General features: G+C 45.5%; 3 protein-coding genes across 3 annotated transcripts; 2 read left to right on the top strand and 1 right to left on the bottom strand.

Moving 5' to 3' along the window:
- The first annotated feature begins 20,366 nt into the window (after positions 1–20,366).
- Positions 20,367–22,209, top strand: LOC136523543 (protein NODULATION SIGNALING PATHWAY 1-like). Its single transcript, XM_066517195.1, has one exon. The coding sequence runs from the start codon at positions 20,429–20,431 to the stop codon at positions 22,070–22,072; it is 1,644 nt and encodes a 547-aa protein (XP_066373292.1). The 5' UTR covers positions 20,367–20,428; the 3' UTR covers positions 22,073–22,209.
- Positions 22,210–23,178: 969 nt separating this feature from the next.
- On the bottom strand, positions 23,179–27,670 carry LOC136523564 (uncharacterized). The gene is made up of 4 exons (XM_066517207.1): positions 26,999–27,670; positions 23,739–23,834; positions 23,582–23,649; positions 23,179–23,498 (listed from the first exon to the last, which is right to left on the bottom strand). Exons 1-4 carry the CDS (start codon positions 27,668–27,670, stop codon positions 23,369–23,371), a joined length of 966 nt encoding a protein of 321 aa, XP_066373304.1. The 3' UTR covers positions 23,179–23,368.
- An 8,075-nt stretch (positions 27,671–35,745) lies between these two features.
- On the top strand, positions 35,746–48,140 carry LOC136536514 (cyclin-D3-2-like). Its single transcript, XM_066528782.1, has 5 exons — positions 35,746–36,455; positions 46,912–47,088; positions 47,454–47,482; positions 47,715–47,801; positions 47,949–48,140. The coding sequence occupies exons 1-5, from the start codon at positions 35,951–35,953 to the stop codon at positions 48,138–48,140; spliced, it is 990 nt and encodes a 329-aa protein (XP_066384879.1). The 5' UTR covers positions 35,746–35,950.
- Positions 48,141–71,854: the final 23,714 nt, after the last annotated feature.

Below are 71,854 nucleotides of genomic sequence, written 5' to 3'. Positions count from 1 at the left end.
AGATCTTTTAAAGAAACTATTCATGCCAGTTTTCCCGTAGGATTTCTCTCACTTATGTGTAAAACTTGATGTTTTGTATTAATCATATTTTGTAACTCCTTTTTGACAATGGAAGACTCCAGAGATACTCTTCTCAAATATCATGTCCTATTTTTTTTCCTAATTAAGAGAAAGGTGCAAGAGTGGAAAAGGAAGCAATAATTTGGATCTTCCTATTACTTTCATCAAACCGAGCACCACTAACAAGATTAATTCACTATGCACTGACTATGCAAGCAATTTCTGCTTTTGTTAGAAGCGATTACCTTAAAATTTGATTATCTTATTTAAGCGGTTCAGCCTGCACCTGATGTTCTCCATTCGTAATTATTTGGCTTAGATGTTATTTGTCTTTTGAATCTTTAGAACGATTTGATCTAGCTAATAGTACATCTTTTGCGAACGGACCTCTAGTTGGTTGGTTAGGTGGCTCTACTAGCACTTCTCAGGTCCTATAGGTTCCACTCCCTGTGAGAGCAAATTCTAGGTTCGTGTTAAGAAAATCTCCTCGTCTGTCCCACGCTAAATCACAAGTCTAAGGCACGGCCCAGATCGTGGTCGTTCTTACATGGGCTACAGTGTATGGGTGGGATAGGGGTTCGAGATTTTCTCGACCTACGTGAGGTCTTCTTAGCAAAATGTTCTTACCCCACAGGTCATGTTTTTTTAATAGTACATCTTCTGGTTTTGTTATTAAAATGATGTTGGACTGTGACACCTTCAAAACTAAACACTTCACTGTTTGACATTGTAGCATGATTATGCCATTTGATTTTTCTGTAATGGCCTCCATATGTTTGTACTGTAATGTTTTAGTCTTCAATTGCCAAGCGTAGGCTGCATGGTTATATTATACATATATACGTCTCACATGATCCCACCCCCTCCCACGCACACGGGGGTCCATGTAGCATGGAGCACAGCGTCTTTTTGCACAAAGCCATGATCCCCATTGGATTTGCAGAGCCTTCAGAAAGCTACATTTTTGTTCGGCACAAGTCTATCATTGAACTGAGCACCTTACGTCTTGTGACAGTGAGTGAATAACTTTCACACTCACTCTCTCTAGGAGTGATTCAAAAACTATATACATATGCATCTTAACCATCATACAACCAGAATCTGGCTTTCTATGGGAGCGAACATTATCCATCAGTACGAATGGTAGTTTGAGCGCAGGCTGAAAATTTCATCTACTTCTGTGAACATGTAGTATGGCCTATCTGAAGTGACATTAGCAAAAAAGCGGTTATTTGGCTTACATACTACATCTATAGTGCTTATTCTTGGCATGATTTTCTGGCATTTCTGATGGACATCTCAAGTGAGACAATAATATATGGCGTATAGTGAGATTCCATGGATATGTAAGTCATTTTCTGCCAGATTCCGTGGAGATCTATGAATGAAGAAGCGACTATACCATTCACTGCATTGGAGCATCTTTTTGCTCACCTTTTTAGTTGACTGTATGCTGCTAATAGTCCATTAAGATGCTATTTCATAAGATGACATCATACTGCTTTTATCAAACTGACCAAATTTCTGAATCAGTCCATGGCTCATAGCTGCATGCATTCTTCTTGCACTAGATCAGCTCGTTTATGCATCCTCTGTGTAATCTCTGGGCGGTGCTGAATCCAATGTCCCAAAGACAACCTCTGCAATCTGGCTGAAATTCTGATGATTCAGAACTCTGGAACCATGCCTGACAAATATTGTGCAGAGCAAGGTGGAAAGGTCAGTTGGAGAGATGTGCTCATCAACAAGATGAACCATAATGTTCCTCTCCAAATAAAACTGTATGCAGTCTGCTGGCATTTGGCACACACCATGGATCCTTCTACACCTACTTCTTACAGGGCTCACTGCAGGTATATAGTTCTCGATACCGATGCGCTTGAAATTAAATTGCCAGATCCACTCTACCTCTTGCCTGAAGATCTCTGATTGTGTGCATTGCATGGGCATTGCAGGCCGATCGGTCGATCGGGCAGGCTTTTCAACTTTTGCACTCTTTTGTTTTTGTATGTATGACATGTATTGCTGTGATGATCCAACCAAGTGCCAGCCAGTTTATAGTATTATTAAAGTGCATGTCTAACGGCTGATCTTAGAAACTATACCTTGTTCATGATTAAAATTGGCACTGAGTGATGAGTCCATGGATCTAAGCCCATTCCATGTACAGTGATTATATTTTCCCAACACTGGATGTTACCTTTCTTTTGATCATTTTTTTGGTGTGTAACATGACGTTCAGGATTCCAGTGATGAGAATGATAGTGCAAATTCAGATAATGCAAATTCAGATGGTGATGCAAATTCAGATAATGCAAATTCAGATGGTGATCATGACGACTCTCCAAAGGTGCAACATTATTCATGAGTTCTACCTCTTTATGTGTTAGTCTTTGCCAATGGTATAATTTGTTCGCAAAGCTCAAGCAAGACAATTGGCAAAGATCAAGCAAGACGACTCAATGAGGTTGGCCCTTAATTTTAGTGTTTCCAGCATGCAGACCTGAAATTAAAAAGTGGCTGCTCCTTGAGAACATCAGTGGTGCCAAATAAAAGATGTGCATGTTATATATAGTGAGACTGGTGAACCTTCTGCAATTTCCTAAATGAATATTCTCACCATTAGTATATAGGTCCATTCCCTTGTGTTTCTTCGGGCTCCCATTATCATATAATATGAAGGTATTGTTGTGTTCATCACGACTTCCAATTCACTACTCCCATTAGCATATACTTCATCTGCCCCAAAATATAAGTCATTATGGGATGCGTGCAGGTTAAACTTTTTCAACTTTTACTAGGTTTGTAAAAAATACGTGCAACATTTATATCTCCAAATAAGTTTATTATAAAAATATATTCAATGTTCTATGTAATGATACTAATTATGTATTATAAATATTAATAATTTTTTATATATAATTAGTCGAAGTTAAAAAAAAGTTAACTTCTCAGGAAGCGAGAATGAATTCTATTTTGAGACAGAGGGGTATATGAAAGCAGTGTTAAAAATATTTTAACAATCAAGTTCGTCTCTGTCTGATTGGTAAGCTTAGACATCATAATGGCATCAAAAATTTCGACTCTCATGGACACCCTCATGGATCAGTGCAATGCATCCCAATCCTACAGCATACACAAATGGCAACTTTAAAGTTATGATATTTTCAAATGGTGGACAATAAATATCATCTTAGACGTTCTGGCATTAGAGTATATACGTGCAGACACATAGGCATGGTGATGCAAGTGAGCAGCTAACAGGAGTCGAGAGTCGGGGTGTTTGGATCCCAGGACTAAACTTTAGTCTCTGTCACATTGAATTTTTAGATATCAATTATGAGGACTAAACATGAGCTAATGAGCTAATTATAAAACTAATTACATAAGTTGTGGCTAATTCGCTTGCCAGCGCCGTATACAGGATGGTATGGAGATGTGGAACTTATTTGTGGATTTGTTGGCGCACGAAAGAAATGGATATCGGAAATCTCTTCCTGCCGGTATAAAAAATGATCTTAGCCGCATCACGAAAAGATCTACACAGTAGAGTTTGTGAGTCTGCGATGCCACGCTCTTTGTGACTGTGTAAATTTCACGAACTTAGCTTTTTGGATTAAATGCCACTTTAATGTCGGTCATATACTTTTACAGTATTGTTATCTTATCGTGCGATCCGTGTGTTTTTAGTACAAAGGTTTAGCTGTCCTGTAGCAACGCATGGGCACGAACCTATTTGCATATATACTCGAACCTGTGTGTACATGATTATATGGAGATGCAGCGAAACTTATTTATGGATTTATTGGCGCATGAAAGAAATAGATATCGTAGAATTCTTTTTGCCGATATAAAATATTATCTTAGCCGTATCACGAAAAAGTCTATACAGTAGAGTTTGTGAGCCTGCGACGTCGCGCTCTCCGTGACTGTGTTAATTTTACGAACTTTGCTTTTTGAATTAAATGTCACTTTAACGTCGGTATTTAATTTAACAGTATTGTTATCTTATCGTGTGATCCGTGTGTTTTTAGTACAAAAGATTTAGTTGTCCCGTAGTAACGCACGGGCACGCTACTTAGTTACGTTACATTACAGGTCTCGACTCGATGGAGCTGCTATTATAATACAGTATCTCATCGTCGGCTCATCATGGTTCCGGCCGTCGCAGATCCAGCGCTATGCAGCCTGTTCATTTCGGCTGAAACGATCGTGGATTATTACTACTGGCTGGTTTGGTATAAGAGAAAAATATTATTCTAGCTTATAATTGTTTACGGCGTAGCGAACATGCTCGAATTTTCCAGCAAAATTCCAGTGATCTATTCATTTTCTTCTTTCTTTTACTCCCCGAGATGACTGGCACTGCTGTTTAGGAACAGGGACTGGCATTCCGGATCCGTGGTAGCTTAGCTGTTTGATTGATCTTACCGTTCATTCAGCAACCATAGGTTCATCTTTACCTTTCACTCAGCAATCACATACTCAGCGCATCCGAAGGCCATTCGTTGAAAGGAAATTGTCCGGAAATCTGGCGAAAAGCAGCTCTGAATGAAGCAGTGAAATGCATGAAGATGGATCGAAGAGAGACAGCGGAATTCAATTGCACTTGCATTTGCACGCTGGGGCCTGCCAGGAGCTACCTACTAACAAACCAATCAATCAATCAATAGTTTTGAGGAGCATCAAACGGTTCTTCCTCGATCGATCCATGGGTCGGTGCCTGCCCACAATTCTAATCCTAATTCCGCAGCTGCTACTGCTAGGTGCTAATTGAATTCCACCGGTGGCGCATTTAGGTAGACCTTCCACAGGGAGCTGAGCTGCATTAATCATCGTCGAACATGGCTCGTGTCCCCCCCCCCCCCCCCCCCCTCCCCCCGCCCAACAACACCTCCCCTCTATCCATGACTCCATCCATGTGGATTTATATATAAGCCACTGCTGCCCGCGCTTCGCTGCGGATGATGTGTTTGGTATAGGAAAATTCTTAAGAAATATAGCTCATATGTCTAATATGTCTTCTCATCGTGTTGCTACGAAAGGTTGATCTCTTTGCTACATTAAATAGGAAAATATGGGAAGGAAATGTAATATGGGTTTTTTCATTATAATGTTGTAAACGAACATAGAGGTTGGTTGTCATTACATGGTGCCTATTCTAGGCCAGCAAATCAATGATATGTTAGTGGAAAGAAGTATTTGATGGAGTTGGGCTTAAGCAATTAACACACTTAGATCCAAAGCACAACATTGGCTAAGATTACATTATAGGTGGAAAGAGCAAAAACTACAACACAAGTACGTCTCCTAACGTGAGGGTTTACAAAAGAGTAAATTAGGATCCACTCCCCTTAGGCGAAACTACAACATATTTCATAAATCTGGAATTACACAAAAGATTACACGACGTCGAACACTAAATTACACCGGGATTTAAAGTTACATGGTTAAGAACAACCTAGTACAACCTAGGCTTACTCCAGAAGTCGGGATAGACGAGGGCAATGGAGAAACAATAAGATAATGATTATCCAAAACATGGCATATGACCAACAGATCTAGAAACAGGAGGCTGAGAAGTCAAACATCATGAACCCTAAGACCAAACTAACCAATGGTAGACTTGAACTTCTTCAAAAATCAGATCCCTTCTTCTCAGATTACACCATCGCCTCTGTCAGACGAACATAGTTCTACAATGACAACTGAATCTCGTAACTCTGCTTCGGATTCGAGAGGGATGGGGATGAAGAAGAAGAGCAAGGACCAAGGGCATCTTATAGTGGCGAGCGAAGATGGGGCATAGTGCACCGGTAGTGGAGACGACATGGATGGGATACACCGCCGGTTCATGCTATGGGGATAAAGTCGGTCATGGCGCGCTCCCTGCGCAAGTGAGTGGAGGGGGGAATAAAGGAGAGGAGAGAGTGTTCGCTCGACGAGGGAGGCATGCAGGCGGCCTTGTCCCTAAAAGAAGAAAGAAGGGAGGGGTCCGGTATGGGGATGAGGGCAAGGATCAAGAGCGGACCGGAGGCCAGGAAAAGGAGAAGCGCACAGTGTCCGAGGACGACAAGTGTGGCTCGATGCCGTGGACATGCGAGGATAGGGTGCTAATGGGCCTGACACCGACGGTGTCCGCAGGGCACGCGGTGACAGCAACCCGGCGTGCGTAGCGTGTTCGAGCTGGGCACAGTGCTTGGGACTTGACATCTATTCAGGCTTTTCTAAGCACTCCCTACTACCCAAGGCTAACTTTTCCTAGGTGTTCTTCTTTCCTTCCCTTCCTTGTCCACAATATGCGCCAACCTTTGTATGAAGTGAGATCGCAACATACATGCTTCCTCCGAAACACCTCCTCTTGTTTACTTTGAGAGAACACTATTTCATCAACCCGTTGTGGATTTCTCGTTCAAACACCTTATTTTTTGTATCAAAAGTGGTATGGCGATGTAACTTAGTAAAGGTACTTGGTCAACAAACTCGATACCAGCGCGTGCCGAGCAGCGTCACCATGTGTCAGTTGTTCCACAGGGGCCCTCGGTTTTGTCGTGGCACCATAAGCTATTAACTAGATAACTACTACCAACTTACACGCAATAAAGACGGTGGGGTCATAGACCACAGAATCAGAAGAGTATTGCAAGAGAAGATTCAAACAACATGGGTTCCTTTTGCAATAAGGGACAAGGACTTCAAATCCAATAACGGATTTGATTTAAAGAGATTCAAGTGTTCTGCTAGGACATCCACAATTAGTCGATACAGTGTACTATGTTATCCAATCATAGCTGGTCTGCTCGCATCTGAATGGTAACTTATCTTGTAACCCACTTACTATCGCCCTCGAAAACCCTAAGCACGTCTAACGCGACTTAAGGTAGATGGATGTAATAACACAGTGAAATAAATAAAATGCATATTTTGAACGTCCTTATGCTGGTACAACATACAAGAACTTACTCTCCCATTCTCGACACATCGTTCACCTTTCCTATGATCGGACTACCTCAACATCTACGGGCGAAATATAATGGAAAGATTACAATACCGGTGGACAGCAACGAAAGACACTACTAACTACGGGTACATCATCCCAAGGCAACTAATCTACTTTAGACCACACATCTTGATGAGGACATCACCATGCTGGACACACCGACGCCATGGTCTTCCCCAAGTTGCAATTCGTTCCCAACTCAGCTGCCACATCGCCCTCGGATTCAGCAGACACGTCGTCACTGTTTCGGTCATAACCTTCTCATACGACATCAAAACGGGCCGTTCTTGGATGCGTTGGAAAGGGGACGACGACGCCATCGTTTTGGATCTGGTCCCAGCTCCAGAAGGTCCGTGGATCATTCTGTGTGACCACGGCAAGGTGCTACGTCACCTATTTGGGCCAACTTGGCCATGTATCGTGTCGGGCCTTAAGCCCAAGTTGTGGGCGCCCAACCCTTGGCCGTCCCCAACCCTAGGTTGAGTCTTAGACTATAAACACAGCCGTCGCCGCTGCTACACAATTGGGTTTTGTTTAGAGTTTAGTTTTCCATCGAGAAACTGAATCGTTCATTGTAACTGTGGTGATAAATCCTTTTACAGTGATCCAGGGCCCCCATTCTTGATCTCCTCCACTGTGTCGATTAGTCCTTTGGAACCGAGTTCTAGAACCCTCTATTGATATTCGCGTCATTCATATTTGCAATATCAGATTGCGTGTTTTACCTTTTTGCTTGTACTCTTCGATTCGCTTGCAGGAAAAGCCTTCTTGGCGAGGTCAATCAAGTTGTGCTTGGTTGATAACCAACGGAGCAGTGGTGTAACGGTTGCAGGGTTCGAATCACGTCTGATTTGAAGCCGGATCGCCAACGTCGAGATCTCCACAAATCGAACTTACCGGCTACCTCTCGGAAGATCGGTCCTGTACTCATCACATCTTCATTCCTAGGCTTGGCGGATTCTTCTACCGCCCTGGCTATAGATCTACCTCCTCTCTTGGCAATGGCTAAATGAGAGGAATCAAGGGTTCTACCTCTGACACTTCCGAGGGTGGAGGTGCTGGCGGTACTACAACACCGGTTCTTCTTCTTTCTAGCGGGTGGACAGTGATCCACTCCATGATCAAGGGATCCTACCGTTCAGTAGCCAGCATCCTCCGCTTGGCCCTGGTGACAAGGTAGGCCTCTCTCAATTGATGGGCATGTTGATCTTCAGCCTCCTTCAGTGCTTCTAACATGGCAGTCTCTCGACTCTCAGCGGCTGCCACACTGGCATGCGCTTCGGCAAGCTGCACCTGGAGCATCCTGGAGAGGATCTTAGCTCACTGAAGGCACTTCCTCAGCTCCAAGGCTTGCCGGTCATACTGCTCATCTAGAGCAAGTAGGTACGTGATCAAGTGCACCATGGTAGGACTATCTTCTTACGCATCCCACCCTTGCAAAGCCTCCATGCGAGCCCTCCATGCTCGTCGATTCTTTTCCAAAGGTGGAAAAAACCTCATGGGGGTATGGGTAATGGGCTCTTCATAGATCTGGCAAAGGTACCGCAAGGCTTTGCGGGCCACAACCTGGTAGGTGTCGACGAAGCGAAACCTAGTTGTGGTCACATTCTAGGCTTCAGTGATGTCGGTGGTTGCAAGGAAGGACTGAGCGAAAAGTTGGCTTAAAAGGAAAAGCTAGGCGATCTAAAGTGCATCGGGTGGTGGTACCAACAGCTAAGCCAGACCCTGCTTATAAAGGTTCTAGCACGAGATCACTATAAATGAATCAAACGAATTTTTCGCGCATTCGAGGCGAGTGATGTCCGAGGCCTTTAATGACTAATACGGCTGCAAGACAAGGTTCCGACAAGAGCCTAGAAAAGAGTACAGGGATACGCGGGTCACGGCAGGCATGAATCATAGGTGACACAAAGCACAAAGCCATAGTTTAGCATTAACTCTAGAACAGGAACAAGTCAGGCGTGCACCATATGACACGCGTGACACCTATGGATGGTGTATCTATAAGGCATATGGGCACTACAATACACAAACAGGATATGCATGAATGCACGTCCTATATGTCCTTCTACTGTTGCCAACATATAGGGCAACCATTCTTACATTTTTGGCACACTAATCTCTCCCTGTAGCTAGTCGATACTATCGGACTATGCTCGGGGTCAGTGTACCTGCAGAGAACTTGATTAAGCCTACCTAAGTCAGTAGAGTGCCATCTATCCTGGATATATAACCATAGTAATATGGCTACTTATATAACTTCGCATGCAACGTCCTAACTTTTTGAAAAGAATTTGTTGTCAAGTTTTAGTTTAGAAATAGGTTTCGAAGCTTTATTTCCTCATTTATGTCGATGGTGCTGCTGGTAGTGTAGGGCACATGAGCGGTGTAAGGAAGGCAGCAGATCTTCGGCCATAGTCCTCAGCGATCGCCCTGATGTTTGCCATGGTGAGGTGGACACGGAGGTGCTAAGGGATTGTGGGACGCTGCACGGCTGAGAAGTTGAACCTGCACTAGCTAGGGAGCCATATTAATGGCGACCAACCCCAACCACCAACCACCTCAGGAGCAACGTGCACGCAACCCAAGCCATCTCTTAGATGCATGGATGCATGTGTAAGTACAAATGTTCTTGCATGGTCGGTGAATTGTTTTTATCTGATGGTAAGGAGGAGAGGCATTAAATGTATCCACCTACCCGACTTGTTTTTATGTGATGGTACCATGGAGGGGAGGCATTAAATGTGTCCACCTGCTTTTGACCCACCCTGCGTAGTTGAAGATGTCCGGTGCTTTCAAATTTACTAAGTGAATTTCTAGATAGTTTAGGGAGGCACCCGCCATCTTGTTCTATATACTTTGCACGTTCAGTGTATTGCACTCCTCGTATAAATTCTGTGGGGACCACCATTTATTGCTTCATTTTTACCGTGTTTTTTTGCAGGTCTTTACTGTGCTTTTAGTGGACTATACAACTTTGTTCGTGGACAATTTTAAGTGTTAACACTTAAGTACTCTCTCCGTCCTAAAATGAATATAATTCTCACTTTTCAATATGTTAGACAATTTTAAATTTAATCAATGAGATAGAGGGTGTGGTTTTAAAGATGTGGCCAGAGATAGCGTGATGTGAACCTCAGGAATTGCCTTCTACTTTGGCAGGACCATACAAAAGCTTAAAGACATGGTCTACGCTTCCAAGGCATTGAAAAAGTTAGTTCAAATCTGGTCACCTCTATTCTTTTTAGGTTCATACTTTGCTACTTGCGGTCGGGGAGGAGCTGTGCCACCGGTGCTCAGCTTCTCACCATTAATGGTCTCACTATTGCGCCATGGCTGCACAGGACAATGGGACAACGCTGCAGGTGGGCGGTGCGGCGTGTAGTGGGGGGGGGGGGGGGGGGGTGGATGCTCGGCATGCATGGCCGGTGGCTTGTAGCGTGATGGTCGGCACGCATGTGAGTACGAACCGTGTGCATGCTGCTGAGGCCTTTGCTTGTGCCTACGTGCTAACTTTGCATGGTGCATGCAAACGAAGCGTAGGAATTTTAGAAATAGTTCACACAGACATCTGTGGTCCTTTTCCTGTGAAGAGTGTGGATGGTTATGATTCATTTATAACATTCACATATGACTATTCTCATTTTCGCTATATTTATCCAATTAAAGAAAGATCAGAAGCATTGGATAAATTTAAGATATTGAAGGCTGAAGTAGAAAATCAGCACAACTTAAAGATTAAGGTAGTAAGGTCCAACCATGGGGGAGAGTACTATAGTTGACACACCCCATATGGCCAAGTTCCTGGACCCTTTGCAAGGTTCTTACAGGAAAATGGCATAGTAGCCCAGTATTCGACACCGGGCGAGCCTCAACAGAATGAAGTAGCTGAAAGATGATAAGTTTATGGATGGAGGCGTTAAAAACCACCATTCATATACTTAATTGAGTGCCAAGTAAGTTGGTGCCCAAAACACCGTATGAGTTATGGATAGGAAAGGAACCCTCACTAAACTATTTACGTGTGTGGGGTTGTCTAGCTGTGGCAAAGGTATTTAACCCAAACATAGGGAAGCTGGACTCCAAGACAGTCAGTTGCCATTTCATTGGCTATCTAGAAAAGTCAAAAGGCTATCGCTTCTATTGTTCTGATAGACAAACGAAGTTTGTAGAAACAAGGCATGCTGTCTTCTTGGAGGATGATATGATCAGGGGGAGCATGGTAGCGCGAGAAATTAGTTTTGAAGAGAAGCAGGTATACGTGCCCACTCCTATGGTTCATCCCACAAAATGCGTTGTCTAGCTTTCCTCATGGAAAGAGGAATAAAGATGAGGAAGATCACACATGTGCCGTTAGAGAAGTAAACTTCTTCCTGTATCATCTTCCTGCCTATAGTTTAATTTCCTTTCTGAGTGCACCCTGCAATTTCTTTGAAGCATATTGTACTTGCAGCAATGAAATATATATTAGATACCCTACAGTTTAATTTCCTTTCTGAGTGCACCCTGCAATTTCTTTGAAGCATATTGTACTTGCAGCAATGAAATATATATTAGATACTATTCAACGCCATTTGCTGCTTTTATACGATAGTATTCTATGCTTGGTTTGAGTTTACAAATTGCAATTTTCATATCACTAGATCTTTGAATACTTTCATCTCTTCTTGGGTACCCTGCTCAGCGCCCAAGCCGGTTGCTAAAGTACTTTAGCAACAGGGTTCTCCATTGGGGTACTGGCGCTTGATGTACCAGCAGCCGACAAATTGCTAAAGTACCAGCAGCCGGGTACGTAGGCAACAACATCAAGTGGCAGTACCCCAATGGAGAACCCTGTTGCTAAAGTAGTATCTGATGTGCAGGCGCATCATGTTGACAACCGCCCGGTCGCAGCTTTAGAAACTTCAGGTTTGACACGGCAAGCATCCTACAGTCCATGGAGGATTCCTTACGACGCACCTAGGATCCTGATGAAGCATGATGGACCCTACATCCTTGATGTGTTTCATCATCCTTGATGTGTATAAATTGAGGACCAGCGCTATCGGTGTTGTCAATCTATCTTCATTTCGTCTCTCTCACTCGTTCGTTGCACCTGTAATCTTCCATAGCAACAGATGTTTCGTCTTGCATGTGGAGTGTGGTATATATATGTGGTGTCCTGCCAGACGGTTGAATCTGATTTTTTCTACTACCCGGTTTCGTGGTGGTTGTCCATAAAGTTCGGTCTTTTTTTGAGAAACCGGGAAAACTATATTACAAAGACCCTCTCAAGAAAAATGAAACTACAATCCAGTCCTTGCAAGATCATGGTCCTCCTGGTTGACCTCGTCGCCCGTGGTCAGAGCAATGTGTAGCTTGAAGCCGACCCCCTTCCGGACGATAGCTCTTCATAATTTTTTGATGCCACCATGAGTCGCATATCGAGAGTATCGACATGCTGTAAGATCGTTGAACATCTCAATGGTAAAACAAGGCATCTGGCACCTCAAAGGCCACCAGCAGCCGTAACATAAGTGAAAAGAGCGATTCCCCTATCGACAAATTGTTGGTGCTCTATAGTACTTAACTTTTACAAGACCTTATATCTCATATGCAGTAAACCTAGCATGTCAGTTCATGCAACACCCACGAGATTTGCACTGGCAAGCATTAAAGCGTATTTTGCGGGATGAACCATAGGAGTGGGCACGTATACCCGCTTCTCTTCAAAACTAATTTCTCGCGCTACCATGCTCCCCCTGATCATATCATCCTCCAAGAAGACAGCATGCCTTGTTTCTACAAACTTTGTTTGTCTGTCAGAACAATAGAAGCGATAGCCTTTTGACTTTTCTGGATAGCCAATGAAATGGCAACTGACTGTCTTGGAGTCCAGCTTCCCTATGTTTGGGTTAAATACCTTTGCCTTAGCTGGATAACCCCACACACGTAAATAGTTTAGTGAGGGTTCCTTTCCTATCCATAACTCATACGGTGTTTTGGGCACCGACTTACTTGACACTCGATTAAGTATATGAATGGCGGTTTTTAACGCATCCATCCATAAACTTATCGTCTTTCAGCTACTCCATTCTGCTGAGGCTCGCCCGGTGTCGAATACTGGGCTACTATGCCATTTTCCTGTAAGAACCTTGCAAAGGGTCTAGGAACTTGGCCATATGGGGTGTGTCGACTGTAGTACTCTCCTCCACGGTCGGACCTTACTACCTTAATCTTTAAGTTGTGCTGATTTTCTACTTCAGCCTTCAATATCTTAAATTTATCTAATGCTTCAGATCTTTCTTTAATTGGATAAATATAGCCAAAACAAGAACAGTCATATGTGAATGTTATAAATGAATCATAACCATTCACACTCTTCACAGGAAAAGGACCACAGATGTCTATGTGAACTATTTCTAAAATCCCTGCGCTTCGTTTGCATGCACCATGCAAAGTTAGCACGTTGGCACAAGCAAAGGCCTCAGCAACATGCACGCGGTTCGTACTCGCATGCGTGCCGACCATCACGCTACGAGCCACCGGCCATGCATGCTGAGCATCCACCCCCCTGCTACATGCTGCACCGCCCACCTGCAGCGTCGGCCCATCGTCCTGTGCAGCCATGGTGCAATAGCAAGACCATTAATGGCGAGAAGCTGAGCACTGGTGGCACAGCTCCCCCCCCCCCGACCGCAAGTAGCGAAGTATGAACCTAAAAAGAATGGAGGTGAAAATTTTGAACTAACTTTTTCAACGCCTTGGAAGCGTAGACCATGTCTTTAAGTTTTGTATGGTCCTGACAAAGTAGAAGGCAATTCCTGAGGTTCACATCACGCTATCTCTGGCCGCGTCTTTAAAACCACACCCTCTATCTCATTGATTAAATTTAAAATTGTCTGAGATATTGAAAAGTGAGAATTATATTCATTTTAGGATGGAGAGAGTACTTAAGTGTTAACACTCAAAATTATCCGCGAATAAAGTTTTATAGTCCACTAAAAGCACGGTAAAGACCCGCCAAAAAAACACGGTAAAGATGAAGCAATAAATAGTGGTCCCCGTAGAATTTATACGAGGAATGCAATAGACTGAACGTGCAAAGTATATAGAACAAGATGGCAGGTGCCTCCCTAAACTAACCAAAAATTCACTCAGTAAATTTGAAAGCACTGGACATCTTTAACTACGCAGGGTGGGTCAAAAGCAGGTGGACACATTTAATGCCTCCCCTCTATGGTACCATCACATAAAAACAAGTCAGGCAGGTGGACACATTTAATGCTTCTCATCCTTACCATCAGATAAAAACAATTCACTGACCACGCAAGAACATTTGTACTTACACATGCATCCATGCATCTAAGATATGGCTTGGGTTGCGTTCACGTTGCTCCTGAGGTGGTCGGTGGTTGGGGTTGGTCGCCATTAATACGGCTCCCTAGCCAGTGCAGGTTCAACTTCCCAGTCGTGCAGCGTCCAATCATCCCTTAGCACCTCTGTGTCCACCTCACCATGGCAAACATTAGGGCGATCGCTGCGGACTACGACCGAAGATCTGCTGCCTTCCTTGCACCACTCGTGTGCCCTACACTACCAGCAGCACCATCGGCATAAATGAGGAAATAATGCTTTGGAACCTATTTCTAAACTAAAACTTGACAACAAATTCTTTTTAAAAAGTTAGGACGTTGCATGTGAAGTTATATAAGTAGCCCTATTACTATGGTTATGTATCCAGGATAGATGTCACTCTGCTGACTTAGGTAGGCTTAATCAAGTTCTCTGTAGGTACACTAACCCCGAGCATAGTCCAATAGTATCGACTAGCTACAAGGAGAGATCGATGTGCCAAAAATGTAAGAACGGTTGCCCTATATGTTGGCAACAGTAGAAGGACGTATAGGACGTGCATTCATGCATATCCTATTTGTGTATTGTAGTGCCCGTATTGCTTACAGATACACCATCCATAGGTGTCACGCGTGTCGTATGGTGCATGCCTGACTTGTTCTTGTTCTGGAGTTAATGCTAAACTGTGGCTTTGTGCTTCGCGTCGCCTGTGGTTCACGCCTGTCGTGACCCGCATATCCCCATACTCTTTTCTAGGCTCCTGTCGAAACCTTGTCTTGCAGCCGTATTAGTCATTAATGGCCTCGGACATCACTCGCCTTGAACGCGCAAAAAATTCGTTCGATTCATTTATAGTGATCTCATGTTGGAACCTTTATAAGTAGGATCTGGCTTAGCTGTTGGTACCACCACCCGGTGCACTTTAGATCACCTAGCTTTTCCTTTTGAGCCAACTTTTCGCTCAGTCCTTCCTTGCAACCACCGCCAGCGATGGTAGGAGCCTGGGTTAGTAGTTACTGCCTGAACACTGAGGGGTTTCCCAAGATCCTGTATGCTACCCTACAAAAGCTCAGAGTCAAAGATTGTCTCGAGTATAGGGCCGTGAGTATGAAAAGCATGGCACTGAGCGGTGTGAAGTTACCGTTTACATTGGGAAGAGTGAAGAGTTCCCCGACATCACTGAAGCCTAGAATATGACCGCAACTGGGTTTTGCTTCGTCGACACCTACTAGGTTGTGGCCCGCAAAGCCTTGCGGTACCTTTGCCAGATCTATGAAGAGCCCATTGCCCGTACCCCCATGAGGTTATTTCCACCTTTAGAAAAGAATCGATGGGCATGGAGGGCTCGCATGGAGGCTTTGCAAGGGTGGGATGCACAAGAAGATAGTCCTACCGCGGTGCACTTGACCACGTACCTACTTGCTCTAGATGAGCAGTATGACCGGCAAGCCTCTAAGCTGAGGAAGTGCCTTCGATGAGCCGAGGAAGCCGAGATCTTCTCTAGGATGCTCTAGGTTTAGCTTGCCGAAGCGCATGCCAGTGCGACAGCCACTAAGAGTCAGGAGACTGCCATGTCAAAAGCTCTAAAGGAGCCTGAAGATCGACGTGCCCATCAATTGGGAGAGGCCTACCTTATCACCAGGGCCAAGCGGAGGATGTTGGCTGCTGAATGGCAGGATCCCTTGATCATGGAGGGGATCCCTATCCACCCGCCAGAAAGAAGGAGAACCGGTGTTGCAGTACCGCTAGCACCTCCACCCTCAGAAATGTTAGAAGTAGAACCCCTGATTCCTCTCATTTAGCCATTGCCAAGAGAGGAGGTAGATCCATAGCCATGGCAGTAGAAGAATCCATCGAGCCCAGGAATGAAGATGCGTGGTCTAAAGTAGATTAGTTGCCTTGGGATGATGTACCCGTAGTTAGTAGTGTCTTTTGTTGCTGTCCACCGGTATTGTAATCTTTCCGTTGTATTTTGTTTGTAGCTGTTGAGGTAGTACGATCGTAGGAAAGATGAACGATGTATCGAGAATGGGAGAGTAAGTGCTTGTATGTTGTACCAGCATAAGGACGTTCGGAATATGCATTTTATTTATTTCACTGTGTTATTGCGTCCATCTACCTTAAGTCATGTTAGACGTGCTTAGGGTTTTTGAGGGCGATAGTAAGTGGGTTACAAGATAAGTTACTATTTAGATGCGAGCAGACCAGCCGTGATTGGATAACATAGGACGCTGTATCGACTAATTGTGGATGTCCCAACAGAACACTTGAATCTCTTTAAATCAAATCCGTTATTGGATTTGAAGTCCTTGTCCCTTGTTGCGAAAGGAACCCATGTTGTTTGAATCTTCTCTTGCAATACTCTAATTCTGTGGTCTATGACCCCACCGTCTGTAAGTTGGTAGTAGTTGCCTGGTTAATAGCTTATGGTGCCGCGACGAAACCAAGGGCCCCTATGGAATAGCTGCCACATGGTGACGCTGCTCGGCACGCGCTGGTATCAAGGTTGTTGACCAAATACATTTACTAAGTTACATCGCCATACCACTTTTGATACAAAAAATCGGGTGTTTGAACGGGAAATCCACAACGGGTTGATGAAATAGTGTTCTCTCAAAGTAAACAAGAGAAGGTGTTTCGGAGGAAGCATGTATGTTGCAATCTCACTTCATACAAAGGTTGGTGCATATTGTGGACAAGGAAGGGAAGGAAAGAAGAACACCTAGGAAAAATTAGCCTTGGGTAGTAGAGAGTGCCTAGAAAAGCCTGAGTGGATGTCAAGTCCCAAGCACTGTGCCTAGCTTGAACACGCTACGCATGCCGGGTCGCTGTCACCGCGTGCCCTATGGACACCATCGGTGTCAGGCCCATTAGCACCCTGTCCTCGCATGTCCACGACATCGCGCCACACTCGCCGTCCTCGTGCACTGTGCGCTTCTCCTTTTCCTGGCCTCCGGTCCGCTCTTGATCCTCGCCCTCGACCCCGTTCCAGACCCCCTCCCTTCTTTCTTCTTTTAGGGACAAGGCCACCTGCACGCCTCCCTCGTCGAGCGAACACTCTCTCCTCTCCTTTATTCCCCCCTCCGCTCACTTGCGCAGGGAGCGCGCCATGGTCGACTTTATCCCCACAGCGTGAACCGACAGTGTATCCCATCCGTGCCGTCTCCACTTTCGGTGCACTACGCCCCATCTCCGTTCGCCACTATACGATGCCCTTGGTCCTTGCTCTTCTTCTTCATCCCTATCCCTCTCGAATCCGAAGCAGAGCTACGCGATCCAGTCGTCATTGTGGAACTAGGTTCGTCTAACAGAGGCGATGGTGTAATCTGAGAAGAAGGGATCTGGTTTTTGAAGAAGTTCAAGTCTACCCTTGGTTAGTTTGGTCTTAGGGTTCATGATGTTTGACTTCTTAGTCTCCTGTTTCTGGATCTGTTGGTCATACGCCATGTTTTAGATAATCATTATCTTGTTTCTCCATTACCCTCGTCTATCCCGACTTCTGGAGTAAGCCTAGGTTGTACTAGGTTGCTCTTAACAATATAACTTTAAATCTCGGTGTAATTTAGTATTCGACGTCGTGTAATCTTTTGTGTAATTCCAGATTTACGAAATGTGTTGTAGTTTCGCTTAAGGGGTGTGGATCCTAATTCACTCTTTTGTAAACCCTCACGTTAGGAGACGTACTTGTGTTGTAGTTTTTGTTCTTTCCACCTATAATATAATCCTAGCCAATATTGTGCTTTGAATCTAAATGTGTTGGTTGCTTGAGTCCAACTCCATTAAATACTTATTTCCACTAACATGTCATTGATTTACTGGCTTAGAATAGGCACCATATAATGACAACCAACCTTTATGTTCGTTTATAATATTATAATGAAAAAAACCATATTACCTTTCCTTCCCATATTTTTCCATTTAATGTAGCAAAGAGATCAACCTTTCGTTGCAATACGATGAGAAGACATATTAGACATATGAGCCATATTTCTTAAGAATTTTTCTATATCAAACACATCACCCGCAGCGAATCGCGGGCAGTGGCTAGTTCCTATGCTGCTAGGTCATCATACGTGTCTCTAGTTATTAGTTTAATACCCTGATTAGTTAGTAATAGTGCTGGTTAGGCTGCCTTTACATGCCAGAGCTCACACATTACTATAGCGACAACGCACGTGAAAATACAGCCCAATTGATCTTGTATGACACGTCATGTTTGGAATGGAATTGCAATATTTGAGATCCAGAAACTTCACATGGATTTTCAATATTTTATTTTTCTGAACAGTTGTGGACTTGTGGTATCATAACAATTAACAATAATAAGAGCGTACTCAGTGCAAAGAGCGCCCTGCTCTGTACGGGGTCTGGGGAAGAATTTGAAATTTTTTCTTGTGTTTATACTGAGCCTGTTTTGCCCCTCTTGATTGAAGTGATACGTATAAATGATAAAATGAGGAACGCATGTGGTGCCATATGACCATCCAATTTGCTGATTTAAGCACCAAATAAATGAGGAATAGCACTGCGATGTTTCTTGTGTAAGTTTACTTCCAATTTGCTTCTTTTTGTTTACACCATAAGCAACTGGTGGATCGCTAGGCATCAGCTTTGGTACCAATTGGCCGAGTAAAACTGCACTGGGGTGGAGTTCGATAGGCCAACACCTTGGCAACTTGTAGCAATTGAATAAGAGAAACCACTGAAGGTTCCGGAAGATTGAAGTTCTTGAAATGTTAACACCTTGATGGGTATGTAACACTGTGCTATTTGTTAATGTGGCATCATTATATAAAAAATGGTATTGTAGCATGGATTGCACTCGACAAGGACAGCTGATCGATGTCAGTAAGCCAATCCGTCTATTACTACTTAAATACAACTAAAGAAACTGTCTTTTAGTAACAGGTGTGGCATCAAAACTTGTCTCGAGCAGTAGTATCTATTGTTTCAGAGTGTAGGATAGGATCATAGAAAGCTGGTGGCTTGCAGTGAGGCATTTCAATTACACACGGCAATATAAATGACACACTACCATTCGTAGTGTTTGCTCTTTGGTAAGCACGTTACTGTCACTATCTTCTCAGTTCTCATAACGAGAGTAAGAGTCTGAATAAACTGTGAAACTGTGGAAGAAAGCAACTTCTGTCTTGCCGTTGTAATTTGGCTGCCTACAATCATTAAATCTCAAACAACTATGACTAAGACTACTAGTTTCTGGTTTTTTTATAGGACTAGTTGATCTCACGATCCTTCCCTTGATGGGGAATAATTCCTTTTTGTAAAACTGCAAACTTTTGTTTGCTACTGATCAACGCTCAAACTGCATTATTCCCTTGATGTGCATGCCTTTGGTTGTATTCATGTACAATGTACATGAATACAAAGGATGATCAACTAAAGTAGTAAAATAATTTTCCATACCTGAGAAATTGTCGAGTCCTTATAGGCTGGATTGAATTTTAGTTTTTTTTGAGGGAACAGATTGGATTTTAGTTTCATTCCAAGAAAAAAAGATAGATTCAGATTTGAGCCTAAGCTACCTGCCTTTAAGAAATTAGAGAGAAAAAAGTTAAGGGGTGTGTGGGTGGTGTGCGTGTTGTATTTTACAACTACTCTTCTTAATGCAATGATACGCAGCTCTCCTATGTATTCGACAAAAAAAATTAGAGAGAAAAATGCTGCTTGCTGAAGACAGCAATGCCACTATGTGAGATTAGTGTCCCACAACACAACGCCTGCATCATGGACCACGGGTGTGAGAATTCCTAGTAGGGTGGCTCCAAGGAACTAGTGAGATGGACATAAACTAGAAGCATTCACTGTCAAGCTGTCGCTCTCACTCCGCTACCACCAGAATAAGAGGTGGTAGTGGTATAAAAATGCAGGGAACGCCGCAATTCTACACTACACTGCTAGGAAGAATATACTTCTTGTTAGCCCTTCAAAGTTTCAGTACAGAGATGCCAACATCACCAAGCCCTTGCATGACCCAGAACCACAGATAAGCTTGAGAGCTCAGGGATAATCGCCATGAACAACGAGAGAGAAGACCAAGAACCGGCAGCCGCCACGACCTCAGATTGGCTCGATGAGTCCATCGCCTTCCTAGCTGCCAACCTCGACCTCGGCTTTAACGACTATGGCTGGCTGTCGGCATCGGAAGCACAGGAGCAGCACGACGTCGGCAGCATGATCGTGGAGACGCTACCACCTACTGCTACAACCCTGCACCGTCCAAGCCTGAACCTTGATACTAGCGTTGCGTCGTCGGCACCGATGACCTCGCAGCAGGAGCTTGGGCAGCCCAAGAAACGCAAGTCTCCTGGACACAGCAGCAGCCAACGACCCCATGTTGGCGGCGGCGGAAGAGGCGGCTGTCAGCAAGAAAAGGGGGAAGCGAGCTGCGTCAGGTCGAAGCCGAGCAAGAAGGGGAGTGGCAAGGGCACCGCAGCAAATTCGGACAGGGAGGCGAGGTGGGCGGAGCAGCTGTTGAACCCGTGCGCGGCCGCCATCGAAGCGGGCAACCTCCCGCGCACGCAGCACCTGCTGTACGTGCTCGGTGAGCTGGCCTCCTTCTCCGGCGAACCCAACCACCGCCTGGCCGCGCACGGGCTGCGCGCCCTCACGCGACGCCTCCCGCACGCCGTGGGCCAAGCGGCTGCGGCGACCGTGAAGATGCCATCTTGCGAGTGCCCGACGCCGGTGTTCTCCGGCGTCGACCCGCGCCTGTTCCGAGCCTCGCTCATCAGGTTCAACGAGGTCAGCCCATGGTTTTCCGTGCCAAACGCGCTCGCCAACTCCGCGATCGCGCAGGCCGCGTCGACGAAGGGTGCGGTGACCGAGCCCCGCCAGGTTCACGTCGTGGACATCGGTGTCTCGCACGGCGTCCAATGGCCGACGCTGCTCGAGGCGCTCACCCGCGTGCCGCGGGGCTCCACGCCGCCCTTCGTCCGCCTCACGGTTGCCGGCCCCACGGCCACACCACCCGTGCCCTTCTCCGCATCACCTCCAGGCTACGACTGCTCACCGCAGCTGCTCCGGTACGCCAAGTCCATCGACCTAGACCTCGGCATCGTCCAAGCGCCATGTTTGGACACCTTGCACGGCACTCTCACCCCCGGCGAGACCCTCATCGTCTGCCTCCAGTTCCGGCTCGGCCTCGCCACCGCCGACGAGCAAGCAGCTATACTCCGAACGGTCAGGGACCTCAACCCGGAGCTAATGGTCCTCACTGAGCTGGACGGCGGCGGCGGCCGCAGCGATTACAGCGCAGCCAGCGAGTTCGCGGCGAGGCTGGAGCTGCTTTGGAGATTCCTTGACTCGACGGCGGCGGCGTTCAAGGGGATGGATGCGGATGAGAGGCGGGTGATGGAAGCGGAGGCCGGGACAGCATTGGCGCCCACGGCGCGGCGGGGAGCGGCCGTGGGCGGGGGGAGGGAGTCGTGGCGGGGGCGTTTGGCCACGGCGGGGTTCGAGGAAGCGGCGTTCGGGGGCGAGGCGGTGGAGACGGCGATGGCGCTGCTGAGGAAGTACGATGGCGGGTGGGAGCTGGTGCCGCCGTCGTCGTCCGCGGCGGCAGCGGTGGGGCTCCGGTGGAAGGGTCAGCCCGTGTCGTTCTGTTCCCTGTGGCGGCCGGCGCAGGCCAGCCCAGAGCTGATGGGGCGTGGCGCATAAGCGACAAGGGGTTCATGGTGCATGTGCTGATGCGCGCGCGAGCTTTTCCCATGGTCTGGACTGGACTCGCGCCGAGAGCGTGAGACCAGCACGCGCGCGCCGGTGTAATGCATGATTACAACACGGTCGTTGGCACTCAAAAGTCTGAGACGGATAGGTGGTTTGTATCATTGTATGGGCGAGCCATAGGCACGACGACTTTTGCTGACTTCACTCTGCTTATAACAGTATGCATCTACAAAAGTCAGGCCTCTTTGGAATGACGAAATTTTCTCGCTAATCCTGGCAATTGAACTTTTTTTTTTATGAACGATTTGAGCATTGAACTTAGTCGTATGAATGAAATTCATGTAAGGTTGGTCACTCGCGCCGTGTCAGAAGGCGATGGCCGCCCTTTGTTGACCCTAGCAACACCGACGACCTGCACATAACACCACCCTCAGTCATCGTCGCCACCATATTCGTCATCATCCGGCCCGCACCGCCGCACCACCCAATCCATGATCGACCTATGCTACCGGAACAACTTTGTTCTAGGCAGCCAAGAGCACTCACAATGCAAAAACTATTATAGTTTCTATATGCATTAATTATCTTGCCACCTAAGCATTTTGCTGACATGGCAAGCGATTTATTGAGAAGCTGAGAGAGGAGGAAATTGTTTCTTAATAAAAACCATGTCTAAACGAAAATCAAGACACGAAGAGATATGATATGTAGATGAGCGAGAGAGAAGATGTGCGATTGGGCAAAAAATTAAACGTAGTTTACGTAGAAACTATACATGGTTTCGGAGATGTCTTACTTCACGACTTCTTGACGATCAGACCCTTCTCTCCACCCCATTTGCTCCCCACTCTAGCGATCGACACGCGTCTGCCGCTGTCTAATTGCACGACCCGACGTGCCCCAATGCCATGGGCGCAACTGCTCTTGAGACCCACCTCAACCCTAACAGCCCTTTGCTCCTTTGCAACCGCGACGCTGCTAAAAGCCCGCTCCCACACATCCAATGTCGCGCAATATATATTGATTTGATCCCACGAATCATTCACCCTCCAGATATCACAACACAAACAGGAACATGCTAAATAGCATAAGAAACGACACATGCAAGCATTCAATGGGGAAGAAATCTGTTGACAGATAAATAGCAATCCAATAACATATTTTCCCATTTCATCAACCTTGGAGGTGATACCAAACCAACAAAGAACTGCATTAATCAGGCAGAATGCATCTTAAATTATGAACTCTCCCGGTGATCCTTGGGCCTGAATAACTACTCATATCGCGTTACAAAGAGGACTTTGGAGCTGGAAGCAAGAAGTTCAGGATTGCCTCGTTGAACCGCTTTGGATCCTCTTCCTGAGGCATGTGGCCGGTGTCCTTGAGGACCTCCAACCTAGCATTTGCTCCTAGTTTCCTGCATTTGCATTTTTCCTTTCGTAAGTTTTAAATGCCACACGTGAAATCAAACTGTACAAGGTGAGATCAGCATGTACTGACCTTGCCACTTCAAATGCTTTCTCGATAGGGAATATCTGATCATGCTCTCCCCACAACACAAGGACTTCCTGAAAGATTGGACATATGTTGGGTAAGATCAAATATGGAATGGTAATAACTAATAATGCGTTGCTGTTGCTAAGTATTTAGGAAGTACCTGGGGGAGAGGTGTAAGCTGGAATTTGTCTTTGTTACCCAGTGTTATCCCCTTGATTAGCTCCTTCTTCTCTTCTACTTTGTCACTGTACAGATACTGCAGCAGAGTCTTACTAGCTGTTACTCAAATCTAGAGGTCGTAGTCATGCAATCATGCTGAGATCACAGAGGTAGTTTCTATCAATAAGTAACGGATTAGTGTGTTGTGTTTCAGTCTCCAGAACCAAAGATAAGACTGCACTTCAGTACTTATTGAGTATATTGACATTATAATAGGAAATCTACTACTAACTTCAGCCACGGCCTGGATTTAGTAGGCCTTCCATTGTTGACGTTGACTACTCTCAAGTTCCAACTTCCAATTGAATCCAGAACCGGCTGTTGTACAATGCCAGCACCGTGGTCCTTTTCAAGACTGATACTGAACATGTGCAGTGGCTGTTCTTGTAATTGCAAAGAAATTACGATGGGGTAGCATACCAAAATATGGCAGCCGAGCTAATACAATGGTTGTGTCTGCCCACTTGCCCAGCACTATAGAGTTAGCCGTCAACGTCAACAAAGGAAGGCCTACCGAACGGACGTCTAGACGCTCTGAGGTCGGGGAAAAAGATGGCCACGATGCCTGTCGTCGTTTGTTGGAATGCAGGTAGGCAGGCAGGCATGCAACGACGCGCTTGTACTGGTCACTGACCTGTACTGTACTGTACTTTACTGCTACTCTGCTAGTAGTTCTAGAAGGATCTGGGTGTCTAGAGCGGGCATCCGAGGAAAGTCCAGTCCAAGTCCACACCTCCCAAACCTTTCCGCCGATAGGACTGAAGAAGAGTGGGGGGCGACTCCCTCCCCCGAGCGCCCAGCCCTCGGGCGACTCGGGGGCACCCCGCCGCCAGCGCCCAAGCTCCCCCCCCCCTCCGCGCCTCTCCTCCAGCCGCCGTCGCCGCCCTCCGGCGTGCGGCGGCGGCGGCCAGCAGCGGCCTCGAAAAAAGGGGTCCGTTAGCACCTCCTCTCCCTCTTCGTTGCTCCTCCTTCTCCACCCCCTCCACCTTCTTCTCCGGCGACGTTCGGTGGCGGCCTGTTGGATCTGGTCTCCCCGAGGCCCGATCTACCGTTTGCGAGCCAAGACCGGCCAACCGCCACCCCTCCTCCTGCAGTGTCGTCCGGCGGGCCAACGGCGGTGCGTCTCTGCTTCAGCGGATGGGTGGCCGGATCCGGGTCCCCAATGGCCGGATCTGGGCCCCCAGTGGCCGGATCTGAGTCCTTGGCGGCGGCTGGGGCCGGATCTGAGTCCTTGGCGGCGGCTTGCCGTGGTGGCAGCGGCGGGGCCGGCCGGGGTGACGGCTACCCACGGCCGGGGTGCCTGCAACCATGGGGCATGCGGCAGCTGGCTGGGCGCTACGGCTGCCCGCCCAAGCCACCCCGTGGCGGCCTCAACTGGTTGGTGACGGCGAGCGGCGGTTGCACGGCCGGCCGGAACTGGCCGGGCCATGGTCGGCTTTGCGCCCCTAGGGCGGCTGCGCCAGGGGAGGCTGGGGTGGTGGCTGCCTGCGGCTGCGGGTGGCGGGCGGCCTGGGCCGTGGACGACCGTCCCGCCTTGCAGGCCACTGCCTTTCGTGGAATACGGGGGCCGGTGGCCGGGGCCAAGGGACACCCCATCGATCGTGGTCGAACAAGCTCCTGGGTGAAAACCCTGTCCGGCTTCTCGCTTAGGGCCGGCGGTGGTGGCGCAACCTGCGTCATCCACCTTCCTGAAGGCGTCGTCGAAGGATCCGTTCGTCGCGCGGATCGTTGGGGCCGGTTCTAGGACGAAAGTCCTTGTGCCCTCTTCAACATTGTTGGCGTCTGTGGACGTCATTCCCTTCTTGGAGGCTTCGTTGTTGGCCACCATTCGTCGGTGCCGCTCCGAGCGTGTATTGTGCTTGCCGTGCTTCAGCTTCCTCTTCGCTTTGGTCTGTCAACCTAGGGTGTTGTTGTTGCCACAGTCGTCTTATGCTTCGCAGCGGCTACCTGGTCGGTTGCGGATGCTGTCGTCGTCTTCTTCGCAGCGGCTACCTGGTCGCTTGCGGAAACGGTCGTCTTCTTCTTCGCAGCGGCTACCTGGTCGCTTGCGGACACTGTCGTCTTCTTCTTCACAACGGCTACCTGGTTGCTTACGGATATGTTGGGCTTTCTACCGGTGGATGCTTTGCCACTACGGCTTCACCCCCTCTGTTGGCGACCATTGCGCGGATGTATTTTTCTTTTGCAGGCATAGTCGGTTGGTGTTTTGAAGTGGAGGTTCCCCCTCGTGTTTTCTTGCTGTTCGTTTGTGTCTTTCGGATTCCGCAAGTAATCCTAGGATTACTTGTGAGTCCTATGTAACTGTTGTCCGGCCTCTCTTTTGGCCTTTTCTCTTAATGAAAAACGGGTAAAAGACCCGATCGCGAAAAAAGAGCGGGCATCCAGGATTGATTGATTGGAAGAGCGGCACGGCCGCATGAACGGTTGGGAAACGAACGGAAGCTAGGCCGCGGCCGCGGCCGCTGGGAGTTGATGGCGATTCAGCGTGGCAGTTGGGAACCCCGGGAAGCGAGGATCCGAAGACGAGGAACCTGGCGTCAGAAACAAGAATTCCGATCCAGGGCCACATCATCGCCAGGCGACGTGGCATGGCAGTTGGCACCGTCTCGACGTGACGTGGAGGCCAGGCCATCTGGCCATGTATGAATGCGACACTCCGATGCAACCGAGCAGCGAGCCAGATGGCCTAAGGCCCTGTTTGGTTGGGCTTTTGGCTTTGGCTTTTGGCCCCAAAAGTCAAAAGCCCAACCAAAGGGGCTGCTTTTGGAGGGTGCTTTTTCAGAAGCAGCTGCTTTTCCGTAGTTCATTTTTGAAAGCTGGTTTGACCCTGCTTTTGGCTTTTGGCTTTCTGCTTTTCGAAATTGGTGGAATAAAAAGCTCTTCCATAGTTGTTTCAAGAGAGATAAAGATAAAAGGTATATTTTATACTTGTTTAACCAAACATCTTTCAGTTTTTCTACAGCTCACAGCCCACAGCAGCTTTTCCACAGCTCACAACCCACAACAGCTTTTTCCCACAGCCACAGCTCAACCAAACAGGGCCTAAAAGAAGGACTCGATCCCAACGCGACACGACGAGCACGCGAACGATCGAGCTTATTGTTTGACCGGAAGCACGATCGCATCTTCTATTTCTATCTAGTGCTTTGAGTTGTATAGTGTAGGAATTCAGGCATGAATCGAGGAGGAGTTTGCGGTTACCTGGACGAGGTCGCGGAGCACGAAGCCCGGCGTGAAGCGGCGCGAGCGGTGGTAGGCGAGCTGCAGCAGCCGCCGCATCTGCTCTGGGGAGCGCGGCAGCATGACGTCCTCGACGCGCTCGGCGCCGCCACGGTGGAGTAGGGCGCGGTCGTCGTCGGCAGCCTTGAGCAGGTTGGAGCTGGCGATGACCACCCGCTCCACCGCGGCGGGGCCCAGCAGCCGCGCCACGTGGTACGCCACGAACCCGCCGTAGCTGGTGCCGGCCACGGACACGCGCACCGGCGCGCCCAGTGCTGGTGCCACTACGGCCGCCACGAGCTTCGCCACCGCCTCCGCCTGCTGCGCCTCGGAGACCCGCCCGGCGCGGGGCGCCGACGTGGTGGACGAGCCGCCGAAGAAGAGGAGGTCTAGGACGATGAGGCGGAACCGGCGCAAGAGTGGGCCCACCTGGCGCCGCCACTGCCACGTCGCCGGGGGCCCGAAGCCGTGCAGGAGCACCAGGACGGGGCGTGCGTCGCCCTCGCCGTCATCGGCGGCGCCCGGCGAGAAGCGCCAGCAGTGGACCGTGGTGGCGCCGCCGTCCAGCGGGATGGAGGCCTCGACGAGGCCCGCTGCGGCGAAGCGGCGCCGGAAGTAGGCGTCCAGCAGCGGCGCGATGCCCAGCGTCGGCATGGCGTGGCGTGGGTGCAGGGCGGCGGGTAGCGGTGTCCCTGTACCTAGATCGAGAGGTGGGTTGGTGTGGTATCTTTACGGACGGGCGGGAGTCCGGATGGATGAGACAGATTATGGGGGTGTTTGGTTTCTGCAGGGGCGTCTTAAATTTCTGTCTCATCGAATGTTTGATATATATATGGAGTATTAAATATAGACTAATTACGAAACTAATTACATAACTTGTGATTAATTTACGAGACGAATCTTTTAAGTCTAATTAGTCCATGATTTGACAACATGGTGCTACAGTACATGTGCTAATGACATATTAATTAGGCTTAAAAATCGTCTCGTAAATTAGCCTTCATCTATGTAATTAGTTTTGTAATTAATCTATATTTAATAATCTTTATTAATATCTAAATATTTGATGTGACATAAATTTATTTTAGGAGCGACTAAATAGGAACCGTCCGTGCACTTTACAATTAATGGCACATGATCTTTTGGTTTCTGGTCTTCTGGAGATGTACTACTCGTATAAATTTCGCAGGTGCAGCACCTGTTGGTTTCAGATCGTGAAAAATATTATTCTGAAAGCTTACAGGCTCGTTTACAATAAAACGAACAGGCTGAAAGCTTGGACGATAAGTAGATATACGTAGCAAAAGGTTACTTTCAAAAGAAAAATATACGTAGCAAAAGGGAGTTTGCAAATGTCACGATCATGAATCACGATTGATCACGTGTGTGGTGTTTACAGTTTACCTGAAGATCGAATTTTATCTTTGGGTAGGGAAGAGCATTGAATAGATTGGCTCAGTTCGGTTTACCTTATTTTTGACTTGTTCGACTTATTTTTTTAGTCAGAATAATGTTTTTCTCTTATAACAATTCAACCAGAACAACGTTTTTCAGCTAGTTTCAGCCAAGATTCAGTAAACTGAACAGGGCCATTGTGTCTTCACAAGCAGTCCAAGCGGACGGAAAATATCAAACGAACATGAGTTCATGTGCACTACTACTCCTATACAAGTACTCTTTTCAAATTCTAAGTTGTTTTGTCGTGTATCCAAACATAACATATATCTAAGTACATAGCAATACATAGCAAGATTTATTGTACCTTGAAAAGCCAAAATGAATTATAATTTGAAAAGAAGAGGGAGTACATATAATAAAAAGTATATAAAATACGGACTTGGGAGGTTAGCAGCCATGTTCCCGTGAGTGAATGGAAACGTGAAACGAGAATTTAAGGTGTTATTTTATTGAACGTAAATGTTTTCGAATCGGGAGCATAGATATTCCCGAAATGAGGAACGTGACCATCTTCTAAGTTTTCGGCTATTAAGCTCGGAAGCTAAGACGACACTTAAAAAATTTCTCACCCAACTATATGTCGTTTATATTCCGTTCGGCTTACTCCATATTCGGTTTGTCCGGCTTATTTTTTTAACCGGAACAGTGTTTTTCTCTCATAACAATTTAGCCAGAACAGTATTTTTCAGCTAGTTTCAGCCAAGATTCAGCAAGTCGAACGAGGCATGGCAGTTCACAGTGGCAGGAAAGTACGGATTCAGCATGTTCATAGATGCGCGCAGGTGTTTAACATGGCAACAAACATTGGTATTTTTAATCGGCAAGTTCCAGTTTTCATGATTCTGGAGTCTGAATAGGAATTGAGAGTTTCAGTTATTTCGCACTGGTACATACACTAGCATATCTCATTCCCTGAACAGGTGCGCGCTCTTAAGTTTGTATAAACTCTCATACAACAACATATGATGAATAAACCAGGTAAATCATATATGCAACTGACACAAGTGCAAGCGGCAAGCCAATAAGGCAAGCCCATGACCAACCGTTGATTTTCAGCTTTCATCTTCGCTGTCTGGCAGCTGCAGCTAGCAGTCATGGCAGTGAGCCGAGGTCTCGCTGCTGCTTCTGCTTCTTGCTAGCACTGACAGTCCGCCACTGTGTTATTTCTAAATCCCGGAATCAGGATCAGAACCATCATCATCATTCTCGGTTTCCTCAACCTTGATCAGCCCCGCCAGCATAACGGGACGAACAAGTAGGTAGTTCTGGCTCAGCATTGTGTCCTCAGGAGTCATGAGGGAGGAGAGGGATCCATCCAGGAGGATCAGTAGGCAGTAGCCATGTGCAGAGGGGTGGCATTCCTGCTACGTGCCAGTTCAAAGATCCAGTCCAAAGTGGAGACAATCGTCAGGTTACGACAAACCTACAATCCACGAGCCAACTTTACTTCAAAGATGGTTCTTTTACAAAAGAAAAAAGGGGTGACCCTACAAAGTTGGTGAAAAGTGTTACAAGCACAGTACCTCAGCGACGTAGATAAGAGGATAAACATCTTACTTAGACGTAGAAACTGATTCCTCTAATTCGTTCTGGCGCAGTTACACCGCAGCCACGTGGACGCCGGTGTCATGGGAATTCGGCGCGGTGGAGTCCAGCGTAGTGGTGGCGATGCAGAGGCGACGGTGACGGTGACGCGAGGTGATGCCGTCCGGTGGTGACGGCGAAATCAGTGGGTCTTTCCATCGCTGACAGCACTCTCTTTAGATCGGGTTAGGTTTCGCTGTTGGTGGGTCACGGTGGCTCTGGTCAACCTCGTAGTTAGAGCTATGATCCCCATCTCTCTTTATAGTGCTGTGCGACAGGGGCCCACCAACCATATTAGGGTTGGGCGCCCCCGATCAGGGCACAGATCTAAGGGCCTAGGCCTATTGGTGGAGATCAACTAACATTCTCCCCCTTGATCTCACTACCATCTTTCAATTTCATATCATTTACTTTTGTTCATTCCATTACAGATTAGCGCATAGAGCATGTTTCATCGTCACGATCAATTACCGATAGATTTAACAGCTAAAACACACCACTATGTTCTAAAATAGATCCTTAACTTTAGGCCTTCTTTTATCCAGAAATTATAGGCTTTCCCTTAAAACCCATACCGGCTACAAGTTCTCTGAACACGTTGGGTGGTAAGCCTTTTATAAGCGGATCCGCGAGCATCTTTTCGATACTTATATGCTCAAGACTTATGACATGATCCCGGACTTTATCTTTCACAATATAATACTTTATGTCAATGTGTTTGGCAACACCACTTAATTTATTATTGTGAGCATACTGTACTATCGGATTATTATCACAGTATAACTTAACTGGTCTATAGATGTCGTCAACCACCTTCAAACCGGGTATGAACTTCTTTAGCCAGTTCACCTGCCCCGTTGCCTCATAACACGCTACAAACTCGGCATACATTGTGGATGATGTAGTGACAGTTTGCTTTGAGCTTTTTCATGAAATAGCTCCCCTTGCGAGAGTGAATACATATCCAGACGTGGATTTTCTATCATCTCCTGCATAATCAGAATCCGAATATCCCACTATATGAAGTAAATTTGATCTTCTATACGTCATCATGAGGCTTTTCATTCCTTGCAAATAACGTAAGACTTTCTTTACTAATTTCTAGTGTTCTGTTCCAGGATTGCTCTGGAATCTACCAAGTAACCCAGTAATAAATGCTAAGTCAGGACGCATACATACTTGAGCATATTGCAAGCTTCCGACAGCTAAAGCATATGGAACCATTTTCATTTGATCGATCTCATACTGATTCCTGGGGCATTGAAAATCCTCATATCTGTCACCCTTGACTATAGGAGCAGGTGAGGGACTACATTTGTGCATACTGCTGAATTTCTTTAAGATCTTTTCTATGTATGTATTTTGTGACAGTCCTAATACCCCTTTACTTCTATCTCGGTGAATCTCGATCCCTAGAATGAACGAAGCTTCACCAAGATCTTTCATATCAAATTTTGAGGACAAAAACTTTTTTTATCTCTAGTAGTAGACTGACATCACTACTAGCAAGTAATATATCATCCACATACAGGACAAGAAAGATAAACTTCTCATTCTTAAACTTTACAAAGACACAATTGTCCTCTACATTATCTTTAAACCCAAAATTCCTTATTGTCTGATCAAACTTCAAGTACCACTGTCTTGAAGCTTGTTTTAATCTATAAATGGATTTTTCTTTAGGCGTCATCCCATTCGTTCTTTTCCTTCTATGACAAAACCTTTCGGTTATGCCATGTAAACATTTTCCTCTAAATCCCCATTGAGAAATACCGTCTTTACATCCATCTGATGTAATTCTAAATCGTAATGTGCCACTTATGCCATTATGATTATGAAGAAATTCTTACATGAGACGGGAGAAAATGTCTCATTGTAATCAATGCCTTCTCTTTGCGTAAAGTCTTTTGCCACAAGCCGCGCTTTATATCTCTCTATATTTCCTTGAGAGTCAAGTTTTGTTTTGTAGACTCATCTACAGCCTACTGTTTTGGCTCCTTTAGGAATTATTTTCAAGTCCCAAACTTTATTGGCATTCATAGATTTCATTTCATTTCATGTGTGCTACTCCCATATTTTGTTGCATGCATGTTTACATTTTCGCTATGCATTGTATTATATGTGTGCTTGCATGTGTGATGTCTTGTGAGACATGTTGACTTATCGTATCATTTTATTTAAATATCATATCTCTTTGTTGCTCGTTTATTATGCTTCCACCATACTCTGATGTTAAACGAGCAATTACTTTCTTGTACTCGCGCTTAATTCTTATATATTGAGTACATAATGTGGACTTGGTATGCATAAACTTGCTCTAACCCCTTTGCTCTTATTGCCACAAGTTCACGCAAACCAAGCGGTTGAAAACCTAAAATCTCTCTTATACACATACTCGAGGTTGTGTTGTCATCAATCACCAAAAAGGGAGATTGAAAGCATCTAGGCCCCTAGTTGAGTTTCGGTGATTAATGACTATACAAGATTACCGTGACTAACGTGTGTTTTGCAGAGGCATTATAAGTTAGGTCATGGTAATGGTGATTGATTGGACACTTATGATATTTATGCCCCTGACGATGGAATTCGTTTCGGTTTTCAAAGGATGGACAACAAGGTTAAGGACGGACTAGTTCTAAGTGTCGTTTGACGTTGAGAGACACTTGGATTAGTTGTAGGACTTTGTTTTTCCTTTGGCCATACTATAAAAAGGGGTATGGATGGGTAGCTTGACCTAGGCGTGTCTAGTGAGAAGAATGTGGTGCACATCGTTAAATCTCATGCTAGGTAGCTCAGAGGAAGCCCAAGATCATCAGAAGTTGGAAAGCGATTCGAAACGGCGATCGAATTGAAAGTTTGCAGCACCGGTGGCAGTGGATAGGGCGGTGTGCATCGCCCTAGTCACCGCCATGGGGTGGCAGTGCCACCGCCCCTTTTATCTAGAGGCTGGGTACTCGGGCTTAGTCACCAGACAGGGCACCGCCCCTTGGGTGACGGTGCCACCGCCATTTATTTCCAGAGAGGGGTGCTTAGGGGGCTTGGTCACGGCCCCTAGGGTGGCGGTGCCAGCCCAGCAATGGTCACTTGAAAATAGTCGTTGGAGTGGCACCAGATAGGGGGTGGCGGTGTGCTACTTTGCTGTCTGGAGACCCTGACTTTGCTGAGTTGGAGGGTAACGACTAGTTTCTTGGCTTGGGCCTATTTATACCCCTCCATCTCGTGTATTGAGGATCTCTTGCCCATTTGTTCAGCTGAGAAAACCATTTGGTGTGCAGGGGAGAGTAAGAGCCTAGTGGGGTGATTGAAATTTGCTAATATAAAATTAAGGACCTCATTAGTGCACAGAGAGTAGCAAGTGTGCATCCACTCTTCTCATTAGGCTTGGTTGGGTCAAGTGAGAGTTCGTGCTTGTTACTGTTGATGATCGCCATCACCTAGACGGTTCAGTGGTAATTGAAAGCTTGGTGATCATCTGGAGGAGCTTGTGGATGACACAAGTCATGGTGTGAGCGGTTGTGGGCGATTCACATCGACGGAGTGTCAAAGAATCAGCCCGTAGAGAGCACTTGATCCTTGCGCGAATCAAGGGAAGCTACACCCTTGCGCGGGTGCTCCAACGAGGACTAGTGGGGAGTGGAGACTCTCCGATACCTTAGAAAAACATCGCCGCGTTCCTGTCATTCTCTTTACCTTGAACATTTATATTTGAACAATTCAATTCATGTCTTTACGTTCTTAGAATTGTCATGCTAGAGTATGATTAGAACTTAGCGTGCAAAATTTTTGTGCGGTAGAACAATAGAAACACTTCTAGGCACAAGAGGGTGAAATGAGCTAAGCGTATGGCTTAATTATTGTAAAAAATTTAGAATTAATCTAATTTACCCCCTTCTTAGGCATCTTGACCCTTTCACACCTCTCTCCTCCTATCTCTTTTCCTTAGCTTACACACCCCATTGTAAGAAACTTTAGAGCATTCAACCGAGGAACATGCGCTCAAACTTTCTCTGTGACTGGATTTAGAGCTCTGGCCTAAACCACTATAATTTCTTATGTCTTTGGATGCTACCATCGATTTCCTAAAGCAACGCGACACACATATAAATTCACTAGTCGGTCGACAAAACACCGACAGTATACGTTCCGTAGCAACACACGAACATGTTTGCTATTTTTTATAAAAAAGATATTTTAGGTCTTTTTTAATAGTTTTATCGAGTTTGAATGTGTTTGTGTTTTTTTTCGTTGCAACGCACAGGCATAATTTGCTAGTAATTATAAAGTATCAATTTTTTGGAAGCACGTAGTAATGAATTAAAAAATTATCTTGGTGCTTACTCCCTCTGTTCCACAAAGAATGTAAATCACACTGAGGTAAGATTAGTGTAGGTGCTAAATTACACATTTACCTCTACTCTATCATTCTAGAAATTAAAAAAAATAATGGTTACATTTCGGAACGTTCTTCTCGTGGACGAATAGAATATGATAGTTTTTAGACATACAGTGGTATTTTTAATGGGGGTTATATTGGAAAAGTTGATTTTAAGTCTATATTTACCTTTTTTTAGACAAGATTTGAAGTCCAAGATTACATTCTTTTTTTTCTGAGGGAGTATTAGTGTCATTTTATTAAAATACTTATTTTTATATTTTAATTAATGTTTATGGCTAAAAATAACCAAAGGAAAGCTACCTGCTGGTGTGCTGGTGGATGGCCTGATCGGCTGAGAGCGGGTGGCTGGGCTGGCTGGCCAGCCCTCTCACATAAATATTGTTCACGCAAATCAGTTAGCAGTACTTTTCTTTTACGTAAATGAACCAGCAAAGATACGAACCAGTCAACCAAACAGGACGCGGAACGGAGGACAGTTGGGACGAGATGAGAGAAAAAGGGAGGTACTGGTGGTCCAAATGTTTGGAGTCGTAGACCAAGCAGGCAAGACACGAAAAGACCCTACTCACTGGTCATTCGGACTTCGGAGACGGATGGAGAGGCACTAGCCTAGCGTACTGCGTGCAGAGTGCAGTGCAGCTGCTGCGAGTCGCTGCTCCTCCCTGGGGAACCCAAAAATATGTTGGAGGGAAGCCCAAAAAATCAAAGGCCTGAACTTGACACAAGCGCTCCTCGGCCCCTCCCCCTCACCACGCCGCGGCAATAAAGAAGCCGCTGTGCTGCATGCGTGTCACTCCCTCGCTCCTCCCTCCCCCGTTCTTTCTCTGGCTTCGCTTAAATAGTAGCTAAAAGTACTGTTTATTAATTTATTGTGAGAGAAACTGTTAACTTATGTCACAAGCGAACATGCCTATCTCTTCGGGGGTGTTTGGTTTCTCCATAACCTCTTAAAATATTTCTGTCACATCGAATATTTAGATACATGAATGAAGTATTAAATATAAACTAATTACACAACTTACGACTAATTTACGATACGAATCTTTTAAACCTAATCAGTCCATAATTTGACAACACGATGCTACAATAAACATGTGCTAATGACAAATTAATTAAGCTTAAAAAAATCATTTCGTAAATTAGCTTCTATCTATGTAATTGATTTTATAATTAATCTATATTTAATACTCTTTATTAATATCTAAATATTCGATGTGCCTTCGTCTTCCTCACCTCTCGAACCCCAATAAAACCAGCTTTCCCTCCCTCCACTTCGGATTCTCCTCTGTCTTCGCCGTGTCACTCCCCACGCCACGCCAAAGACCAAGAAAAAAGGACGAATTTTTCCTAGCTGCAAGCAACCTCACGCCATGGAGGAGGAGATGCCGCTGCCGCTGCTCTCCTCTTCCTCCGCCGCCGTCGCCGCCTGAGCTCTCCCTTCGCTCGCTGTCTCCATCGGGCCTACGGTACCTCTCCCAGTCCCAGTGCAGCAAGGCATGGCAGCTTTCGCCGCGCTGTTCGACCCCCTCTACTGCCCGGAGGAGCACCTCGATCTGTACCACGAAGAACCCGGCGACGGTGCGGACGAGCAGTGGCCGGGCCAGCACGGACAGCAGCAGCAGCCGGCGGCTCTTGACGACGAACTGCCGGCGCTGTTCGAGGCGCTCCGGGCCAAGGAGGGCGTGGTGCTGGCGGGCGAGGGGGAGGAGGACGGGTACGGCGGCGCGGCGGGCCGGGAGGCCACGATCGGCTGGGCGTCACGCGCCGCGGCGCGGCTGGGCTTCTCCGCGCTCACTGCCGCGCTCGCCGCCGCCTACCTCGACCGCTGCTTCCTCCCCGGGGGCGCGCTCTGGCTCGGCGACCAGCCCTGGATTGCGGGCCTCACCGCCGTCTCCTGCGTCGCGCTCGCCGCCAAGGTCGAGGAGACGCACGTGCCGCTGCTCCCGGACCTCCAGCTCTGCGCCGCCGCCATCTCCGACGCCGACGCCGCTGAAAGCTCTAGTTTGGTTTTGGTTAATTGATGAAACCCTAAGTGCTAACCTAGTTTATCAAGATGATTATGAGATAGGTAGCACTACTCCAAGTGATGAAGCAATGACAAAGATCATGACAATGGTGATAGTATGGTGATGATCAAATGCTTGAACTTGGAAAAGAAGAAAGAGAAAAACAAAAGGCTCAAGGCAAAGGTATAAAATATAGGAGCCATTTTGTTTTAGTGATCAAGACACTTAGTGAGTGTGATCACATTTAGGATAAATAGCCGTACTATTAAGAGGAGTGAAACTCGTATCGGAATGCGGTTATCAAAGTGCCACTAGATGCTCTAACTCATTGCATATGCATTTAGGATCTAGTGGAGTGCTAACACCCTTGAAAATATTTGTGAAAATATGCTAACACATGTGCGCAAGGTGTTTGCAGGATTCGGCGCTTTTGGAAAAATGAAATGTCTATTTTCTATTGCGCCGGATGCAAAATTCTTGGTGGTTGGCACATTTGAGCAAGGGTGAAGAAGTTAGAGTTGAAATGGAGTTGGTCGAAATGATGCTGGCGTCGGTCTACTGACCGGACGCTGGGTCACTCAGCGACCGGACGCTGAAAGGCTGCGTCCGGTCGAGCTGGCAGAGAGGTCGCCAGTTTCGGTGTTGCACCGGACGCTGGACCTGAGATGCACCGGACGCTGGTTTCTGCGTCCGGTCAAACTGACAGGTCTGCACAGTGGCTAAGGGTTGAGCACCGAACGCTGGCTGCGTCCAGTCAAGGTGGACCGGACGCGTCCGGTCGAAAAAACATCCCTCGGGGAGCTTACTGGAAATGACCGGACGCTGAGGCTTCAGCGTCTGGTCAGTTTTGACCAGAGCGTCCGGTCAACTTCGTAGCCGTTGAAATCTGACGAATAGCGTTTGAAGCTGGTGACGCATGACGTCCATCGGGCGACCAGACGCTGAGGGCCAGCGTCCGGTCGGTATGACCGGAGCGTCCGGTCAGAGCGTGTTTTGCCCAGTGAAGGGGTACAACGGCTCTATTTGATGGGGGCTCTATTTATAGCCCCATGGCCGGCTCAAGGGACAACTCTTGCATATTTTCATTGACATAGCAACCTTGTGAGCTTAGCCAAAGCCCTCCCACTCATCTCCATCATTGATCCATCATCATTGTGAGATTGGGAGAGAATCCAAGTGCATTGCTTGAGTGATTGCATCTAGAGGCACTTGGTATTCGTGTTGCGCTGCGGATTTCGCTTGTTTCTCTTGGTGGTTGCCACCACCTAGACGGTTGGAGCAGCAGTGAAGGATCGGCACGAGTTGGTGATTGTTCGTGGCTGCCTTCGGTGATTGTGAGGGGAGTTGTACCTTCCCCGGCGGAGTGCCGAAAGGTAACTCTAGTAAATTGCTCGTGTCATTGAGTTACCTCACTTGTGGGTCGGTTCTTGCGGTGTCCAATCGTGTGGACGAGGTTTGTGAAACACCTCTTAGCCGCCGAACCACCAAGTGTTGGTCGACACAACGGGGACGTAGCGTGTTGGCAAACACGTGAACCTCGGGAGAAAATCGATTGTCTCTTGTCTTTGGCATTCTCTCGGTGATTGGCTATATATATTCATCTTGTGATTGGTTCATCCCCTACACGTTGGTATACTCACCTTACTCACTTATTTACATTCTTGCAAACTAGTTGACACAAGCTCTTTAGTGTAATTAGATTTGAGAGCTTGCTTTATTATTTATATTCATCTAGTTGAGCTCTTTAGAGTAGCAAGGTTGAGAGCTCTTAGTGAGTAATTACATAGCAAGTTTGTGTGCCTAAGTAATCATTGCAACTAGAATTGTTGGATAGGTGGCTTGCAACCCTTGTAGAGCTAGAGCAAGTTTGCATTACGCTATTTGTCATACTAATCGAATTGCTCTAGTTGATTTGTAGATTTTTAAATAGGCTATTCACCCCCCCTCTAGCCATATTAGGACCTTTCAAGTGGTATCGGAGCCGTGGTCACCGTTTGATTGAAGGCTTAACAACCTCGGTGTCAAATTATGGCTCAAGTTGTGTTCAACCATGTGGGGGGCAAACCACCATTCTTTGATGGCACAAGCTATGATTATTGGAAGAGAAAGATAAGTGTGTATCTTGGTTCAATCAATGATCAAGTGTGGGATGTAACCGAGAATGATTATGCTATCATTAATCCCGACAATCCCACCAACCAAGATAAGTCTAACAAGCAATGCAATACAATGGCTCTCAACACCCTATACAATGCTCTTGATCCAAAGGTGTTTGAGCAAATCAAGGATTGTGAAAGAGCAAATGAAGTGTGGAGGAGATTGGAGGAAACCTATGAGGGCACACCGGAGGTGAAGAGTGCCAAGTTATATATTCTCAAGGACAAGTTGATAGGTTTCAAGATGAAAGATGATGAGAGCATACTGGAGATGTTCCATCGCTTGCAAGTCATTGTCAATGATTTGAAGGCTTTGGGAGAAAAGATCAAGAATGATGATGTCTCTCATCGGTTCTTGATGAGTCTACCTCCAAGGTTTGAAATGTTGAGAATGCTAATCATAAGAGGAGGATTAAAGGAGATCACCCCCAACCAAGTACTAGGTGAAGTCATGACACAAGAGACATACCGTGTGGAAAGGGAGGGGGATGACAAGGAGGACAAGAAGGAAGATGAGGACAAGAAGAAGAAGAGTGTAGCATTCAAGGCTAGCTCATCATCATACAAGAACAAGGGCAAGTCAAAGAAAGAGTCAAGTGATGATGAGGATCTTAGTGATATTGATGATGAAGCTATGGCTCTCTTTGTGCGCAAGATGGGCAAGTTCATGAAGAAGAAAGGCTATGGTGCAAGAAAAAGAAGAGATCATACCAAGAGCAAAGAATATGTGAGAAGATGCTATAATTGCAAGAGTCCCGATCATGTGGTAGCCAATTGTCCTTACAATAGTGACAATGATGAAGATGAGAAGAACAAACACAAGAAGGACAAGAAAGAAAAGAAGGAGAAGAGGGAGAAGAGGATGACCTTTCAAAAGAAGAAGAAGGGTGGAGGCTATGTGGTCACTTGGGATAGTGATGGCTCATCGGATAGTGATGACTCTAGTGATGATGGCAAGAAATCAATCAAGAAAGCACTAGCAAGCATCGCCATCAACAACAAGCCCTCCATCTTCGACACTCCATCAACATGCCTCATGGCTAAGCCTACCAAGGTAAAATATGATGAGAGTGATGATGATGAAAGTGATTCTTGTAGGAGTGATGATGAAGATGAGGAGTACTCCAAGGAGGAGCTCATGGACATGTGTGAGCAAGTGCATGCTTGCAATGAGATGAAGAGAAAGGAGTGCAAAGAATTGCACAAGAGAGTAAAATTTCTTGAGCAATCCTTTGATGAGCTCAATGCCACTCATGAGGGGCTAGTGGATGCCCATGAGAAGCTTGGCAAAGCTCACTCTAAGCTTGAAAAGGCTCACTCCTCTCTCATTGAGCAAGTCAAGAAGGAGGAAGCCAAGGAGGAGCAAGTGATAGTTACATGTGATGTGGGACTAACATGTGATCTTATTAATGAATCTACTTATAAGCCTATTGCTATTGCTCCCACTAACACTTCTTGTAGCACAACCATTACCACTCCACCTATGAATGATACATCACTAATGGTGGAAAATGAAACCCTCAAGAAGGAGGTGAATGAGCTCACTCGTGCATTAGGCAATGCCTATGGTGGAGATGCCCGCTTGCTAAAGTGCTTGGGTAGCCAAAGGTTTTCTCTCAACAAAGAGGGATTAGGCTATACCCCCAAGAAAGGCAAGACGGCCTTTGTCACTCCCAAAGCTAGCTTTGTGAAGGGCAATGGTCGGTTTTGCAATAGATGCAAGCAAGTTGGGCATATAGAGCAAAATTGCAAGACTAACAAGAACAAGCTACCTAATGTATCCTCAATCAAATTTGATTCTTGTTACATGCTTTATAAGGGTGCCAATGGTGTGAAGGCTAAGTTCATCGGTACACCGATTGTGGGCCCAAAGAAGAAGGCCATTTGGGTACCAAAGACCTTGGTGACTAACCTACAAGGACCCAAGCAAGTTTGGGTACCTAAAAAGAATTGATCTTCTTTTGTAGGTAAATTATAAAGCCGGAGGAAGGCATTGGGTGCTTGATAGTGGGTGCACACAACACATGACCGGTGATTCAAGAATGTTCAATTCAATCAATGAAAGCAAGAGCAATGGGATTGATAGTATCACATTTGGTGACAATGGCAAAGGCAAAGTCAAGGGGCTTGGTAAGATTGCAATATCCAATGACTTGAGCATTTCCAATATGCTACTAGTAGAGAGCTTGAACTTCAACTTATTATCGGTAGCCCAATTGTGTGATCTTGGTTTTAAGTGCATATTTGGTGTGGATGATGTAGAGATCATAAGTGTAGATGGCTCTAACTTGATATTCAAAGGATTTAGATATGAGAATCTATACTTAGTTGATTTCAATGCTAGAGAAGCTCAATTGTCAACATGTTTGATCACTAAGTCTAGCATGGGTTGGTTATGGCATAGAAGGCTTGGTCATGTTGGAATGAAACAATTGAACAAATTGATTAAGCATGACTTAGTTAGAGGCTTGAAAGATGTCACATTTGAGAAGGATAAGCTATGTAGTGCATGTCAAGCCGGAAAGCAAGTTGGTAATACACATCCTAAGAAGAGCATAATGAGCACATCTAAGGCATTTGAGTTGATGCACATGGACTTGTTTGGACCAACCACATACACTAGCATTGGTGGAAACAAGTATGGATTTGTGATTGTGGATGATTTCACTAGATACACATGGGTGTTCTTTCTTAGTGACAAGAGTGATGTGTTTGCAATATTCAAATCATTTGTCAAGGGCATTCACAATGAGTTTGAAACAACCATCAAGAAAGTTAGAAGTGACAATGGTAGTGAATTCAAGAACACTAGAATTGATGAGTTGTGTGATGAATTTGGAATTAGACATCAATTCTCGGCCAAGTATACTCAATCAAATGGGCTAGTTGAAAGAAAGAATAGAACCTTGATTGATATGGCAAGATCAATGTTGAGTGAGTACAATGTGAGTCATTCATTTTGGGCCGAAGCAATCAACACGGCTTGCTATTATAGCAACCGACTCTATTGTCACCCCATGATGGAGAAGACACCCTATGAGCTATTAAATGGAAGAAAGCCCAACATAGCATACTTTCGGGTTTTTGGATGCAAATGCTATATATTGAAGAAAGGCACTAGATTGAGCAAGTTTGAAAAGAAATGTGATGAAGGTTTCTTGCTTGGTTACTCCACTACTAGCAAGGCTTATAGAGTTTGGAATTTGGCTAGTGGTACTCTTGAGGAGGTTCATGATGTGGAATTTGATGAAACAAATGGTTCCCAAGAGGAAGATGAGAATCTAGATGATGTAAGAGGCACTCAATTGGTCAATGCAATGAAGAACATGGACATTGGTGATATAAGGCCTAGAGAGGTGATTGATATTGAAGATGACAAGAATTTTGTGCTCTCTAACTCAAATGTGCAAGCTAGTGGTTCTCATGATCAAATCCAAGCAAGCACTAGTAATGGCAATGTGCAAGATCAACAAATGGCTAGTTCATCATCTCAACCAAGTGATCAATCAAATGTAAACAATCAAGTGAAAGTGCTTCAACCAACCAATGTTGCAAGAGATCATCCATTGGACACCATCATTGGTGATATTTCAAGAGGTGTGCAAACAAGATCAAGATTGGCATCATTTTGTGAGCACTTCTCATTTGTGTCATCCATTGAGCCTAAGAAGATAGATGAAGCTTTGAATGATGTTGATTGGGTCAATGCTATGCATGAAGAGCTAAACAACTTCACAAGAAACCAAGTATGGGAGTTAGTTGAGAGGCCTAAGGGTCATAATGTGATTGGAACCAAGTGGGTCTTTCGGAACAAGCAAGATCAAGATGGGATAGTGATAAGGAACAAAGCAAGATTAGTGGCTCAAGGTTACACTCAAGTTGAAGGTCTTGACTTTGGAGAAACATATGCCCCGGTTGCAAGATTGGAAGCAATTAGGATCTTGCTAGCTTATGCATGTGCCCACAACATCAAGTTGTACCAAATGGATGTGAAAAGTGCATTTCTCAATGGGTACATCAATGAGCTTGTGTATGTTGAGCAACCTCCCAGTTTTGAAGATGAAAAGAAACCCAACCATGTGTTCAAGTTGAGAAAGGCTTTGTATGGATTGAAACAAGCACCTAGAGCATGGTATGAGAGATTGATGGATTTCCTACTCTCTAAGGGATTCAAGATGGGAAAGGTTGACACCACTCTCTTCACCAAAAGGCTTGGAAATGACTTGTTTGTAATGCAAATCTATGTTGATGACATCATTTTTGGATCAACAAATCAAGAATTTTGTGAGGAGTTTGGCAAGATGATGGCAAGTGAGTTTGAGATGTCTATGATTGGAGAACTTAGTTACTTCCTTGGTCTTCAAATCAAGCAAATGAAGAATGGCACATTTGTGAGTCAAGGCAAGTATATCAAGGACATGCTCAAGAAGTTTGAAATGGATGAGAGTAAAGCTATTAGTACACCAATGGGGACAAGTGGAAGCTTGGATAGTGATGCTAGTGGCAACATGGTGGATCAAAAGATGTATCGGTCTATGATTGGAAGTCTACTCTATGTGACCGCATCAAGGCCGGATGTGATGTTTAGTGTATGCATGTGTGCTAGATTTCAAGCCTCACCAAGAGAAAGTCATTTGAAGGCAACAAAGAGAATATTGAGGTACTTGAAGCATACACAACATGTTGGATTATGGTATCCCAAAGGAGCAAGATTTGAGTTGATTGGATATTCGGATTCCGATTATGCGGGATGCAAAGTTGAGAGAAAGAGCACATCGGGCACATGTCAACTATTGGGAAGATCACTTGTATCTTGGTCATCAAAGAAGCAAAATAGTGTAGCACTTTCAACCGCCGAAGCGGAGTACATTTCGGCCGGTAGTTGTTGTGCTCAATTACTTTGGATGAAGGCTACTTTGAGTGACTTTGGAATCAAGTTCAAGCAAGTGCCATTGCTATGTGACAATGAAAGTGCCGTAAAGCTCACCAACAACCCGGTTCAACACTCAAGAACAAAGCATATAGATGTCCGTCATCACTTCATAAGAGATCACCAACAAAAGGGGGACATTTGCATAGAGAGTGTGGGCACTGAAGATCAACTTGCCGACATATTCACCAAGCCACTTGATGAAAAGAGGTTTTGCAAGCTAAGGAATGAATTGAACATACTTGACTTCTCCAATATGTGTTGATGCACCCCCATTATATGACATGCCTCTCCTTCGAGCAAAGCAAGGTAAAGTTGATTGACATGTCATCCATTCATTACTAAGGACTTGTTTAGTGCATGTAGTCATTCCTATCATGTCCTAGGCTCATTCATGAAAATCAAATGAATTTGATGCTTATATGGTACCACTATTGCTTGTATGTTTGAAATGATCTAGTGGTAGCATATGACATGTTTGTGGGCTTGTAAACCTAGTGTTTGATTTAGAAAATGAGCTATAAGTGTTTAACTCAACATGATACAAGATAACCCTTATTTGGAGGTGTGAAGAAGCTTGTCCTTGGATCAAACCGAGTTAAATATCTTTTGCAAGTAGTCTAGATTGAACCAAATTGGGAAAATGATCCTTAGTTCACATGGTTTCACCCCAACCTATCCATAATTTAAGCTCACCTTTTGTGCTAATTGTTGACAAAGGGGGAGAGAAACAAAAATATGAGTGATAGGGGAGTATTGAACATAAGGGGAGAGATATGCTAAAGGAAAGGGATCAATTAAAATTTTGAGCACACAAGTAGGGGGAGCAAGCTCATAAACTTGTATGGTGCATTTGAATGAGCATTACATATGTTTGTTTGCATGGCATAAGTTTTAAATTTCAAATATCCATGCTTGTGTGGTGTATGCTAGTTGTAGGTTTGAATGTTGAAAGGAAAAACTAGCATGCATAGGCTAAGTAACTAGACTTATGTTCTTTCTATAGAAACTAGACCCTTGTTTTTAATACTGATCTCATGGGGTATTCTAGTTTTTGTGTATGTCTAGTTACTAATGGTGCTAAGGATGGTATATTGGTGCACTCCGATTGGTATCACGCTTCAAAGGTCCATCTCTTATACCTTAGCATCATTTGGTAGAAATTGACTCCTATATTTCCTATCTAAGCATATGTGCAAGCTATAATCCAAACTCTTAGCACATATGTAGGGGGAGCAATTACTACCATATGGAGTTCATGAAACTTGCCTATACCCTTTACACATGGTAAATAAGCTTGGGCAAGCAACATGGATTCAAATGAACTTTAATTCATATCTTTATATAAGGGTTGTCATCAATTACCAAAAAGGGGGAGATTGAAAGCTCTAGTTTGGTTTTGGTTAATTGATGAAACCCTAAGTGCTAACCTAGTTTATCAAGATGATTATGAGATAGGTAGCACTACTCCAAGTGATGAAGCAATGACAAAGATCATGACAATGGTGATAGTATGGTGATGATCAAATGCTTGAACTTGGAAAAGAAGAAAGAGAAAAACAAAAGGCTCAAGGCAAAGGTATAAAATATAGGAGCCATTTTGTTTTAGTGATCAAGACACTTAGTGAGTGTGATCACATTTAGGATAAATAGCCGTACTATTAAGAGGAGTGAAACTCGTATCGGAATGCGGTTATCAAAGTGCCACTAGATGCTCTAACTCATTGCATATGCATTTAGGATCTAGTGGAGTGCTAACACCCTTGAAAATATTTGTGAAAATATGCTAACACATGTGCGCAAGGTGTTTGCAGGATTCGGCGCTTTTGGAAAAATGAAATGTCTATTTTCTATTGCGCCGGATGCAAAATTCTTGGTGGTTGGCACATTTGAGCAAGGGTGAAGAAGTTAGAGTTGAAATGGAGTTGGTCGAAATGATGCTGGCGTCGGTCTACTGACCGGACGCTGGGTCACTCAGCGATCGGACGCTGAAAGGCTACGTCCGGTCGAGCTGGCAGAGAGGTCGCCAGTTTCGGTGTTGCACCGGACGCTGGACCTGAGATGCACCGGACGCTGGTTTCTGCGTCCGGTCAAACTGACAGGTCTGCACAGTGGCTAAGGGTTGAGCACCGGACGCTGGCTGCGTCCGGTCAAGGTGGACCGGACGCATCCGGTCGAAAAAACATCCCTCGGGGAGCTTACTGGAAACGACCGGACGCTGAGGCTTCAGCGTCCAGTCAGTTTTGACCAGAGCGTCCGGTCAACTTCGTAGCCGTTGAAATATGACGAACAGCGTTTGAAGCTGGTGACGCGTGGCGTCCATCGGGCGACCGGACGCTGAGGGCCAGCGTCCGGTCGGTATGACCGGAGCGTCCGGTCAGAGCGTGTTTTGCCCAGTGAAGGGGTACAACGGCTCTATTTGATGGGGGCTCTATTTATAGCCCCATGGCCGGCTCAAGGGACAACTCTTGCACATTTTCATTGACATAGCAACCTTGTGAGCTTAGCCAAAGCCCTCCCACTCATCTCCATCATTGATCCATCATCATTGTGAGATTGGGAGAGAATCCAAGTGCATTGCTTGAGTGATTGCATCTAGAGGCACTTGGTATTCGTGTTGCGCTGCGGATTTCGCTTGTTTCTCTTGGTGGTTGCCACCACCTAGACGGTTGGAGCAGCGGTGAAGGATCGGCACGAGTTGGTGATTGTTCGTGGCCGCCTTCGGTGATTGTGAGGGGAGTTGTACCTTCCCCGATGGAGTGCCAAAAGGTAACTCTAGTAAATTGCTCGTGTCATTGAGTTACCTCACTTGTGGGTCGGTTCTTGCGGTGTCCAATCGTGTGGACGAGGTTTGTGAAACACCTCTTAGCCGCCGAACCACCAAGTGTTGGTCGACACAACGGGGACGTAGCGTGTTGGCAAACACGTGAACCTCGGGAGAAAATCGATTGTCTCTTGTCTTTGGCATTCTCTCGGTGATTGGCTATATATATTCATCTTGTGATTGGTTCATCCCCTACACGTTGGTATAATCACCTTACTCACTTATTTATATTCTTGCAAACTAGTTGACACAAGCTCTTTAGTGTAATTAGATTTGAGAGTTTGCTTTATTATTTATATTCATCTAGTTGAGCTCTTTAGAGTAGCAAGGTTGAGAGCTCTTAGTGAGTAATTACATAGCAAGTTTGTGTGCCTAAGTAATCATTGCAACTAGAATTGTTGGATAGGTGGCTTGCAACCCTTGTAGAGCTAGAGCAAGTTTGCATTACGCTATTTGTCATACTAATCAAATTGCTCTAGTTGATTTGTAGATTTTTAAATAGGCTATTCACCCCCCCTCTAGCCATATTAGGACCTTTCAGCCGCGGACCCGTACGTGTTCGAGGCCAAGACGGTGCGCCGGATGGAGCTGCTCGTGCTCTCCGCGCTTGGGTGGTGGATGCACCCTGTCACGCCCTTCTCCTACCTCCAGCCCGTCCTCGCCGACGCTGCGATGCGCCTGCGCAACTGCGAGGGCGTCCTACTCGCGGTCATGGCCGGTGCGTGCTTCTTCATCTTTCTCTGCGAGTTCCAGGCTTCCACAGCCAGTGTAGTGTAGTAGTTGCATTTCTGGGCCAAAGACTTGATTTTTATGTATGACCTCGTTTAGTTGGTGAAATTTTTAACGAAACGATACTGTAGCACTATCGTTGTTATTTGGTAATGAGTGTCCAATCATAGTCTAATTAGGCTTAAAAGATTCGTCTGGTAAATTTCGTCTAAACTGTGTAATTAGTTTTATTTTTTATTTATTTTTAATGTTTTATGCATACGTCCAAAGATTCGATGTGATGGAGAATCTTGAAAAATTTTGCAAAATGGAAAGGAACTAAACGGTACCTATATTAAAAAAAAAATATGGCAGATTGGAGGTGGCCTCGGCACCAGGGCCTTGTTTAGATCTCATCAAAATTCCAAGTTTTTTTACTCTCTCTCCATCATATCAATTTTTGGACGTATGCATGGAGCATTAAATGTAGGTAAAAAAAATAACTAATTGCACAGTTTGATTGTAAATCACGAGACGAATCTTTTGAGCCTAGTTAGTCCATGATCGGACAAAGTTTGTCAAATACAAACAAAACGTACTACAGTGTCTAGATTGCAAAAATTTGCAATAAACGAGGCCCGGCCTTCGGCGTGGGCCGCTGCCGCGCTGCAGAGCACAGCCGGCGGCGACGCGGATGTCCTGGCGCTCATCAATGCCCCCGAGGTCAGCGCAGCACAATGCCATTACATCAGCGTAAGAAATTCGTGGGAGTGAAATACTGTTTTGAATAAAAAAAAAGAAGCAAATCAAACTAGATTTAAAGACACATGAATGGACCCTTATGCTTACCAGCCCCTGGACGCGTCGCAGGACGAGACCGCGGAGTGCGCCAAGATCATCTCCGAGGTGACGGGTATGAGCTTCCTGGCCTGCGATGTCGGCGTGAGCGCTGGGAATAAGCACAAGCACGCGGCGGCACGGATGTACTCGTCGCCGCTGAGCCCGCGCGGCGTGATCGGCGCGCTGTCCTGCTTCAGCTGCGAGAGCTGGACGTTCACGTAAGTTCTGTTTAGCTGGAGCGTTGGATAGAAATTTCAGGGCTGAGATGAAGCGCGTCATAACAGGTCTTTCTATGTGTATTCGGTGGTAGATAGATCAAGCAACTGAACGTATTCAATGAAATAGATAGATCAAGCAACTGAACGTATTCAATGAAGTAGAGCTTTCTGGTGATTTTACACGACACACAAATAGACGGTGGTGCGTAGCAGGGAACGGTGGATTCTCGACATGTATGGTCGGTGCCTAACTAGTATGGTGGTCGGCACGCATGCGAGTACGCGTGCGTGCATGCTGTTGGGACCTTGCTTGCTTTGCATGTATGCATACATGGTCGGTGGTTGGGGTTGGCAGTGCTTCCTTGCTTCCCTCTCACAGATCCATGTAGATCTATAGGACACATGCGTGAATCGTTCACCCCTCTGTATCTTCGTCCTCTATGTACAGTCACCGTCCATGTATCACGGCTTCTGGAACCACCAAGGCACACCAGCCTAGCCAACCCACATCAGCCTTATCCCTCTCCCATCGTATACATACATAGGGATAAAAAAATCCCCATCCCTATCGACCCACGCCTTCCTCACACAGTCTTCTAAATCCTCTTCTGTCTCGCTCCTTCCGCCGCGTCGTCGCTTCGCCGCTCCTCCTCCCACAGCGCCCCCTTCTCCATTGCCTGTGCTCATGCTGCGCTCGCTCCAGCTCCGATGCTCCGCCCTTGCTACGCCTGCGGACGGCCCCCCACGCTCGGGAGGCCCAACTTTGTCTTTGTCTTCCTCACCAACACCGGCATCCATCCTGCCAGTGCGCCCAGGGGCCCCAGCATGGCCGGATCCCCACGATGCCAATCACTCTATCGTCTCTCGGGTATCTCTCGTCTTCCCCATCTCTCTCGCCACCGTCGGTGGCCTGCCAACCTGCTAGCCCGCCGATGCCGCTCCCTCCTGTCTCCTCTCCCTTTCTCCTCGCTCTCTGTCTTCCTCTCTCCTCTCATTTCCTTCCTCTTCTCAAATCCACAGCCACAAGCGGCGGCGAAGGGCATAGGGCGGTGGGATCCCGACGTGGGTGACGGCGGTGGTGGCGGGCGGATCCCAGCGGTGGCGGTCGGATCCCAGTGGTGGCTGCTTCTGGATCTCGGCATGGACACCTCCATTTGCGTCGCCAGGATGGGCTTGGTCGAGGGGGGTCAGATCTATTGCAGCTCGGTTGAGGGGGGCGGGATCTATGACAACTTGGTTGAGGGCAGCGGGATCCATGGCGTCGTATCCTGCTTTGATCCGGCCGACTAGGGTTTTTGCCGCTGCGAATCTCGCTGTCCACGCCATGGAGGCCTCGCATGGCAACTTGGAGTCAAGCTCGCCGTCCCAGCCCCGGCCACGCGGCGGCGGCCCTCGTGAGGCCACATGGAGCCACGCTCGCTGCCCCACCCTAGGCCGTGCGGCGTTCCCCTCACCAGATCTCAGTGCTGCTCGTCGAGAGTTGCAGGTACTTCTCTGCGACTCCGTCTTCTTAGGTGTTCATCATCTGCGAGTGCAAGTGGTAATAAATTATGGTCTTCTGCTAGTGCGAGAGGTCCTTCGTCTTCTTAGATGTTCACTCCTGTGTCTTGAACTGGGAACCAGCAAGTCCTCCCTTGTGTTATATCAATCATGTACATCTATGTGAAATGTTTGAATCATCTTAGAAATTGCAGTGATGAGAATATTAGTCAATGATAGTATTTGGCTGTTGTTTATGATAGCTCCTTATTCCGTTATTTTCCCCTTTTCTTGAACTGACTTATCTCAAATGTGCATATCATGTAACAGATGTGTCGTGATCATATAATGTGCGTATCTTGGACATTTTAGAACCAGTAAGTTCTTTTTGGTCTGTTCTCAGTTCATTAAAAGCTATCTACTTCTCACTAGGCCACTGAGAAAATGATTTGTGAATGGGAAAGTTTGCTCAATGAAATTAGGCTAGCCTATGCTCTCTTTTTACTAGATGACTGATCCAGGCATCTTGGCCTATGCTTGCAATTCTGGTATTGTGTGGGTTCCATAGTTGATATATGATGGGCACTGCAAATTAATAGTAAGCGTCTAATTTATATTGAAGAATTATGCCTGTATTGTTCTTGTTAAAATTAGCCTCATCGGCTCTTCCTGTTAACCAAAGACAGTTTCTGGAACTGAATGTCATTATGCGATTACAGGCAAATTAACTAAAACTGAATGCATTGTTCCTGAGAGAGAGGGAGAGTACTGCATGAATCTGATGTCTAATTGACAGGAACCTCCTTGACCGGCCAGTAGTATCAAAAAGCTCCTTGACCAGCAATATCTTTTATACCTTGCAGGAATCTGATGTCTTCTATATGCCTCCTACTGCTCTGGGCTCAAACTCTAACATATGTAAGGTTCACCTATTTTTTTTCTATTTTACCTATCATTTCTATGTAGTGATGCGCTCCTGTATGGATCAAATTGTGTCCTTCTAATGATGCTACAGACCTATGTAGTGAGGTGACAGTTTTTCTATTGTGATTTGCATCAGCTATAGGTTAAACAGGCCCAGATTTTGGATAGCTGTCATACTCTATGACCATTTTGGTAATTTGTGAATCTAGATGCTTTTAAAGTTACTCAAAGTTAATACTACATTTGCAGCATTGGTCTGCACTGAGAGTACCTCTGATTGTAGAGGGTCTGGTGGTGTCCATTGGTCTACATTGATTCAGAAGATGGTGAATCTAGTGATAATGAGGTTTGTAGAAGTGTTGAACTGTGACACAACTGCTATTTTCTGAATATTTTAGTTCTTTCTCTTGTTCTCCTAGAATACCTGTTGACATCGGTAAAAAAAACTCAGCGAACAACCAAGTGCTAGCTAGTTTATAGTATTATTGAAGTGCATGTCTAACGGCTGATCTTGAAAACTATACCTTGTTCATGATTAAAATTGGCACTGAGTGATGAGTCCATGGATCTAAGCCCATTCTATGTGCAGTGATTACATTTTCCTGACAGTGGATGCTACCTTTCTTTTGATCATTTTTTTTGTGTGTGACATGACATTCAGGATTCCAGTGATGAGAATGATAGTGCAAATTCAGATAATACAAATTCAGATGGTGATCATGACGACTCTCCAAAGGTGCAACATTATTCATGCTGACCTTTAATGTTGACATGTTGTGATTGCTCGTTATTTTTATGGTATCCCCAAAACTGTGTCTTTAACATTTTTTTTGACATATATGAAGAATGCTAAGGGAAAACGTAGTCCACCACAAACACCCTTGAATTCTTTAACACACGGGCTTTAATTTCTCATATCCTAGGCTTTCTACTCTTACATCGCTCTGAAAACTCATTGCAAGGTGAAGAAGCATAAGCATAATGCCCACAAAGTATTTTCTAGAGATCAGTCTTTGACTTGGGTAGCTTGTCACTTGGCTTTACATAGGGGTGAATGTCAGGGTCCTAAATTATGATATTTGTCTTCTGTAAAAAAGTTTTTTTAAGAGCAAAGCTTTATTACTCATTGGCCGCAGCGCAATCGCTGGCCACCAGACCCTCTACAATCAGAGGTATATCTTGTTGCATGTCTTGTTGCATGGCTATTGAATTTGTATAACTCTAGTTATGATCCAAACATGAAGCTGTTGTTTCCAGTCTAGAAATAGACATATGCTAGTTGTGGTTGTTTACTCCATATGTTGCTAAGTGTGGCTTATGCCCTTGTTGATGGTCAAGTTATGATACTTGTGACCTTGTTAAACTTGTGTCATGCTTGATGTGCTTGCTCTTTATAGTTTGTTGTGTGATGTTAGTTAAATAGCTATTGGTGTCTATGTCTTGCATAATCTTGTGTTTGTCTTGAATGCTTATGTGATGCATCTTGTGTTACCATTCATCACATTCATACACATGCATCTTGCATCTCATTTAGGTATGCTAGATGAACCACGTGAAGGATGTGATGTGGAGCTGAACTCGAAGATTGGGTTTGGTGGATCTATCTGAAGATAGAAGGACTAAGCAAGTGCTAGGACCGAAGATGTCACCAAGACGGTGCAAGCTAACTGAACTGACTTGTGTTGGATCCTAGGAAAGCCCTAGAGCATTCTAAGTCTCCCATGTTTTTACAAATATCTTGAGTATCTTTTATTGTTGATGATGCATTAAGTATAGGAATTGGTTGGAACCAATTGTTGCATTATATATCTATCCTTGTCCAGATATCGCACTTGAATCCTATTTAAGTTCAGGAACAGGTTAAATGCTTAGCCATGCTTAGTGCGGTAGAAGTCGGGTGATTTCCTATCACCTGCGGGCTTTAGGATGAGGTGGATCACTGTTGGGTATATTTGCTATCGTGGAAAAGAACCATGTGTTAATAATGAAAAGAGACCGGACGGGATGACGTTAGTGCAGCAACAAGGCATGGAGGTCTTGGGTGTGAATCTATCCCCGTTTATGTCATTTAAGGACTGATATGCTATACGTCCTCATGTCATGTTGAACGTAGCCTAACACTTAGCTGGCCAGATAACTCGTTCCGACCGCGAAGCCTAGTAGTTCGATTTAGGCTAGGAACGCGAGTAGGGGTCGCAATCTGGATGGAAGTAAGGATGTGCGGAGAGCCATTGGCGTAAGCCCAAGGGCGGGTTAAGTCACCGAGCACTCATGGCAGAGTGGTTCTCTGATTTTGCGGCACTGATTGGACTCGCGACTCCTGAATTGTACCAAAGGTGACCTGTTTGCGACCCTGACGGGGGAAGCAAGGTTTGTGTTAGGAATACCCCTCCAGCTGGATAGGAATCGATTCGAATCACCGTCTCTCCCGGATAGTGAGAACTTGACTGAGCAGCGGCGACGTAGATTCAATTAATTTAACGATATGGTTAAATGGATGATGATGATAATGTTGCCACGATCTATACCTGCTATGGTTAATAATGTTTGCATCTTAATCAAGTGATTGCTTAGTATAGGTGCTAATATAGATGACAGGTTAATAGCTTAAAGTCACTGCTAGCTCAGGTTAAAAGTTAATCATTATTACCTATGCTTTTCCGCCAAAAAGGAAGTGTCAGCCAGATCCACTAAATTAAGCTATGCATGATCCTTGGTGTCATTTTATTTTGGTTTTTGACGGGTAAGTCTGGCTGAGTACATTCGAGTACTCAGGGTGTATCCCACCATGTTGCAGGTGAAGTTTTCGGCCTTTTGAAGATGGTGGCTAACCGCCGGTGGGCTCAGTGATTCTATATTTACTTCTCATCTATATGCTTTTGTCTGAGGATGTTACTTATGCTAGCATTATATTTGAAACTTATATTAATGTAATCTTTTGAAAGCTATGTTGTTTTCACTAATCGGTTTTGAAACCCAAACTTGTACTATTATTTGTGAACCCATTTGTAATATTATTTCCGCTGCAACCCTACGTATGTGATATGTATTTGCTTAATCCCGCGATCTTAGTTGTGATGTTGATTTACCAAGGTCTTTTGGGACACTCGGCGGACTACCGGGTTTATATGAGTGAAAGTATGTGTATGTCAACGTGTTAGCGGGGACAGCCGTACTTGATCTTGTATAAATTGGGCGGTTCTGTTACATACGTCATGTTTTGGATAATCATTATCTTGTTGTTTCTCCATTGCCCTTGTCTATCCCGACTTCTGGAGTAAGCCTAGGTTGTACTAGGTTGCTCTTAACCAAGTAACTTTAAATCCCGGTGTAATTTAGTGTTCGACGTCGTGTAATCTTTTGTGTAATTCCAGATTTACGAAATGTGTTGTAGTTTGGCCTAAGGGGAGAGGATCCTAATTCACTCTTTTGTAAACCCTCATGTTAGGAGACGTACTTGTGTTGTAGTTTTTGCTCTTTCCACCTATAATGTAATCCTAGCCAATGTTGTGCTTTGAATCTAAGTGTGTTAGTTGCTTGAGCCCAACTCCATCAAATACTTCTTTCCACTAACATGTCATTGATTTGCTGACCTAGAATAGGCACCATGTAATGACAGCCAACCTCTATGTTCGTTTACAACATTATAATGAAAAAAACCATATTACCTTTCCTTCCCATATTTTCCCATTTAATGTAGCAAATAGATCAACCTTTCGTAGCAACGCGATGAGAAGACATATTAGACATATGATCCATATTTCCCAAGAATTTTCCTATACCAAGCACATCACCCACAGCGAAGCGTGGGCAGCAGTGGGGGAGGGGTGGCAATCCAAGCCTTAAGACCCCTAGAAAGAGAACAAGGCAGGAGACAACACTTCAAATCAGAATGAAAACCCTCTGCGTCCGATGGCGCGACCACTGCTGCCCGCGCTTCGCTGCGGGTGATATGCTTGGTATAGGAGATTTGAAGTGTTTCAAGTAGAGAGAGAGTACAATCAAGTGGCAAATGCCTTAGCCTCTTCAGCGAGATGTGGTAAACATTGGCAAGGACAGGTGCCTGCGTGTGCTCTGTCCTTCCATCATGCCATTTGTAATTTGCGATGGCTAGCTAATAAAGCTTCCCTCTTTGTTCATGGAAAAAATCTCATAAGATACTGTTAGGAAAAAGGGCAGATGATTTCCACCACTAAAAATCAGAAAGAGACTGCGTAAACACCCAAGACTCGACCAAAATCACAGAAAAGTTTGGGTGCTAGAACCTAGAGGGCTCTTGGTTACGTTACCAGTCTGCCACGGACCAGACTTTAAGCCCAATTAAAAAATGGGGCCATACAGCTAGATCTGGCCCATTGGGCCTGTAGGGCTCGTGTCATAGCGATGCAACAAGAGTGGAAGACGGGTCGCTTCTTCTCCTAACCTCGCAGGTTTCACAAGGCGGCCACACGCCAATACCTCCACCACCACCCGCTCCGTCGCCTTCCCCACTGTCCACACCACCATGCTACCGCCGGCCACGCGCCTCACGGCCCGCTGCCTCCTCGGCCTCGCCTCCGCATCCACGTCGGAAGCAACCGGCCATCAGCTACCTTTGTCTTCAGTTAGTCATCTTCTCTGCCCAACCCCTACCCCCACCATTTCCCCAAACTAATCATCTAATCTCCTCTGCAGAAAATTTTCCTTCCAGATCGCCGCCATAGGCTACTCCGCCGCCGCCTCTAGGGGCTCCGTCTCTAGCACCAGGGCCTTCTTCATGGCTCTTAACTATGTGAGCACTCCTCGGATCCGTTCCCCCCATGTTTGCCTGATTTGGTTGGTGGTTGATAGCTCAGCTGAGTTGATGTTTTCTATTGTTGTTGCGGCACCTTGATTCATCGGAGAACAAGCCAGACATGAAATGGGAGTTCTCGGATGCGAATACGAAGAAGGTACCGAGTTACGGACTACCCTTGCCTTTGTTTGTCATTCACCTACACCTCTACTCAATAGGGTAAATTGGCTGGGTTTGGATTGATCATGTCAGATGTTGTTCATACCTGTGCTTGGATCCTCAGTGTCTCAGATATGGTAGCGAGGATAGTGTATTAGTGTTTCTAGTGGGATGGTGGTGTTAGTGGATTGGGCGGCTCACTTGGATGTTGAAGTTTTTAGTTTGAGCTGATTGTTTGTTTATGAGAGGGAGATATCCTTGTAATGTGACACTTCACCAATGAGCTCATGTAATATGGCAATGGGCTTAATGCTGGACCTTGTTGGCCTAATAACATGCTTGGTGAATGCAACTATATGTTCAATTAGGACCACAGAGAACTTATACACCTTCCAATTTTACACTTAAATTTATACGGCTTCCAATTTATACGGTGGAGCATATATTTCTTTCTCGAACACGTAGGACAGCTATGTATCATTTCATTAAAAGGAAAAGAAAGAGTCGTACATAGACCCAGACACACACACATGCACCTCCTAAAAACTTGATAAACTGATCACCTGGAAATTTTAAAAGATATGACCGGACCAAAACCAACAGCCCCTAAGAGACCCCCTTGGCAGTGAGGAGGGAGAGGCCCTTTGCTCCTGCCAAACACCATAACTCGGCTTCTTCCTTTGCAAGGAGCAGCGCTGTGTCTAGTCTGGAGGTGGCTCCACTGAAAAAACAATCATTTCTATGCCTCCAAATGGTCCATGCACCAAGCGAATGAGGGTGTTCAACCCTTTCTTTCTGGCACTGTCTACAGTAGCTTCTGCTTTCATCCACCAGTCCTCCCAGGAGAGTTTTGTTGCTTGTGGGGTGAGAATAGAGAGTCCAACACGATGGAAAAGAGAATACCAAAACTGTCTTGCAAACACACAGCCAATGAGAAGGTGCTAAGTGTCCTCATCTTCTTGGTCACACAATGGGCATTCGCTTGGATGGGGAAGGCTGCGCCGAACCAATCTGTCTGCTGTCCAGCTACGATTATGAGCAACTATCCACAAAAAGTACCGACACTTTGGAGGGGCCCATGTTTTCCAAATACGTTCGTAAGGCCCAAAGCTAACAACACCCTGAAAAAGAGCATCATAGGCTAACTTTGTTGTGTATTCTGCTGACGCTATAAAGCGCCAAACTATTTGAATCGATGCTTTTGGTCAGCCTCAAATTGTTTGTTGCTGGTTGAATGGAAACCTAAAATCTAGAAATTGGTAAAGACAGGATACCTATTTTTATTTTGGCTTCATAACTCACCCGAAGTCGTCAGTGAACCTCAAATTGGCAAAGCGTATAGTACAGTCAGTCTTAGCTAATGAGAATCTGTATGGCCCATATGCATTCAGAGTTTATAATAGACAGTTAGCTAATTGAATGTTGCATAGTAGATGCATCCATCATCAGATACCAGCGCAATTTAAGGTATTTGATTTTATTTTATCAGGTTGGTTGCTGAGAAAACTAAAACAATGATATTGTTTGTTGCGCAAGTAAACAAAATGTTCTTTAGTATAACTCAGGTTGTAAAACAGAGAAAGATTCTAAGTAATAAGAAGGTTGTGATTTCAGAAACGGAGAAAATAATTATCAAGAAAGGAAAAAGAAATTAGCTTCTCCCGTCATGCGAAGCCACCTATTGCAAGTTGCTATCCCTTCCTGATGATAAGAACACCTACCTTTTTGTTACCTATGCAGTTGTGCTTCTCTATGAGTTGCTTTTCAGTTGTCTTTCTTAGCTCTACTTGTCATAGTCAGATAGCCTTCAAGCATGCTTTCTCATGGTATGATTACTTTTTTTTCAGTGATCCGACAGAACTTCCATTTGGCACTATGTCCACCTGTTGAACTTTATAAAGACAAGGTAACAATTATTACTTTGCCATCACCACAATGTACCTCCACTATCAACCCTCAAACTTGTTTGCAATTTCTGTTTATTTCTATATCTCAGGGTTTTCTGCTTTGGGTTAGCAAGTAGGAACCGCTTACTTTTGAATCAAATTTGGTTTGTACCTCAACCATCAAAATTTAGTCCTTAAATTGTTGTATAGCCTGCAATGTAGTATTATCTTATCTACAATAATTCATTAGGACAGGAGACATGAAGCCTAGAACTGAATTTCATGTTGCATCTTATGGTTTGTTCTGAATTTTGATTGCTGCAAACTTGCCTAAATGTAGAATCCTAAAATAGTCAAAATTGTTTGCATTGTGAAAACAGGATTTAGCAGCGTACAGTTCATATATTAACAGATCAATTAGTGGTTGTAGATATTTAACAATTTGATCACTGAATGTCAGCTCAAGCAGAGCGCTCAGTGTTAGTGTGCGTCTCAAGTACAAGGCTATAGAAATTGTGGAAAACCTACCATGTTGCAAGCAAACTTCGCCGATGTTTTTGAAAATCAACATCTCATGACAAATGTATCTAGAAAATTGTTCAGGTACTGTACATGAGAATATGTTAATTTTCACTTTATCCGTCAAACATTTTGGAAAAGGGGAATTTGTGAACTGCTAGTTGAATATACAAGAACAAGAGTGAGCTGGCAAACAAGAGCGCACGGCCTATATCGGCGCGGTGGCTCCCCAGCGCGGTGGTGTGCTGGCGCCCTATCTCTCTACCCCGAAGGCGAGGCAGCCACGACTGGCGGCGGTGGTTCCGCACGGAGGTAAGAACCGGCTGTTGTGGTTGCATACTGAAGCTAGGGCTAGTGATGGCATGACACACGGAGGCAACGCTAATCGGTGGCTGTTGTGTAGGGAGGCTCAAAGGGGAAGGCCACACCTATGACCCCATCAGTGCTCGCCACTCCCTGTAGGTGCTCATGTAAGTTTCTGGTTCCTCTTGCTTCGAATTTTACCAAAACGCTAGCTAAATAGACGGTTTTTGTACCCCGTGTTAGTAGGTGTTGGGTGAATTTTGGTGCTGCGCATGTTTGTATTTACCATTCCAATAGGTGTTTATGGTAGGGCTTCAATTGGCAGCGCCTGGCGCGATCACAAATACAGTCAACAAATAGATCGATTGGACCTAACACCACACACACACCTAATTCTCATTGGACATAACACAAGAATGGATAGTGGGTGAACATACGAAGAACTATTTCTCACCAAAAAGGAAACTACAAATCCAAGGGATGGTCCCTCTCAAAACAATTGTTCATTGCCTAGGCAGCTAAAAAATACTTTTTGTTGTTCCCATGATGGTCATCAGTTAGGGCAGCTGCCTCAACGTCGGCGGTGGCACCAGCACCATCAGTACCTGGCACTATCGCCACCAGAGGTGGTGCCGACAGCGCTCCTGGTACTGCACGGCACACGAGGGGTGCGAGGAATGGAGCACACCTTTGGCTGTAGTCTACAGCGATCACCCTGATGGTGGATATGGTGAGGTGGATGCGAAGGTGGCCAGGGATGGCAGGGCACTGGACGGCCAGGAAGTTGAACTTGCATTGTCTGGGGAGGCACTCACCATAGAAGTAGAACATGGTGGCATCATAGGCCAGGGCCGCCTCAAGGGCATGCCGAAACCTACTGATCCACAGCCTGAGTTAGGTGTGTGGGATGCGGATCTCTGTAGCCCAGCTACCCCAACTCTGCTCTCGCACGCCCGTCCAGCCTAGGGCCTTCTATGTGCGACGGCGAGTGGACATTGTTGGCACCGTAGCCAGATGCCCTCCGTGGTGCCGCTAGGAACGTCCCCTCCCCGCTGGTGCCACGTTGCTGGTTGGCGTGACTGCTGCGGGCATAGCTCATCACCTGCAGCGTGCAAGAAACTTGAGCGAGGGCAGAGCGGTGGTGTTGAGTGGAGATGAATGGGATAGAGGGTGTGTTTTTAAACGCGTGGCCAGAGATAGACCGGTGTGCTGGTACCTGACTGGTCAATTAGTGAAGTACAAAGTTAAAAAATGGAGGCAACCATATTTCGATGTTTTGTAAGCACTGACTTGAACCTGAACTTACTGGTGTGGTTGTGCTAGATTCTCATCTCAGGTAGTAACTGCATACATGTACCATTTTAGAATTCTATAGGCTGTTTTACTTGGTGGCCAAGTGTAGTTTTCTGGGTTTGTTCTTGTTCCCATGCTTGTTACCTGCCAGCCATTCAGACCTGCACCTCTTACACCATAGTGGTTATTAGCACACAAGGTTAGTGATGCTCTGATAAAGGTTTTAGGTGTGGGTGTACTGAGCGTGTTTCATTTGACGTCAAATTAGTTGTTCCGCTTTCTTGTATTTTTAAACATCTGATTAGAGCACCACTAAAATGAACTGCCATTCTCTAGGCTTCAATGTAGTTGGGCATATTACCAGATAATAGATCTGGATTAGGCAATGGTCCTGCTGTTCCAATATGGAATACATGCCATCACAAACACCCAACACATATATTTATCTCAAGGTGGCAAACAAGGCCATTGGATAGTACATATGCGAGAATACACACAACCAAAGGTACACACATAGGTACTTAACAACGCACATGCTAGAATAGCATAGGAGACTAAGACTGCTAAATAACATATTGGAGACCGGGACTCTAGGTGGATGGAATGAGCCATGGGCTTCTAGCTGCACATGTGCTGGTATTAGCGATGGAATATTCGTTGGATGGTACATAGCATTGTGCCATAGTACTAGGTTACAGCATCCTCAAGAGACTGCTAGGATAGCATAGGGCTCCAGACGTAGTACCCCTAGACTTCCTAGAGAGCTCTGGTGATTGTGTCCCTACCAGGGAGTGCATAAGCATAGGTTAGCGAGTCATTCGGAAGAAAATAGAAGAGTGGTTGGAAACCGGAGCAAACCAAGGAGCATGCATACCTTTAAAGACTCCCAGAAGGGATGTACATAGGGGTGTTCTCTAGCACAAGGCTGAATAGCTGTTCGACAAGCTGGACATACCGTGGGTCTGGTCCAAGAGAGGGCTCTGCTCCAATGGACATAAGAGGAGTCGCTAACGAAAGTATATCACCATAGCTTGAACAGATGGAGCCGAGGCGGTCAAGAAGTTTTTATGAGACTTCAATAGGCTGTTCGTCTGTATGCGTAGCATATCATACCTGGTCTGAACAAGCTAGGACCAGGACATGAAGTGGTTCAGTTGCTTGTACGTTTCCTTAAAGGCAGGATAAGTTAGATCATTGATGCAAATATTTAGCCTCGCTATAAAATAGCAGATTGCTTGCTCAGAAACACTTTCTTGTGCCTTATATTTGGTCATGCAAGGGACGCTGTGGAAAGTCTGAACTTCTGGTAAGCCCTTGCTGCCCGATTGGGAAGGAATCTCAATGCTGAGCCAGGCCATTGTTTTCTTGCTATCCACCTTAACTGCTCCCTCGGTGCGAATAACCGCGCCTATCTTGGGAAGGATCTGTCTTAGCATGCTTGTGCGTGATATGTCAAGTAAAACCAGATCCTACAACAAAGTTAAGCAAATATGAAGAGTCAGAACATCTTTGCGTGTATAGGTGGACCCAGGGAATTAAGCTACCACCTGAACTCATTTACGCACGCGAGCGGTCATAGCACAACTAAGCACGGTGCACAAATAGCAGTGTCATGTTGCGAATAGTCTAAGAGAATGGCGGTACAGGGTAAGACAATACCATCATGCTTCATTCAAAGCCAACTAAATAAAGTAATACCTGGGCCATGGGGACATGGGCACCTAGGCCACCCGATGGAAGTGGTGGCACGGGGACATGGGCACCCAAACCACCCGATGGAAGTGGTGGCACCAGGTCATGGGCATCCAAGCCATCCAATGGAAGTGGCGGTGCTGGTTCCTCGATGACGCTCTTACCCTTATCCATGTTGATGATGATGCTCTTACCCTTATCCATGTTCCTGCTAGATGAGTGGGAACCTACTTTGTGAGAAATATAACATACACTGGTGCATACATAGGCCACATAGCTTTTAGATTTAAAACAAAAGCAAATATAGTTACGACTTCATGTTTGTAGTTATATTTGTTCCAAATAAAAAGTCACACTAGCACATGATAAGCTCCGAAAAGAGGACCAAATAAGATAAAGTTGTTGAAAGTAGCATTAATGGTTTGATAATGTATATTCTTGTAATTTATCTACTCGACCACCACCTGGCACATGGACCACAGCAAGTGCTGTTTTGGTACCTATACCAGGAACCTATCGCAAGGAGAAATTTGGAAGGCTGAATCACCTACTGCTAACCTATGCCTGCTTGCAGACTGCCGGTGCAGTCCTAGACATGGAACGTGCCATATAAATAGAGAAGCCTGCGCAGGTGTAGTATTGGCGGCAGACATGAACCCATGGGCAGGTGAACTACATGCACGAAAAGGATGGGCTACTTGAGTAGATGTTGGCACTGTTAACAGTTGGTGCCTTCAATGAGATGCACCTTAGGCACGCTACCAATCTGGCAGGGCATAACACCAATGCCGGATGTAGTGTACTGCTACAAACACGTTAGGCCCGAGTGGGTGCATGCGTGATTGCGATTACACGAGTGGTACCTTTTGTCCACTGGTAGGGTCACCTGAGGCCCTTCTAGGTGCCGCCTCCTACCCTACATAGGCTTTTAGGAGTCCGTGTCAGTGTGTAGCAGGTGCACCTTAGCTATCCCATACTATAGATAGGTTTGGGTGCCTACCCTAGATAGGTTTTTAGGAGTCTGTGTTGGTTTCACTATGTGCACGCGTGCACAGAGAACTACATTTTTGGCCGGCTACATGCATCCATCCACACGATGAGAAAACACACATTAGGTACCCCTTGTGTATTAGACCTCTCACCCTGTTGATGGTAGTGCGGATGCATGGCCATATTTCACTTACTTAGTTGCTCTATTACTTCCATTGACCGGCTCGTGTACTGACTTAATGGTCAATGGTGGAAGCCTCGGCCACAAAAAATGAAAGCAGTTAATAGGAACCTATCTTGTAGGTCCACACTTATTCGGCATGGTGCCATGACCTGCACACACACAAAAAGAAACATATTTAACAATACATTAATGTAGCTTGTCAGCCCTTGCATCAGAGTTTGATGGATGTGATATTTAGAAGCCATCATCATGGCTTGTCCATAGAGCTAAATGGGTAGAGTGGGTCAGGAATTGGGTTAACCAATTACGACCCAGTTTCATCGAAAGGCCATGCTGCCTCTTTCTTGGTCGGCGAGAGGAAGCCCCATATGCGATCAATGTGTCCCTGTGGAGGTCTATGGAGGGTCTGAGGACTAAAAAAAGACGCATCTAATGAAGTGTATGAACAATTGATGGGACATGCATAAAAGGACAAAAATTTCATCTGCCCTTCCTAGGTAGGATAGTTACTATGGTAGGAGAAATTTACACCACACGCGTCTTCTTCCCTTATATACAAATTTGCTATCAGCTGCTCCTTTACATGCAGGCAAGCTACTATCAGCTACTGCATTCCTTTGCATGCAAAAAAATACCATCAGCTACTCCCCTGCATGCAGGAAGCTCACTGTCGGTGGCAAGAATTTATAGCGCATCTAATGCCTTGCATGAGGTAGACGAAACATGAAACAGGAACACAACATGCAGGCCGCTGTGAGAAATAGGACAAGGTATGGTTAGGTAGGTCATAACTCCCCGCCTGTGTCCACATCTATGGCCAGACTAAATAATAAGATCTAGCATCAACTAAACATAGGCAGTGGTGAGACTGGTAAAGCACAACCCCTACTCCATCATCCTGATTTCTACAATCTCCATGGTGAAACTTTCCCGTTTTCTATTTTGTTCCCATTCACCAACCAGAGCATAGCCAAGAGGTACAATCCTCCCATGGACCAAACCACACAAACTTATGTTGATGATGATGCTCTTACCCTTATCCAAGTTCCTGCTAGATGAGTGGGAACCTACTTTGTGAGATATATAACATACACTAGTGCATACATAGGCCACATAGCTTTTAGATTTAAAACAAAAGCAAATATAGTTACGACTCCATGTTTGTAGGTATATTTGTTCCAAATAAAAATTCACAAAGGCACATGCTAAGCTCGGAAAAGAGGACCAAATAAGATAAAGCTGCTAAAAGTAACATTAATGGTTTGACAATGTATATTCTTGTAATCTATCTACTCAACCACCGCCTGGGACATGGACCACAGCAAGTGCTGTTTTTGTACCTATACCAGGAACCTATCGCAAGGAGAAATTTGGAAGGCTGAAGTACCTACTGCTGAGCTATGCCTGCTTGCAGACTGTTGGTCTAGTCCTAGACACGGAACATGCCATATAAATAGAGAAGCCTGCGCAGGTGTAGTATTGCCGGCTTACATGAACCCATAGGTAGGTGAACCACATGCATGACAAGGATGGGCTACAAAATTAGATGTTGGTACTGTTAACAGTAGGTACCTTCAATGAGATGCACCTCAGGCACGCCATCGTGTGTAGAGGTGCACCTCAGCTGTTCCATACCGTGATAGGTTTGGGTGCCTACCCTAGATAGGTTTTTAGGAGTTTGTGTTGGTTTCACTATGTGCACGCGTGCACAGAGAACTACATTTTTGGCCAGCTACATGCATCCATCCACACCATGACAAAACACACATTAGGTACCCCTTGTGTATTAGACCTTGCACCCTGCTGATGGTAGTGCAGATGCATGGCCATACTTCACTTACTTAGTTGCTCTATTACTTCCATTGGCCAGATCGTGTACTAACCTAATGGTCAATGGTGGAAGCCTCGGCCATAAAAAATGATAGTAGCTAACAGGAACCTATCTTGTAGGCCCACACTCATTCGGCAAGGTGTCATGACCTGCACACACACACACAAAGAAACATATCTAACAATACATTAATGTAGCTTGTAAACCCATGCATCAGAGTTTGATGGATGGGATATTTAGAAGCCATCATCACGGCCTGTCCATAGAGCTAAATGGGTAGAGTGGGTCAAGAACTGGGTTCACCAATTACGACCCAATTCCATCGATAGGCCATGCTGCCTCTTTCTTGGTCGGCGAGAGGAAGCCCCATATGCGATCAATGTGTCCCTGTGGAGGGTCTGAGGACTACAAAAAGGCGCATCCAATGAAGTGTATGGACAATTGATGGGACATGCATAAAAGGACAAAAAAATCCATCTGCCCTTCCCAGTTAGGATAGTTACTACGGTAGGAGAAAAATACACCACATGTGTCTTCTTCCCTTATATACAAATTTACTATCAGCTACTCCTTTACACGTAGGAAAGGTACTACCAGTTACTGTATTCCTTTGCATGCAAAAAAACTAATATCAGCTACTCACCTGCATGCAAAGAATTTACTATCGGCGATAGGAATTTACAGCGCGTCTAATGCCTTGCATGAGGCAGACGAAATGAGGAACAAGAGCACAGCATGCAGGCGGCTGTGAGAAATAGGACAAGGTACGGTTAGGTAGGTCATAACTCCCCTCCTGTGTCCACATTTATGGCTAGACTAAATAATAAGATCTGGCATCAACTAAACATAGGCAGTGGTAAGAGTGGTAAAGCGCAACCATCATACGTACTACACATCTCACTTTCATGCTTGGTAAATTTTAGCAGGGCTTTCATGCACAGGCCATCCAATTTCTAGGCAATTAGTCCATGCATACTGTTGAACAGAAGAAGCAGCAAAACAATCAGGTCAACATTCATCGCCCCTACTCCATCATCCTGATTTCCACAATCTCCATGGTGAAACTTTCCTGTTTTATATTTTTTTTCCCATTCACCAACCAGAGCACAGCCAAGAGGTACAATCCTCATGTGGACCAAACCACACAAACTTATTACCACATAGGACTCAAGGTGCGAGTGCACACATTGCATAGATAGTAGTGTAATGTACAAGGCACTAGATACGTCCACAAGGAAGACAATTAGACAGAACACTTTAATTGACTTGAAGCTAGTACACACAGAGCTAAAACAAATATGGGGGCATACAGATTATTTCTTTAAGCTCAGTAACCGAAAACGGTTGGTGGCAACACAGCACCAAGCTACTCTAGCCGACAGGTAAAGGCCCTAGTTTAGGCACTGTACTTAAGATGAAGACATAAAGATCCCTATCTACTAAAGTAGCATAGTGAACTAATGGATACATGAGCCCAGGGATCTCCAAAGTCCAACACAAGTAAGGACTCATAGGCCAAGTTCATACCCATGCTCCTCATGGACATCAGAGGGTACCTCCTTCCCCTTGCTGGATGAGGTTTTGGTATTAGCCACTGTGGCAGGGGCAAGAGGAGGGGTCGAGCCACCATCTGCATTGTTAGGAACCTTAGGAATGACAAGAACGTGTGCGTGGTCATCTTTTCCAGAGGCAACACTTGATGTCCCAATCTTGTTCATAGCTTTGGGATCACTAGGATCATGCAGCGAACGTCCGGTAGGACCACGAGCCTCAGCAGCTGTTGGATCAGGGAACACCCTCCTAGCTTGGAAGCAGAGCTACCCAATCCTAAAGGTTTGCTCATTGATAACCACCTGGAAGACATACCTTCGACCAACAAGGCCGCGAAGGGGTGTAGGCAGCAAAATCTGATTGGATGAGCTTTCTTCAACAAGCTCAGCGATGGTCCACCGAACAACCTGTTCAGCTACTCCTCTGAAGAGAAATATTTTCACACGGCCAGTGGTATCCTCGATGATCACACTTAGCTTATAGCTTGGGTGGGAAAGAAGAAGACACATTAGGAACAAGTTAGCTACCTTTGTCTGTTGGGGAGGGACAGTACCGTTTGAAGCAAGGATTACCTGGGTGTCGATGTTTTACCACCGATAGCCTACCACAGGGGTACCCGGGACAGTTGTTCGGGCTTCGGTGAATAGTGGAACTCAACGGTTACGCAAAGAGACTCACGATTTATACTAGTTCAGGCCCTCGACTTGGTCGAGTAATAACCTTACGTCTAGTTCGGTGCTAGCCTGTTTGCGTCATATTGCTTTGAGTATTGGGTGTGTGTTGCCTTTACAAGGGATGTCCTCACTAGCCCTTTATAGTCCAGGTGCTGAGAGGAGTTGTTTGTGTTCTACTCGGATACAAGGTCAGAGTCCTAAGCTATGCTTCGGGCGCCTTTCCTTGTATAGTCCGAATTGGAGTTTTGGTCTTGCACGTTGCTTTGCTCCGTGCTCTTCTTGGTGATTGGGCTATGGGCCTTGTTACCAAGGCCCACTTCCCTATAGTACGGTCTATGGGGCCCATAGGGTTCCCCATCGACAAGCCCCCATGCATTTCATGATTGAGCTTCAAGGGCCGAGTTGTTGTAGACTTGATCTAGGTTCTTCTTGAAGTGAAATCTTGAGATGACCTTCTTTGATTCTTCTTCTGACTGATGTGCACTTTTGCTGAAAAAAGTGCACTCAGTGAGTGCAGCCCCCGAGCCTTAGCTGTTTGGCACAAAAAGCTAGAGGGTCTTTCTATCTTGATGTCCTCCGAGTTCTTTTCCTTTGAGTGCAGCGAGTGCAATTTTTGAGTGTAGTCCCCGAGCCTCTTGTTTTTTGGTACAAAAAGCTGGAGGGTCAAAAAATTAAAAATGTACTTTTCTGTGGTGGGTACTTGCAGCCCCCGAGCCTTCTCCGGGTTCTTTTCTTTTGAAAAGAAATCGGATGAAGGGTCTTGATGTGTTGTCGTTTGTTGTGGTCTTGAGTTCTTGTATTCTTGGTCCTTCGTCTTTAAATTCGAGCCCCCGGGCGTAGTTGAAGCGAATGCCGAACCCCCAAGCTTAGTGTTTGACTAAGCCGTGATGTTCTTCTGAGTTGTTTTTATTCATCCAGGTCGTTTCTAGACTTCTCTGTTGTACCTCTTCCAGGTTGTTTGCACTTCATCTAGGTTCTTTCTGAACTTGTATGTACCTCATCCGGGTTGTTTTCTGATCACTCCAGGTTCTTTTTTGTCTTGATTTCTGTTCCCAACTTGTCTGGGTTGTTTTTCTTCAATATGGGTTCTTTCTGATCTTGACTTGATCTCTGTGTCTCCTTGTTGGGGTTCTTTTATGATCAATCCGGGTTCTTTCTAAGCTTGTCTTGGTTCTTGCTGCACCTTGTCGGGGTTCTTTTTTTATCAATCTGGGTTCTTTCTAAGCTTGTCTTGGTTCTTGTCGTACCTCATCGGGGTTCTTTTTTGATCAAACCAGGTTGTTTCTTGACTTATCTGAGTAAAGTAGCTCTCAGGAGCGTGTTTTTCCTGATCTCATGGTACAGATGTAGCTTTCCTTCTTTGTTGGTTGTGGTTTCGCCTTGAGTAGGAAATTCTTTCTTCAATTCTTTTCTCATTCGTAGATATGCTGCTGTGTGAGGTTGAGCAGCCGCTGGGCTTTTGTATACTTGATAACATTCACGTTGGCAGTTAGAAGAGTTCTTGTGATGTGGCTTCCATGCTTGCTCTATCTGCCTGCGGAGGGTTGCAACCTCGAATTCCACTAGGTTCTTTGCTGCCACTCTAGAATGATCTCCTTTGCTTTCTTTGTTGAATTTATCAGATCTTGTACTCCGTTGTAATCCCAGTATCTTCTTGATCAGAGGAATAAAAGATCATATTGTCTGAGTTGTTGTCCGACTTGTTTGGAGATGTGTCCGAGCTCTTTTTGTTTTGGTTGCCTCTGTGTAAACGTACCCGACTTGTAGTATATTATTTTCTCAATAACCTTCTTGTGAACGGATTGATAGCCGTTGTGGTGTGAACGGACCATTGCTCTTCTCTGGTGCGTACTGTAATTATTGCTGTAACGATAACTTTGAAGGGCCTTCCTTTGGCGACCGCGTGCTTTGGGCCGCGTATTTACCTTGTATAAATATAACTGCTCTGTTACTGTTGGCTTAACTTGCCTTTGCTGTAAAAAATTCCCCAATCTCAGCCAAAACCCTAGCTCCGTTGTGCCTTCGATCCCCTGCTATTTCCGTCCAAATCTTGTCTTTGCTTTTCTGAGATGGTGGCGAAGAACAAGAGCAAGAATAAGAGCAAGTCTGTCGACGAGGAGGCGGCGCTCAAGGTGATCGAGAACACCGAATTGTTGCGATGCGGAAAATGCAGAGGCAACTCCCCAAGCCGTCAACTTCGGAGGCGGAGTTGGATCTGCTTGTTGCTCATGGCCTTCTTCAGGAGAAATGTCTCTCTAATTTCTCTGGTCCTAGTGAGCATGATGTCCCTTCTCCCACTCCGAATCAGTCTGTTCTTTTTGTTCCTTTCATGCGGGCGGGGCTCTGTTATCCCCCGTCCAATTTCTTGCTTGTGTTTCTTCGATCCTATGGGATTCAAATCCATCATCTTACCCCTAATGGGGTTCTTTTTCTTTCTACCTTCATGCATTTTTGTGAGATTTTTGTTGGAATTCCTCCAAATCTTCTTCTTTTTCGTCATTTTTTCCGTGTGTGTTTGTCAGACGGAAATAATACTCCTTTTCTCGGCTGCTGCCTTATCCAATCTCATCAGGGAGTTTCTTTCCCTTCTCCTACCCATTCTGATTCTGTCAGGAATTGGGCGGAGAAGTGGTTTTATATTTCAAAACCTACTCTTTCCTTTTCTCATGATCTCTCTGTTCTTCCTGTTCCCCTCCCTATCTGGAAGGATAAAATCTCTTCTGCTGAGCGTGCTGCTCTGAAGCCTATGCTCGCTCGAGTTGCAGTGCTTAAACAGGCAAGCTTGACTGGCAATTGTATAGTTGCCAGTTTCTTACGTCGCCGGGTGCAACCTCTTATGCAGAGGGTGCATTACGGCTTTGAATATACTGGGCCCTCAGATTCTTCCCAACTTGTTCCTGATGTCGAGTTGCCTGAGGAGGTTGTTCTTGAATGCCTGGGGCGTATTCTGTGTGGGGTCTCTGTGATGCCTGCTTGTGTTGAAGAGTACGATGCTGCTCATCCTCCTCCTGAGGTAAGTGGTAATCTCCTCCGAGTTCTTTTTTATTGTTTATAATTTGCATCTGTTGTTGACTTTGCCTGGTCTCTTATTGCAAGGTTTTGGCCGAGCTTTTAAGCTCGAGATAGCTGTTGCTGGTGGTGGTGAGGCTATCGTTGAAGAGCCCGCCGAAGAAAAAGATGAAGATGATGATGCTGTTGCTGGTCCTGCGGTAGTTGCTGCCCCCGGGCCGGGTTCTTCTTCTGCCAGGTTTATTACTGGCTTGTTTGAAGATCAACACTCCTATGTTGAGTATGTCCCTGATCCCAGAATTGCTCAATATATCTTGTCATCTAGGAAGCGGCGAATTGAGGCTATTTCTAAGCAGTTGTTGCCCAAGAGGCGACGCTCAACTTGTCAAATTTCTTCAACACGTAATATTCTTGTAGGTGAGCTTGTGCTTAGCCTTTCCCAAGTTGTTTTCCTGGCTTTGTTTTGACTTGTCTTGCTAATCCGAGCTCTGTTTGTTGTTTTGATAGAAGGTCAGTGTGTTGCCTTGAACGAGGTGGAGACTGAGGATGAGGTCCCCTTGACCACTCGGCCGTAAGTCTTCTGCTGTAAATTTCCTTGTGCTTGTCTTTTTGCTCATTTTCTCGATAACTGAATTGCTTTTTTCAATATAGTCGTGAACAGGCACCCTGTGCCCCAAACATGATAGTTGCTTCTGCTTCTGTCCTGGAGGCTATCCCAGTCCCCTCCTTTGAGGTGGTTGCGGATGATTTGTTTGATGTGCCACTCCCGAGTCTTGGCTTCTTGGAGGTGGCAGGTAGCTTCAAGAAGGCTATCAAGTAAGTTTTGGCTTCTTTTCTCTTTGTCTTGATAATTTTTGCTTCTGTCTTTGATTAATCCGGGTTCTTTTTTCAAATGTAGGCCTTCTAAGGATGGCTCATCTTCTCTAGCCCTTGGGGCTGAAAAAACTTTACAAGAATCTGCTGTTGGTAAGCTCTTGTTTTGCCTTGCCTTTCTATCTTTTGTATAATTTATGTATCTTATATCCTTATAATTCTGCTTTTTGTAGCTTCTCCTCCTCGTGTTGCTCCTCTTGAGCCACATGTTGAGGAGCAGAATGTTGGAGCCCTGGTGTCCTCTTAGGAGGAGCACCGGGTTGTGGATAGCCCTTCAGGGATTTTTGCTGCTGCTCTCCTACCGCCTGGTTCAACTCTTCTGGATGCTCTCGAGGCTGCAACTCGGGTTGATGTGGCCATAGGTGAGGGTTCTGATAATTACCCTCCCCCTATTTTTGCTGCTGATGCTGGTCGGCCATCGACATCTGGGCCGAGTACTCTTCTGCTATCTCGGTCAGGAGAGGAAATGGCTCAGTTTGGTCGTATTGAACGGTTGGCCGAGTTGGTTTCTTCATGGGAGACTTATGGCACCAAGCTCAAGGTAATGTACTAAATTTCTTTGCCTCTTTACTTTCATTCTTCCCTGTCTCTTATTTCTCATAAGATTTTTCCTTGCTGTAGTCTTTAGTTGAAGATCAAGATCTCTTGTTTGGTCCTCAAGAGGTGCGATCTGCTGCCCTGATTGAGGCCGACTTGAAGAATGCTGAGTCCGAGTTAACTCGGGTTCATGCCGAGCTAGCTCAGGAGAAGGAGCAGCGCATAATTATGGAGGTTGCCCTCAATGCTAGGGTTGCTGATGTTGATGCTGTCCAAGATTCTTCTCTGAAAGCTATAGCAGAGGCTCAAACTGAGAGCTCTAATTTGAAGAGGGAGAAAGCTGGTGAGTTTCCCTTTCATTGCTTTAATATATCTTGGGCTCTTTCTCTTATTATCTGAGTTGTTTCCTTTCTCTTTCAACTCTTGTTAAAGAGAAAGAGGTCTGGATGAAGGAGAGGGAGGAGATGGTCAATACCCTCCTTACCTCTGAAAATAATGCTGAATCTGTAAGTACCCTTGCTGATTCAAAACTGCAAGAGGCTCAGGATTTATTTGCCTAGGCGAATTTGATGAGAGCTAGTGCTGATCGTGATATTGTTCAGGCAATGAAGTCAGTACAAGACTTGCAGGGGAGGTTGAAGGCTACCCATGAGCAATTCTGGGCTCTTTATGCTATAGTCGCTCCAATCATTGCTTCAGTCTGTCGGCGAGAAGACAGAGATCTAGGCCTTGGAGGCATAATACCGGTGCTTTCTTCCCGGTATGATTTTGTAAGGGGTGGCTTTCACCGATGCATGAACAATGTGGTTTCATATGTCCGGGTTGTTTCTCCTAATGCCCCTCTTGAGCAGATTACTGAAGCTTCTGTAACGGCTGAATTTTCAAGACAGTGGGAGGAGGCCAAAGTAGAGCTTAGTGGTCTATCAAACCAAATCTTAGAACAGATGAATGTGCTTCCTGCTGTGCCTCCAGCTCCTTAGACATTTTGTGCAATGAACTTATGGTTTCTTGTAATATATACTTGTTTCTGTGAATATGAT

The sequence above is a fragment of the Miscanthus floridulus genome, chromosome 2, assembly GCF_019320115.1.
Source record: "Miscanthus floridulus cultivar M001 chromosome 2, ASM1932011v1, whole genome shotgun sequence".
NCBI lineage: Eukaryota > Viridiplantae > Streptophyta > Magnoliopsida > Poales > Poaceae > Miscanthus > Miscanthus floridulus.
This window is presented reverse-complemented; position numbering and strand designations above follow the sequence as displayed.

Excerpts from the sequence above, each read along its gene's own strand:
- LOC136523543 (XM_066517195.1), top strand. The coding sequence starts at position 20,429 with ATGAACAACGAGAGAGAAGACCAAGAACCGGCAGCCGCCACGACCTCA.
- LOC136523564 (XM_066517207.1), bottom strand. The coding sequence starts at position 27,670 with ATGCCGACGCTGGGCATCGCGCCGCTGCTGGACGCCTACTTCCGGCGC. Across the intron at positions 23,835-26,998 it reads TGCTCCGCGACCTCGTCCAG|TATCTGTACAGTGACAAAGT; the intron begins GTAACCGCAAAC and ends ACTCTGCTGCAG. Across the intron at positions 23,499-23,581 it reads AAAGCATTTGAAGTGGCAAG|GAAACTAGGAGCAAATGCTA; the intron begins GTCAGTACATGC and ends ATGCAAATGCAG.
- LOC136536514 (XM_066528782.1), top strand. The coding sequence starts at position 35,951 with ATGGCAGCTTTCGCCGCGCTGTTCGACCCCCTCTACTGCCCGGAGGAG. Across the intron at positions 36,456-46,911 it reads CGACGCCGCTGAAAGCTCTA|CCGCGGACCCGTACGTGTTC; the intron begins GTTTGGTTTTGG and ends AGGACCTTTCAG. Across the intron at positions 47,089-47,453 it reads CCTACTCGCGGTCATGGCCG|ATTGGAGGTGGCCTCGGCAC; the intron begins GTGCGTGCTTCT and ends AAAATATGGCAG.